General features: G+C 39.7%; 5 protein-coding genes across 6 annotated transcripts in view; 2 read left to right on the forward strand and 3 right to left on the reverse strand.

Annotated features, from left to right (window-relative positions):
- LOC134877357 (gap junction Cx32.2 protein-like) overlaps positions 1-302 on the reverse strand; it is a 3,845-nt gene extending 3,543 nt beyond the window's left edge. Inside the window, exon 1 of the mRNA XM_063902845.1 lies at positions 173-302. The gene's annotated coding sequence lies outside the window, so the exon portion shown is untranslated. The remainder of the gene's footprint in view (positions 1-172) is intronic.
- Positions 303-3,909: 3,607 nt separating this feature from the next.
- Positions 3,910-11,736, forward strand: LOC134877297 (gap junction Cx32.2 protein-like). The gene is made up of 2 exons (XM_063902760.1): positions 3,910-3,955; positions 10,059-11,736. Exon 2 carries the CDS (start codon positions 10,068-10,070, stop codon positions 10,830-10,832), a length of 765 nt encoding a protein of 254 aa, XP_063758830.1. The 5' UTR covers positions 3,910-3,955; positions 10,059-10,067; the 3' UTR covers positions 10,833-11,736.
- Positions 11,737-13,366: 1,630 nt separating this feature from the next.
- mcm9 (minichromosome maintenance 9 homologous recombination repair factor) lies at positions 13,367-30,404 on the reverse strand. Its single transcript, XM_063901476.1, has 15 exons — positions 30,265-30,404; positions 29,032-29,220; positions 28,692-28,842; positions 27,695-27,801; positions 26,411-26,617; positions 26,222-26,303; positions 25,165-25,365; positions 24,956-25,081; positions 24,025-24,144; positions 22,982-23,156; positions 20,481-20,683; positions 18,909-19,112; positions 17,327-17,409; positions 16,186-16,331; positions 13,367-15,033 (listed from the first exon to the last, which is right to left on the reverse strand). Exons 2-15 carry the CDS (start codon positions 29,194-29,196, stop codon positions 13,548-13,550), a joined length of 3,456 nt encoding a protein of 1,151 aa, XP_063757546.1. The 5' UTR covers positions 29,197-29,220; positions 30,265-30,404; the 3' UTR covers positions 13,367-13,547.
- A 268-nt stretch (positions 30,405-30,672) lies between these two features.
- gopc (golgi-associated PDZ and coiled-coil motif containing) lies at positions 30,673-44,310 on the forward strand. 2 transcript variants are annotated; one of them, XM_063902166.1, is made up of 9 exons: positions 30,673-31,166; positions 32,866-33,030; positions 34,556-34,579; positions 36,214-36,389; positions 37,793-37,958; positions 38,037-38,132; positions 39,972-40,136; positions 40,228-40,393; positions 41,018-44,310. In XM_063902166.1, exons 1-9 carry the CDS (start codon positions 30,906-30,908, stop codon positions 41,131-41,133), a joined length of 1,335 nt encoding a protein of 444 aa, XP_063758236.1. In that variant the 5' UTR covers positions 30,673-30,905; the 3' UTR covers positions 41,134-44,310. The 2 variants fall into 2 exon arrangements, with proteins under 2 accessions (XP_063758236.1, XP_063758238.1); XM_063902168.1 differs by lacking the exon at positions 34,556-34,579.
- A 2,043-nt stretch (positions 44,311-46,353) lies between these two features.
- cep85l (centrosomal protein 85, like) lies at positions 46,354-60,700 on the reverse strand. The gene is made up of 13 exons (XM_063902576.1): positions 60,434-60,700; positions 59,203-59,328; positions 58,138-58,985; positions 56,435-56,520; positions 55,562-55,673; positions 55,313-55,477; positions 53,642-53,794; positions 52,512-52,666; positions 50,882-50,999; positions 50,721-50,771; positions 49,805-49,897; positions 48,928-49,093; positions 46,354-48,288 (listed from the first exon to the last, which is right to left on the reverse strand). The coding sequence occupies exons 1-13, from the start codon at positions 60,480-60,482 to the stop codon at positions 48,122-48,124; spliced, it is 2,289 nt and encodes a 762-aa protein (XP_063758646.1). The 5' UTR covers positions 60,483-60,700; the 3' UTR covers positions 46,354-48,121.
- Positions 60,701-60,948: the final 248 nt, after the last annotated feature.

Genomic DNA, 60,948 nt, shown 5'->3' on the forward strand with positions numbered 1-60,948 from the left:
TACTTACACACGCAGTATAATTTACATAGAGTCAAGTTTGCAACTAAACAAAGGCTACGGTGGTTATCTAAAATTGTGATGTTTTTGTTTCAAAGTTATCCCTCGTGTGACACAGTTACATGTTAATAAAAGTGTTTTGATTTGAGGTTGGAGAAACATAAAATGTACTCACCAGTCCGGCTTCAGATATTAGAAATATTTGTCTCCATCACACGGGACAACAAAAGCAGCTGTCTTGAAGTCACTTAAGTACTGCTGAGGTGTGAGGTGTACAGTGTGGGTTTGGAGAAACTGACTCAGATCTGCTCCCTTTCAGTCTCAGTGCTTCTTGCTTCACTCAACCTTGTGATCATTTTGCTGACTCTGAATAAAAAAGAGTCACACTCCTTAGAATGTTCCCATCTTTTCTAACCCCTAACCTATCAATCTGACAAGCTGTAATAAGACTTCTCCTACTATATACTGCTACTCTGCTACAGTTCAGAGGCAAATATTCTACTTTTTACTCCACTACATTTAATTTAACACTCACATTTACTTTATAAAATAGCTGATATGAAGGTATGGTATGATGCAATTTTCTACTACTAATCTACACGGTATTTCTAGTATCTACGTTTAGTCTACATAAACAAACTACAATACAAAAATGCTCTTATAAGTATAAAAACTGGATAATATAATATCCATAATAATACAATTATGTGAAAAGATCCATTCTGCATAACAACACTTTTGATAATTTAGTAAATTTAGCTGATAATAAATAAGTGCATTTTGATGCTATACTTCTGTACTTTTACATTTTGAAATAAGGACGTCAACTTGTAATGGAGTATTTTAAGGCAGTTGTTCTTAAAACTGAAAAAAGGGAACAGCAGTTATGTGACTAAAGTAAATCACAGCAATAATGAAACTTTCTGAGCTGAGTCTCATAGGAAGTTTTTCAATCTAACACCAAGTCAGGATCCCAAAGTTATTTTAAAGGAAGTCAAACATTTTAATTAAGGGTTTATTTTAGTTAAGAACTACTTAATTAACAGGGTTGGGAGGGTTACTTTAAAAATGTATTCTGTTACATTACTGGTCACCTTTAAAACAATGTGATCAGTAACCTAATCTGCTGGACTACTGCCCAGTTGCACTCACCTCCATCATCATGAAGTGCTTTGAGCGGTTAGTCAAACCTTTTATCACCTCCTCCCTCCCTGACTCACTGGACCCCCTTGCAGTTTGCCTACAGAGCAAACAGGTCCACGGATGATGCCATCTCCCTCACCCTCCACACTGCCCTCTCCCACCTGGACCAGAGGAACACTTATGTGAGAATGCTGTTCATTGACTACAGTTCAGCATTCAACACCATTGTGCCCTCCAAGCTCATCATTAAGCTCAGGGACCTCGGGCTCAACAGCGTCCTCTGTGACTGGATCCTGAGCTTCCTAACGGGCAGATCCCAGGCAGTGCGGATGGGGAACATCACATCCTCCACCTTGACCCTCAACACCGGAGCCCCTCAGGGTTGTGTGCTCAGCCCTCTCCTCTGCTCCCTGTTCACGCACGACTGCGTGGCCACACACAGCTGCAACACCATCATCAAGTTTGCTGACGACACGACCGTCATCGGCCTGATCACAGACGGCGACGAGACGGCGTACAGAGAGGAGGTCAGAGCCCTGACATCTTGGTGCCAGGACAACAACCTCCATCTCAGCGTCAGCAAAACAAAGGAGCTGATTGTGGACTACAGGAAGAGGCAGAGAGAGGCACACACACCCATCACCATCGACGGGACTCCTGTGGAGAGAGTCAGCAGCTTCAGGTTCCTCGGGGTAAACATCAGTGAGGACCTGACATGGACACATCACACCAGGGTCATATCCAAGACGGCTCGACAGTGGCTCTTCTTCCTCCGCAGGCTGCGGATGCTCAACATGGACTCCAGGATACTCTGCAACTTCTACAGGTGCACCATCAAGAGTATCATGACTGGCTGCATCACCGCCTGGTATGGCAGTTGCACCGCCCTCAACCGTAAGACTCTACAGAGGGTGGTGAAAACTGCTCAGCACATCACCAGGACGGAGCTGCCATCCATGGAGGACCTCTACACCCAGCGGTGTAGGAAGAAGGCCGGTAGGTTCTGTTCTGTCTGCTGCCGCTCTGTGAATGTCTACTCACATCTGTTTATAGTACATATATATATATATATATATATTATACATATCTGCTATAAATATCTGTTTATAGTACACATATCTATATATTATACATTTTATTCTTGTCAAATCTTTGCACTATTTTATTTATCTTATTCGCACCATGTATGTTGAGTTGTTGGAGGAGCCTGGGACATAAGATTTTCATTGCCAACATATGCTGTATCTGTTGTGCATATGACAAATAAAACCTTTGAACCTTTTGAAAATATAAAAGTAATGTTACTTTATGTTACCTTTGGATTACCTCAATATCAAATGCAATGCAAATACAAAACCAAGATATTTAGGATGAAAAATGATTTTATTTATAGGAAAGCCTGCCTTTCATGAAGCATATTCAGTCAGCAGTCTTAACACCAAAAGTGAAACACAATAAAAACAATAGAAAAGTAAAATAAATGTGTGGCTCTGACTTATTATGTGAGAGGGCTTTTCCAGTAAAAGGAAGTTTCTCAGTCATGCAATGAGCAAACATTAATATTCCTAACACAGCATTTTTCTGTCATCAACTCCCAATGTAAGTCATATTTTACCTTTACTCCCATTAGACTGACAAACTTTATACCAGACTGTAAGCACGTACTAGTTTTAAACACTGCTAATGTTAAATACCATGTTGAGTTAGTAGAATACCAGATTAAGCATGTTTGATCGTTTCAATTGATTAGCCCTTCAGTATAACATGTGAACGTAAAAGGCTGTACTGTTGTTTTACAATTTGTATATTTAATATTACCTGCCTGATATTAAGAACTTCTTTCAAGAGTGACCTTATGTTTAAATAATCACATTGGATGTATTATGAGTCAGATTTATGTATATGTAAATGGTGATGTGAAATCAGGACATTAATTCCCAATGTACGGTGGTCGACAGGTGCAAACGCGCTACAATGGCCCAAAACACTTCCATTTGGAGAAAAGCGCTACACTTTAAGAATCGATGCAAATATAAAAGCACAAATGTGCCAAAACATGCAGCATTTAGAAAACATTTACAATCTTGACGAAACATGCACAGTGTTTAAAAAAAGCGCTGCACAACCAAAACACTGCAAGAAGCTCAAAATAAGATGAAAATGGGGACATTAAAAAGTGACACACACAGCTGGGACTGGAGCGCTTGTGGACGTTCAGGATTATAAAGTTGGCCAACTGTTTCTGTTGGCAGTTAGTCTGTTTCATAATTGGAAGTGTTCTATCTGTATATTTGAAAGGACTATATTAGCTATGTTAGCTAGCTAGTTTACAGCAAATCTGCAATAATATGGGAAGGAATCATGAGATCACATTGTCAAAATATGCCGATAAACGTCAAATGACAGTGACAGTGGAAGTGTTTTGGGCCATTGTAGCGCATTTACACCTGTCGCCCACCGTACAAAAGCAACAAATCCTAGAAATGAAGTTAAGCGGTTGACCATCTTAACCGAGCTGGCCAGCTAACACATCAGAGCAGACTTAGCTCTGGTTTCAGACAGAGGGTGATAAGAGGCTACATTTAACTTCAGGATGTTGCTTATGGTTACCTGACATTTTCATGAATGAAACAGATGGTTTAATGTCAGCAGTGGGCAATTAGGTGTCAGTCAATTTAAATATGTCACCGTCACGTTAGGGAGTGTGGGCGGGTTACTGTGACCAATGAAGAATCTGATGATTTCGCAACGTGAGTCTCAATAATAAGAAGGAAGTGAGAGAATGCGAGTCAGCGACTGACTGAACATTACTGAGGTAGGAACATTTCTAATTGTGTAAAGCTTTAGTGTTGTTTAAATGCAATATCAATTCTAAAACAGCAACAAAAAAAACAAAAAAATGGGGAAACCACAATGGATTATTGAATTCTTTGACTACATTGAACTGCGTTTAGGAATTGAAGGTCAATTAATGAGCAGTGAATGCAAAACTTTGTTATTAGATGTTAGATGTTAACACAAAAGAGAAATATGATATACCTAAAGGAATGTTGTTTTTATCTGGCACAAAAATCAAAATACAATTGAGAACATATGCACTAATGATGGTTAAGATATTGTTTATATTATGAGTTAATCTGCCTCCATAGCAACACACAGATTGGGTATTTTACCGTCTTTTGTAATCTCTAACCTTAATATAGCTCTGGCAAAAATGATCAGTTTCTCTGGTGTTACTATTTATAGGTATGCGTTTGAGTACAATTAAAACATTTTATTTATTTTATTCTATAAACTACTGACAACATTTCTCTGTGTTGGAATTCAACAGACAATGGAATGGCTGCCATCATGTGGAGATAAAGATTTAATACAAATTTGAAGAGGTCTCTTAATTTTTTTCCAGAACTGTAGCTAACAGGCTGGATTTCTCTAAAAATATTTTAATTTTGCTAACCTGAAAGGAAAAAGCTACATTTCATTCACCCTTGTTTGGATAGTTTCTCACTGCCTCGTTATGAAAGTGGCCTATGAAACTGAGAACTGAAGCACACTGAAAAAACTAAAACGTTGACTTTAATTAAATGTATTATATCAACAACTTCCACATAACTATATTAGCTAAGTTGAAAGCAATTATATTAAGTTTAAATAAAAAATATTTGGTTGAACTTAATATTATTGCTAACAACTAACTTACTATGGAATAATGCTGAACTCTAAGATAGGAGCAATGAATGTAAAAAAGTGGTGATTTCTGTTGTACATTTAATAGGGTTATTGATTGTTTATATTAAGCAACGTTTCATTGTTTAAATTATTATTGCTTATTGTGGTCAATTATGGGTTGGGTCACAAGGGATAAACGGTTGTCAATCAAATTCCCTCTGCACGCAATAGGATAGCGCTACAACCAATCAGAGCAACGAAGAAGGTGACGTAGTCAGAGCGACGGAAAAGAGTACATGTGCAACTGTTCCACGTAAGGTGTGTTGTGTATGGTGCTTGTGCCGATTTGAAAGACTCGCCATCTTCTTTATTTACATGTAGCGGAGACCGGCAGGGACTACAAGCGGGAGGTCGCAACTCTGTCGTTATTACGTTAAGCCCGCCCACCGACAATCACACGATGTGATTGGCCAAACCAGAGTTAGGGTTTTGCAGCTCGCGAGCTAACGAGGAGTTTCTAGACTGAACCCTGGCTGCAAATTAAATTTGCTACCGCTAGGGTGCACATAGATTTCTAGGCTAGATTTTGTCCTAAGCATTTTGGGGGATTTAAGCAGTGGCGGCTGGCCAATAGAGGGCGCCGCCCCACCACTCACCTCTCACCACATTTCCTTGAATAAGACATAACAAAAATGAAATAAAAATGAAATAATAAAATAAAAATATTTCAAAATATATGTATATATTTTTTTAGATGTGCAAGATAAATATTTCATAGTTAATGATGAGTAAAGTTGTTTTCGTTCGTTGACATTGTCTGATTGGTGACGTATTTCCGCCCTGGGGCGCAGGAATCTTTGCCCATTCGCCTTATTCACCTGGCGGCCATTTTGAAACTCGAACGAGGCTGAGGGGTACACAAACCCGGAAGTTTGACTCCGACGCATACGATCTATGGAAGATTCAGCAGCACCAGCAATGGAAACTCCAGTGTGGACCACCAACCTTTCTTGTTTGCCAGAATTAACAATTCAAAATGTGGAGCAGTGGGCCAGTACCGACTGCTCCACACACACACACATACACTGAGTGTGCAGTGAACCTTCCTCAACCCTGGATACACTGCTCCAAGAACTGAGCAACTCTTATCTTATGAATGTTAATACTTAGCTTACCTTATCACTTACCTGATAGTTATACTGTCATTATACTATCATTGTCAACAAGCAATAGCAACATGCACCTAGCGCTGTCTGGCTTTGCTAATTTGAAACAAGATAATACTGTATTTGAGTAGATATCAATGAGGCTTATGTGATATTACATCAACTAGAGATAACATGTTAATGAGATAAAATCAACATGTTATTTTCAGTCAGACAGGGAAAGGTACATCGTTGATAAAACTCATAATGAACATTTAGCAAGCTGGTTTAAACTGTGGCACTGCTCTGCGAACTGAGCAGTTTGCCCACTTAGCACTATGATACCTGTAGCCTATGTTGTACGGTGACTCATTTTTCCGCACCGAGGGAAAAGACCTAGCCCTCACAAATATGTGTGTTGGGCTCCTATTAACTGTCGATTAAATACATGTTAAGTTTTAAATAAAATCAAACATAGTACAGTCAACAACTCCATATCACAGCTAAGCTTACTACCCCTAGCTGCTACACGCTAGCAGAAACTGAGGTAAATTAGCGTCCATTCTTACCTTCAATGTCGTGGATAAAACCTTCGATCCAGTTACTGTATCCTTTAATTAACACCGCCCGGGGGATGTTGCAGTCGGTACTGGCCCACTGTTCCACATTTTGAATTGTTAATTCTGGCAAACAAGAAAGGTTGGTGGTCCACACTGGAGTTTCCATTGCTGGTGCTGCTGAATCTTCCATAGATCGTATGCGTCGGAGTCAAACTTCCGGGTTTGTGTACCCCTCAGCCTCGTTCGAGTTTCAAAATGGCCGCCAGGTGAATAAGGCGAATAGACTCTCGTTAAAAGTTGTACATGCGCAGTAGCTCCTCTTCAATACAAGAGATAGGACGATGTTGGGGCGCACCTCTCCTGCGCCCCGAGCTGAATGCAGCTGGATTTGGCGGCGGGGCTGACGTCACAGCCTTCTGTCATAAAGTATGTGTATTGTCCATGTTATATATGATATATATTATTTAAATATATAGAGATATACAGTGCCGGCGCTAAGGGGGGGCATTCGATCGGTCATTGATGCCCCTCCTACCAGCTGTGAAGCATATTCTCGATCTGTCACAATCGACTATAATTGACGCTGAGTTCGAAGTTGCTAAAGAGTTTTTAATGTCACAAAAGCAAGCAAGCTTTTGTTAGTTCCTGAAGTCGCTACATGTACACTCACTATGTAGTCTAGAGCAGCCTTTCTCAAACTTTTTTCAGTCAGGGCACCTTTCAAAAGTGCATAAAATCCCAAGGCACCCCAATGTAAAATATGATTAAAAACGACACTACATAACTGCATAGCCTAAACATAAATGCAAATGTCCTGTTTATTTAGACGGGACAGTAAAGTGCAACACGAACTGTGAATAATAATAATGATAATAACAACTTTATAGGAACTTTATCTAGCAGCACCTTTAAAAACACAGAAGTGCTTCACAAAACAATAAGCCAGTCACAAATGTCATAAAACCACAAGTAGTAAGCAAGCACTCAACAACAAATTGAGACCAGGAGAACTCAAATGAAGTGCAGGATGCAGTTAAAATAAAATAAAGGGGGTAGACATGACAAAAAATAAATAAAATGAGATACAATGAATAAGATAAGAAAAAGATGCAGGTTTTAAAAATTTCATCATAGTCCTTGTTTCCATCCGTGCCATCCGCGCACCTACACACACACACACACACACACACACACACACACACACACACACACACACACACACACACACACACACACACACACACACACACACACACACACACACACACACACACACACACACACAATAATCCACAATGAGAGCAGTAGCGGTGCGTGGCCAATTTTACAGAGGAGGCCAGAGAGATCGTAAGCTACTGAATGACGTCATACCCATGTCAACAATGTGACTAAAAGTAGCATAAATAAATCAGGACAAATGATTGCAGCTGCTGCTATTTATTGACACCATATCGCAACAAGCTTAAACAAACACAACACAACACAACACAAAACCTTACACCCATATTTGTAATCTCAATAATACACTGAACTGTAGCCTACAGGTGGCCTCACATTCTAAAAGTCTCTGACGGGTTCACACCGCTGTCCGCAGGATGCTAAAGTGAAAGCCTCGGCTGTCACACTGCGTAAAGAAATAAAGTAAGCTTACTCACTATTTGTAGAGAAATGCCATTCTCCTATCCTTAATGGTGGCGAAATGATCTGTGACCCGGTCATACAGATCCCCACAAGAGGCATGGCCAGCAGAAAAGACAATTTAGCATTACACTCCCTGTTAGCCAGTCCGTTCTCGTATAGTTCCCTTCACAAAACGTCCGGGTATTTCCTTTAGCTCTTCCCTGAGTAAGGTCGAGATTCGGAGTGGACCTACCCTTCTGTTTTATTTTTAACTGAATTTCAAACGGTAGTTTAGTGAAATCGTTTCTCAGAAAAAACTCTGGGTCTCCGTCGCCATCCATTCTTACTTTCTAACCTTCCTTCACGGTTAGCAACAGCATGGTTGTGTGTGGTTACGTAATTACGTATTAGTGTAGGAGGCACGTACAAGCTAGCCTCTTTTTATCACATTGAGGTAGCTGTGCTCTGCCCAGTGCAGAAAAACTGGCTTATCAAATCATTATCGTAAAAAAAAAGTACATCCATGAGGTTAATTTATAGCCTCTCTAGTCCCTTTTTTAAATTTTTACAGTTTGATTGACCTTGATGAGCGTTCGGTGACAAGCCGAGCTTCAATCTGATTGGCTAAAACTCTTAGTAGTAGTGGAGGCCAAGTTAAACGGGCCTCCTTAGATGGCAGTATTTCACCTATAGGGGCGCTGTTTTGCTCGCTCAAAGAAAAACATGACATCAGGGAATTAAACACGGCATATTTGGAACCTAAAATGTGCGTCATGAATCCCAACTCATGGATATTTTTTTATCGAATATAAATGAGGAGGCCACGCCTCCCTTGGCCTCCGGGAGAAAACGCCACTGAATGAGAGAGGAAGAGAGAGAGAGGTCGATGCACGCTCTCACACTTACACAAACAAGCCATGATGCCGACTCAGGGCTGGTGGACGAAGGCTCGCATGCAGGCTGAGGCTCCATGTTACAGTCAATCATGTCCGGTTCTTGTGGGGCTTTTCTTTTTAAAAAACGATCCATGCTGTTGTTGCTTGTTCCTTGCTCTTTTTGAAATTAAATGTATTTTCGCAGTTAAATCAAACAATGCGCTGCGCTGGCATCTGACCCCGGTGGGCGGGTCCGCGAGTCAGATTTTTAAATTTAATTTTTTTTAAATAAAAATTATATACATTATCAACATTAATTTACAATGTTAGTAATCCATTAGTAGGTAAAATAATGTATTTATGTATTCAAATATAAATATTTTTTTGGGGGGGGGATTTTTTAAAATTTTATTATGTCAGAATACGTAATTTTTTTGGCGGCACCCCTGACACAGTCAGGGGGCACCCCAGTGTGCCGCGGCACCCACTTTGAGAAAGGCTGGTCTAGAGTGTGGCACGGTGGCCGACAGGTGCAAATGCACAACAACAGCCCGAAACACTTCCATTAGGAGAAATTGTTGGCAGCTTCAGAAACACTGCAATTACAATAACACACATGTGCCAAAACCCATGGAAATGAAGAAACATCTTCACAGGCTTGACAACACATGCAGAGAGTTTTAAAAACAATTCAGCAACTTGACGAAACATGCACAGCGTTAACTAAATCCGCTGCATAACCAGAACGCTGCAAATTAAAATGTGCAAAAAGAATCATGGATCTTTGGCACATTTGTGCTTATTAAAAAGAAGGTGAAGTCAAATGTGGAATAAAAGATCAAATACAAACAAAACAATTTAAAATAAAAATGGGCTAATTGTACTACAATAAACACCCGTCAGCACAGTTTAAATGGGCTGAAAATTCTGCCATGACTTATCTAACTTTTCCCTTTAAATTGTGCTATGTATAAAATGTTCTGCACAACCTATGACTTGAAACCTGCTGTGTCTCTCATCACCATTGCTTTCTTTGTCTTCTCTCGTAGGCAGTCATCATGGGGGAGTGGTCCTTACTGTCTGATTTGTTGGACAAAGTGCAGTCCCACTCCACTGTAGGGGGGAAGGTCTGGATGAGTGTTCTCTTCCTCTTCAGGATCTTCATCCTAGCTGCTGGCGTAGATAAAATATGGGGCGACGAACAAGGCAACATGGACTGTAACACCAAAAGCGTTGGCTGCAAGAACGCCTGCTACAATCGACACTTCCCCCTGTCTCACACGCGCTACTGGGTCCTCCAGATCCTCATGGTCTCCACTCCAACCCTCGTGTACTTGGGCCATGTCCTGCTGGTGATTCGCGGAGAAAACAAGGCCAGGAGGCGCCTGGAGCAGAAACCTTATAAAAACGGGGTGAGGATCAAAGCTCCAAAGTATTCAGATGAACACGGCAGGGTGCAGCTGAAGGGCATCCTGCTGGTCAGCTACCTGATGCAAGTGCTGTTCAAGATCTTGCTGGAAGTGGCGTTCATCGTAGGCCAGTACTACCTCTACGGCTTCATACTAATGCCTCCTAAGATCACGTTTTCAGAGCTCCCCTGCCCATCCCAGGTGAACTGCTTCATAAGTCGTCCCACAGAGAAAACCATCTTCATCGTCTTCATGTTGACGATGGCCGTCTTCTCGGTGATCCTCAACATCATCGAGATTTTCTACCTGATGATCTCAAAGGTGAGGGTGAGGAAAAGGAAGAGCAGTGGCTCAGAGGAGTACCATCTCAAAAAAATAACAGCCAACCCAAGTGAAGGAGCCACACCATGTTGAGGGTCAGGGAGCTTTCTGAGACTTTACTTCAATAGTGTTAAGACATAAACACTGAATTACTTCCAGTTTTACATTATGCATATTCTGCACCAACCGTCATCCTTTTCTTAATTCAAGCTTTTTATTTTATTTTCTGTTGCACAGAAATAGTCGATATAAACATGACATTATCTGATTCAAGTATAGGGATGATGTGTGCTGAATGTTTATTTTGCCTTGCCCAAAAATCTCCAATATATGGTAGTTTTATCAAAAACTAAAATGTAGCGATATACTCTGAACATTGCCTATGGTGTTCTCAGTGTAATCTGTAACATGTGTCCCGATTTATAGTCAATGGCGCTAAATGTTTACTTAATGACATCACAGATTCCAAGTTTTTAGTTTTTGGGATTTGACAGACTGTAAATGTTTACTAGCTTTAGTGGCCTGTCTTAGACCATAGCAATAAACCGTATGGATTTTGAAAACAGGCATAGTTCCTCTTGAAGTTGAGAGTTAACGGTTGTTCCCTGCATCTTGTGCTAGACATTAGTGTTTTTTCTTTTGGTCTTATCCGAGTGCTTGGTAACATCCAACAACAACAGATGAAAAAACATGATTGGTATTTGTCTCTGTAAAATAATTTGTGACAGAAACTTAATTTCATTTGGTTTATGAAATGACTAATTTTAGAACAACACACATTACCAAAACTTTGGCTCAGCAGAGTCTTTGCTGCAATACTGTCAATAATAATATACTGTGCAATTGTGGATTGGTTGGTTTATTGTGCTTCAACGTGATCGAATGGTTTTTTTTATTATAATTATGTTGTGTCCCTTTTGTGTATGTTTTTCTTTATTTGTTATTGTTTAATTAAATCCTTTTTACCCAGTGTGATAATAAACTTCTGAATCTCTGACTCTTTACTGATGAGCTTTGACCCGCTGTAGTGCATCGATCACAGCGGCTTCATTCACCCAGAGACGCAATAACCAAAGATGAAGAGATGAAATGTCAGCACATGAAGGGGAGGAGATGAACCAATTTGAATCCTCAAACAAGAATCGTTTGGTTAACTAAAAGAACTGAATGTCACTGTTATTCCTTTGTGCGATTATATTTAATGCATTAGCTATACTTTTGCTTCTTGATATCTTCCTTAATTTCAATCAACATTGGTAAGTGTACGAATACGTTTCACTAACCATGCACTGAAAAAACTGAAATATTGACTTTAATCAAATGTATTATGTCAACAAATTTCACCTAACTGTATCAAGCAGTAATATTAAGTTGAACCTAAACTTAATATTATTGCTTTCTAATAACCTGATACAGTTTTGTGAAAACTGTTTACAAATACCTTCAATTAAAATCAACGGTTCAGTTTTTCTGTGAGGGTGACAGGTCATTAGTGAGTTTTAAATCTTTTGAGCTAGCGCAAAGGAGTTCATTCTGGATTGAAGGTGTGACAGAATGTGTCAATTTTAATCTCAAATCAAAAAGAAAACAACTTTACCTCCAATAATCAAAACGTGGAGTTTGGAAAACCATTTGAATCGTTTTTCTGAAATGAACTGGTGTTGTCCAACTGAGACATGTTGCTGAAAATGACAATGAGATTGCTCTACAACACTGTATATTTAGAATCATTGTTAAGTGGTCTGGTATTGGGTCAATTACTTGCTGCAAGGCTAACAACAGGAAAATTAACACAGCTAATTCTTGAGCAGAAAACCTTGATAAAATCCAAATTAAGTAATAAGTAGGTCATGTTTTTTCGTTTAATATTTACTAAAACAGTTCCGTTTATCTTTACATTGGTGGAAGTTATTCTTTACCTGATTATTGTTCTTTAATGCTACTTTATACGTCTACTCCACTGCATTTTAGAAGTCAATATTGTACCCTTTACTCAACTACATTCTTTAGGCAGCTTTAGTTACTTTACAGATTGGGATGAACTAATACAAGATATAAATCAACTAATAAATAACAGTAATTAAAGGTTTGGATGCCCAGCAGCATCACACAGTAATTACAAATAGCTCTAATAGATACATGCATACATCAATATTCAGGCTCCAGTTATTTAAAATGATTCTGAAGTGGGTCAGTACATATAAAAAGTGCTTTAAGTATATTTTGATGCCGACACTTTTGTACTTTTACAAATGCAGGACTTTCTCTTGTAGCAGATAACTTTTAAAATGTAGTATTGCTACATTTACCTAAATATCAAATATGAGTATCTACCACTGTCTGTATGGAAATTAGACTGACCACTTTTCTGAATTGGTGTTAATAAGTATGGACCCAGAATGTTCTCTTTATGGCAAAACATTGAAACGTTTATGGCTTCAATAAAAAGTTATTTATCATGTTGCCACGAGGAGCTAACGAGGAGATAACGAGGAGCTAACGAGGAGCTAACGAGGAGCTAACGAGGAGCTAACGAGGAGCTAACGAGGAGCTAATTCCTTCCCTGAGCTCTAGCTGCTGTAGCTGGGTTCCAGTCTTTTCCGGAATAAGAGGAAGCAGAACAAAAACAACTTCCAGGCTTTATTTATAGACTCGAGGCAGCAGATCCAAAATCAGGCACAGAAATAAAGTAATGTTGCCCACAGCAAAACGTGATTGCCTCATCATGGTATTTCTCAAAAGGGGCCCTATACTGCTCAGTCTGAGGTTCATAATCAAACGGACCCATTGTGACGGTAGCCTATGATTTCATATTTTGGCTTTCTTTGTAACCTCTTGGTCCCAGTCAGTGTCAAGAACATCATTACTGAGGTCGAACAGAGACAGTCCTGAGAAGGGACTCTTGGAGCCACCCAGCTGGAAACACTTCCTCTTCTTCAGATTAGCGCTGCTGAGACAGTCCACAGGACCCTCGCTCCCCTGGTTTGCAGCATGGGTTGGTTCTGTGTGCTTGCCTTGATCTGTCCCTTGTCCTTGTCCCTGTCGTGATGTGGTTGTCACTACAGTCTTTATCTTCCTTACTAAGGCACTGTGTTTGGGGAGAGTTCCTCTAGAACATTCCCCACCATCTGGACTTTTGTCTGTTCTAGTAGAACTTTTTCCCATATCAGTTTGGGTTGTGGGTTCAGTTGCACAGGAGAAGGAGAATCTTGAGAGTTTAGCCAGGGTTGACGAGGCCACAATGGAATTGTTGTGTCCTAATTTGGAAGATTCCGGATCGTCGATGCAGGAGCTTGGTTTTAAAGGTGTGGAGCAAGCGAAGCTACCTACTGTATTCTCATTACTCGTGCCAACTCTTTGTTCTTCTGACACACTTTCTCCCGCCTTGCTGCTATCCTGTTGTATCTGGTTTCCATCTTCAGGAAGACTTTGGTTATTTGGTCTTTTCTTACTAGTTTCTGGCTTCTGTTTGCTCTTCCTGCTCTCTGTGCTTGAGTGAGGATCTCTGCTGCCTGGGTTACAGGAAGTTAGGACCTCTGAGTCAATGTTGAAGACTGAGTTATGATTTTGAACCATCTTCCTTGGTCTGAATGTGAAGCCTGACAACTTTGTATGCAGATCTTTACCTGCTTCAGCCGCCATCTTTTCCTTCAGTACAGTGCTGATGTTTTTACTCACAGTCCGGTCACTTTTGTCCTTTGACAAGGTGTCCTGAGCTACGTGCTTTGAGGAACAGTTCTTAGGTCTGTCTGAGAGAGAATCTGAAGCTGTATCAATCACATCTCCAGACACCACCCTCCCTACATGTCCTCCTCCTTCTTCGTCACCTTGAGGATGACTCAGCTGCAGCGCCCTTCTTTTGATTCTCAGATTCTTAGACACTTTCTGCAACACACACCCCGACGACTCCTCATGTTTTTGTATTGAAGCAGAGGTATTTGTTGCTGACCGATTTAAATCAGCATCCTGGTTTAACGATGAGTCAGCGTTACTCTGAATGACTTTCTCAGTGTGACAGTTGGGCTCTTTGCTGACTGTGGACATTTCTGACCAGCTGGAGTTTGGTTTTCTTTTCGGGTTTCCTTTAGTGGATGTTATGACGGACGGGGCTGTGACATCTGGTGACGACGATGACGCGATGGAGTGGAACCAGTCCAAGCCAGTTTCCCCTGTGACATCATCCTGGTTACTGGAGCTTTCATGGCAGTGTGTTTTGTTCGTGGAGTGTGTGTCTTGTTGGCAATTATCAGTTGGAGGATCAAACTGGGAGGCTTCAGAGGTGTTGCTATTCAGCCTGGTGAACAAAGAAAAGTGAGATGATTCCTTTGATGAAACAAATCTCAAAGAACTCACCCCAAAAAAATCGCACTGAAACATTGAAGTTGGGTGTATATTAAAATCTCAACAAATTACTGTGGCGGTATTAAAGGGATACTTTACCCTCCAAATAACCATTTCCATATCATGTACCCACCATGGGATGAATTGGATCATTGAAGAAAGTGGTTATTTCACCCAGTTTAAAATACACAACATATTACTTTTGAGTTCTTGATAAAACATATGACTATGTTAGACACTTAATACTTAATGTAAACCAGTGGATTGATTATGGGCTTTTTTCTGTTCAGTGAATGAGTATGTATCGGCTGGCTAACCCCCGGATTAGCCATTTTAAAAAAGTGGAAGATTTACTATGAATAAATGTGTAAGTGTGCAATATTCACAAATGTGTGTGTGTGTGTGTGTGTGTGTGTGTGTGTGTGTGTGTGTGTGTGTGTGTGTGTGTGTGTGTGTGTGTGTGTGTGTGTGTGTGTGTGTGTGTATCACCTTTGCATCCCATGTAGCCTCTTCAATGACAGCTCACACAGAAATAATGGCACATACTGAGGTTACAAGCTGGATATTTAGATTTAGCTGCCTATACACTGAAACCCAAACTTTTACAACTCTCACTTGACTTGTGCTGGTCTCATTTATCCAGTCCTCTGCTTACTACTTCCCAGAGCATATTCTGGTCTGGTGTTTGATAAGGGTTTGCTGCTGTTAAACAGCACCCCAATTACTTGTTTACCTTGGAGATTTGTACGAAAAGCAACATTTTCTTCAATAATTCCACGTAACCCAGGATGAGCAATTGATTGGTCTTTTAAAACGAGAAGATACATTTACAAGATGAGAAAAATATATTGGAGTTATCACTGCAGCAAAACAATACTTTGTTTAAAATGCTATTCAACACATATTTAGCCTTACAAATATTGTGCTTCCTGCAATTTGAATATTAGGATTTGGATTTAAAAAAGTCTATCAATATTGCAGCCCTACATAAGCAATGTTTCTCTAGGGGATTTCTTGGCGATAATCAAAAGATAAACAGGGGAGGACCCCGACATCAGCACTATATCTGACTCAAATGAAAGGAAGTGATGGGTCAGTGACTCACCTGGCCAGTCTGTCGCTCTCCTTCTGGATCAGCAGGTGCAGGTTCAGCCCCTCCAGCAGGACCTGACACTGAGCCTGATACTGCTGCGTGGGGGAGTCAGGGAACGAGGTGAGCAATGCGTTTACGTTTCCCAGCAGAGCGCCGCCCTGAGAGAGGAATGGAAACAGAGAGAGATAGATACATGTTATTGTCACTAAAGTCACAAAACAATACGATCTGTGGAAATTGTCCCACTGATTTGAATATAGAGGCCAGATTAACAAACACTATTTGTTACATTTAGGGTTCTACAAAGATTTAGATAAAGACTCAAATTTCACGAGGTGTAGGTTTAAAAATATCAAACAAGGGCTGACAGAGAAAGCTATTTAAATATTTTAACGATCAGATATTCAAATGGTAAATATGTTTTGTATACATTTTTACAGCCTGGGAGCTGACCGTCACCATGTCATGAGCATAAGGATGAAACAGCACATTCAAAGTCTTACTCTTTCTCTTTCCTGTTGTTGTTGATGAAATGCTGAAGAGAATCAGATTGAATATTTAGCATTTGGTACATTTTTTTCCAAAGAGGATGGTTTAAAGTCTTTGTGATACAATTTCTGCTTGATATTTGAATTTGACTGATTTATATGGTTTGTAAATTGGATTTACAGAAATATCTAAATATTCATCACCTACTGGTGTCATGGAGTTTTCAGCCTCTCAAATGTTCTGTTTTATATTAACGTTAATATCTTTAGGCTTTACTGTCAAACCAGAGAATTCATATCTTGACTTCCTGTTGGACTCGAATTAGACATTTTTCACTATTTTCTGACCAAACGAGAAATGAATCGAAAAGACAATCAGCAGATTAAGCGATTATGAAATCAATCTTATTTTTGCAGGATGAGTTTTATGTTGAAATTTGAAATTAGCCAAAGTATCAGCCTTCTGTTGCATTTCTCTTCTTGAAATGTAAGGCTGTTGTGACTGCTGAGCTGTTGCATTATCAATGTAACGCTTGTCCAACTGCTTGGATATATATATTATTCATATTGGACAAACGTATTGCTGCCATTTTAAAGTGTCAAACCAAGAGCTCGAAATATTAAAAAGCAGGTGATTATTTGTGCAGTAAAGTAGTTGATGTTACCTGCATGGAGCACTCCATGACAGAGACGGCCATGACAGCGTCCTCGATGGTCACCGTCTCTCTGAACATGAGCCTGGCGTGGGCTGAAGGTTACAGAACAGTTCAGTTCAGTGAGAGTAGTAAACTCCGCATTTGTACACATTTTTGTTCAGAATCAGAAGATTATAAATGTGCTAATACATTTAAACCATTACACTTTTTTTCTTGGATACACGTTGTTGTTTTTGTAGTTGTATTAATGAAAATAAATGTAGCACAGGTTTCAGCACTCACTATAGTGGTGAAGGAATGAGTCAGCATTTTACCACTTCTGGTTCCCCCATCTCAGAATCAACAGATTTTTCAACTTGTTTTTGGTTAGAAGCCTGATTCAATGTCTTGGGCTGATATAAAATATGTCAGTAAACGCCCAACTGGTCAATCTCTGAAGCTTTTATGTGATATAAAAACAGCAGTTGCTTCCAAGAGGCTAAAAAGACTACTAAATGTCATCATGCTGAACATTAGCTACCTTTAGCTTAGCGGTGGTGATGCACATTAGACTTCAAATTTTCATTGCCAAAAGTAGTCATGGCTATTTTGCAAATAATAATAATAATAATAATAATAATAATAATAATAATAATAATAATAATAATAAATGTGATTTTTATAGCGCTTTTCCTGTTGCTCAAAGCACTTTACAAGCAAGTAAAGAATAGAACAACAAAAGTACAAAGTGCTAAGCTAGGTGGAATAGGGGGGAGGGGTTAGAGGAGTTTAGGAGTTGAAGGCAAGAGTGAAAACGTGAGTTTTGAGGGAGTTTTTGAATGACGTGAGAGTGTTGGCATTTCGGACGTGACTAGGGAGGGAGTTCCAGAGTGAGGGGGAGGCTGCGGCGAAGGCCCTGTCGCCCCATGTTCGGAGCTTGATATGCTGCAGTAGCTTAGCGTCAGAACCTGAGGTGACGGATGGGGTTGTGTCGTTGGATGAGGTCACAGAGGTAGGTGGGGGGCTAGGTTGTTGGGGCTTTGTAAGTGAAAAGTAAGATTTTAACATCAATGTGGTGTTTGATGGGGAGCCAAATGACAAATAAAGCCTTTGGATCTTGAATCTATAAATTAATTTGACCCCTCCTGTCATGTTCTGGTCAAATCTGAACAATTTCATACATCATAAATATTGTGTACTACATTAGATTGCCTCATGATATCCTCCACAGTAGGCATTTGAACATATAAAATAGCTAATCACAACTTTCATAGAATTTTGAGTGGTTTAGTCACACCTATGAGGTTCACTGTCAAAAAGACAGGGATAGGAAATGAATGGGCAACCCTAGATCACACACCACACACCACACACCACACACCACACACCACACACCACACACCACACACCCACACACCACACACCACACACACACACACACACACTATATAGGGTGATAAATGAAATTTGGTGATGATTCATCTTTTTTTTAGTTAATAAGAGCAGTTAAAACGGGTCAAACTTTACTGGAACCACCAAAGGGGGGAGAAAACAACAACACAGGAGGGATAAAAATATCTGTGTCCCAGTGAAGTCAGAACCCCCTCCTCACCTTCAGCCAGCCTGCTGAGGCTCTCCAGCATGCGGATGGTGGTGCGGGCGGCGTTCCTGCCGTCGCTCTGCCTCTGCAGCTGGTAGTACCGCGTCAGGATGATGTTAGCGTCCTCGGACATCTGCGGCTTTAAGCGCTTAATCACACTGAAATAAGCCTTGATCTTCTCCATGGACCACAGGCTGGCCCCCTCAGCAGGCACACCTGGGGCAGGACAAGACCAACAGTTACACATTTGCAGATCTGAAATGCTCCTGTGTAACTGCTTAAAAGTGTACACTAAAATAGTCAAGGAAAATATGCGAGTATAGAAGTGAGAGTAGTGTATGCAGCTGAAAAGTAATGATCAAAATGTGAAGACAAGAGAGACGTCCACTAAGAGCTGGTGAAAAGCCTTTGCGCTTTAATTACTGCCTGACACTTTAATTGTACTGAATGATGTGGTGATGCTTCAGGAGGGGAAATAAGATTAAGAGAAAGTTTTAAATATCTATCACCAGTTTGTGTCGTATAGAGCTGCAACGATTACATAAACACCCCCCAACTATTCTGAAAATGATCCTTAAAGTGAGTTAAAGTGGCCGAAATGCTGATTTCGGACTCTCAAATATTCTGTTTTATATCATATTGAAGTAAATATCTTTAGGTTTTTGACTAATAAAACATCTAATCCAGAAAATAACCAGCAGATTGATTGATAATGAAATAAATCATTTCTGCCGGACTAGTTTCATGTTGTAATGTAAATAGCAAAAGTACCAGCATCTTGTTGTTGTATACCTAAAACTCATTTTAAATATAATGTAGCTGCAGGAAGAAAACTAGAGGCCTTTAGATGACTTCACTTAACTGTTACAGGGCAGGACCTACAGAGTAAAAAATGGACTGAGACACTCTTGTTGATCTCCAGAGATTAGGACAGGACTGTTTTCAAAGAACAAAAAGTTATTTTGCATTTCAAACTAGTGCCCTTCTCCAGTGAACAGTTTTCTCTTGAACCTGAAGACATCCTGATTAAATTAAAAAGGGAATATTTACATCATACCTAAACAAAAAAACATTATCCTATTGAGTGTTGTGATGATAAGACGTTCTGCATTTTTTTATAAATGTATATTTTACACACTGCCTTTATAAATAGTATACAGTACAAATGTACTTATTTCTATCTGGTATGAGGTTGTATGAAACATTCACTTTATTGTGATTAATAAAGCAATAACAATCATTAACAGATTCACTTTCTATTGTCCTCGGGTCAAATTTTGACCCATTTCCAAATGTTGGTTTTAGGTCAGAATTAGTTTTTTTCTATCCAATGGCCACAAATACCATGCATGGTTCCATGCTACGCTCTTCAGAAGAGATGATGATAATCACTGCTTTGAATCAGGGCTGTTTTATTCAAATTATAGCATCTGTGGTCGATTTTGATTGAATTTCTGTATCAGTCAGTCATTATCCATCAACTCTTTTCTCTGATCTTAATTGTAGTCAAAAATAATTCACTTTTGTTTCATTTGTTGTTTTCTTTCAGCATGTAGTTTTCAGATTGCAAAGCATTTCCTGTACCTCTCTCCTCCAGGATGAAAGAGGAGATGATGCGGTCCCACTCTGGGTTCCTGGTGTCCAACAGAACCAGCACCAGGTCGAAGCGGCTGAGCAGCGGGCTGGCCAGCGCCACGTTCACTGACAGCGGCTCGTTGGGGTCGTACCGTCCTTTAGGGTTGGTCGCTGCCAGGATGCTGGTCCGAGTGTTCAGCTTACACACTATGCTGCAGAGAGAGTAGATATAGAACAAACAGAGGGGTCCTCTTAGTGTTGATGCCCTTCCCAACAAGAACATTGTTTGAAATGTATGTTTCTGTAGAAAAATGGCATGGTAGATTTTTTTTACACTTGTTTAAAGTAATTAAGTTCATTTACTCAAGTACTGCACTTAAGTGTTACATTTGTTGCTACTGTGTTCTTCTACTTCACTACATTTCAGAGGTTAATGGTGTACTTTACTCCACTACATTTATGTAATACCTTTAGTTACTTTACAGATCTGGATTAATGATGGTAAATATAATCAGCCCTTAAATCAGACTTTAGTTCCCCTGGAGTAAATCCAGCAGCTACCCTGCAGTATACAAAGCCATTCAAACTAGCTGCACCTTTACCAGCTCTGAGAACACTTTAATGATCAATAATTATAAAACATATCAGAGATATTATTCTGAAATGGACCAATCAAACAATGACTACTTTTACTGTCGCTACTTTAAGTACATTTAGATGAGAGTACTTTCTACTTTCACTGGAGGAACATTTTGAATGCAGGACTTTTACTGTAGCAGAGTATTCCTACACTCTGGTACTTCTACTTTTACTCAAGTACAAGACCTGAGTACTTCTCCCTCCTCTGTTTTCAAAGTATGGCAAGTGTATGTCTGGGATAATGTTGTTGAGGCATTGGATGAATTATGTCTTCATCTGTGACTAAAATACATCATATGTTGAATTGAGTAATAGCGTTGCAACATCAGCTGTTGTCATAATAATAAGGAGGGTATTTCAGCTGGTTACAAAGTGTCCACAATCAATCAGCTGATTCTCCTCCTCAGTACACACTCGGGTGTGTCGTTTTCCCGTAGGCTAGTAAAACCTGTGACTCTATCCTTCAATGTTTCGACATGATCACATATTGAAGGGGTAGACACAGTTTGGTGAATATGTTATAATTTAAATGATTGAATGTGTGAAAGATAAGTATAATCTAGGTGTAGCTGTGTAGTTAGTTGCAGAGAGGGGTTCCAGGGGGATGTGGGCATCTCCCTATTGGAGTGTCAGTGGTTTGATCCTCAGTCCGTGCAGTCAACATGTGGAAGATTCTTTGGGCAAGATATGGAAGTCCCATGTTGTTCTTGTTATGGTATAGAACGGTAGAGTGTTTAAGTTGAATAAAAGCATCAGCTTAATGTTTCCATTTGATCCTTTAGCAGGAGGTAGCTAGCTAGTTTTCCACACAGCAACTCAGTTTCACTCTCAGTAGCGGCAGCTCTTTCTGATTGGCTTGAAGGGTGGTCGTGTGATTTAAAAAATCTATATATTAAAAGATTGAGATTTAATCAAAAGACACAAAGATTGATAGATATGCAATTATTAATAACATTTAAAAAAACATATATTACAATTTTATTTCACATTTTACCCCCTTTTTCCCTTTCCCCTCAAAGTTTTCGCGCCCCCCCTGGCGCCCCCTGAGCTAAATGACATGTAATGTGCTGACAAGCAGATGAGAAATGTTGCGTTGAATTGTCTGTGTAGAGGAAACACTCTTTATTAAAAACCTTACATGGTGTTGAGTGATATTTCTAGAACCACCGAAGTGGCTGAGAAAGTCCAAACAGGTGATACATTTTGGTTTCAAGAGCTTGGTTCGTGGAGTAATCCTAAAAAGTCCTAGAAAGACAAGGTAAACCTAACTAATGAGAAAGAGGAATAGCTTCAGCAAAACTTAAAAGGTACCATGGGATCAGGTTGGAGCAAAAAGACCAGCAGTAAAACAGAAAAGGAGTTTTATCTGGAGAGGACAGAAGTCAGCTCTGACAACACCTCTGGAATGGAGGAGAGGAAGGAACATGTTGTTATGATAGTAGAGATTCATATCTCACACTGCATGTAACTTCTATTCATGTTTATTATACCTGTTATGTTTATTGTATTATCTTTGCTTTGTAATGACTGTTTTTAAATGCCATTTTATTTCTTATTGCTCCTAATTTCCTTTTATTTTTGTAAAGCTTTGAATTGCCTTGTGTTGAAAGGTGCTATATAAATAAACTTGCCTTGCCTTACATAATATGCGCTAATTCTCTCTTGCTTGTTTTCACAAACACAAAACATGTGACAAACTAAGGGAGTTGCTATAGTTTTGAGTGACCGTGTTATTAGTCACCATGATTTTCTGGCCTTCTGGGTGTGGGCCGTATGACACTGCTAGACCTTTTAAACCTCAGAAGCATGAAACATCATAAAAACTAGAGGCCTACGTGTGTTCTTTCAGTGAGTGTGTGGGTGTGTCCTACCCAGCCTTGGCCACACTGATGGACTGCTGCTCCATAGCCTCATGGATGCTGATGCGGTCATGTTCCTTGATGCTGTTGAACTCATCGATGCAGCACAACCCTCCGTCTGACAGCACCAGGGCTCCGGCCTCCAGGTGCCATTCTCCTCCATCCTTCACCGCGGCCACCGTCAGTCCTGATAGTGTCAACAAAGTCAGTTAATCTGGGTATGAATTAAGCAGGATTTGGAAAAAACTTGTCCATGCTTTTATCTTCAGTAGACTGGACTATTATGAAGGTGTCTTTACAGGTCTCACTAGGAAATCTATTACAGAGGTCTTCAACAGGGGGGCCGTGGAAGTACTGCAGGGGGGGGGGGTCGCAAACATTTTTTTGTTTCAACAAGTGTACATGCTGCTGCTCATGTCCTCACTAACACTAAGAGAGTGGATCACATCACTCCAGTTCTGAGGTCTTTACACTGGCTTCCTGTCTGTCAGAGAATTGATTTCAAAGTTCTGCTGCTGGTTTATAAAGCATTGAATGGATTAGGCCCAAAATACATTTGTGATCTCCTGCTACATTATGAACCACCCAGAACTCTCAGGTCTTCTGGGACAGTTATTAAGCTCCAAATATGTGGAACAAACTACCAAAACCCTGCAGGTCCGCTGCAGCGCTTACTACTTTCAAATCCAGGCTGAAAACACTTCTTTTTGCCGCTGCTTTTAATTGAACTGTTTATATCTTACACTAGACTGTAACTTTTATTCACGTATTCTATATTAGCTTGTTTTATAATTATTTTATTCTCTTTGCTTTTTAATGACTGTTTTTAAATGTTATTTTATAATGTATTTCTGCTGCACTATTCCTTAATGCGTTTCATGTTTGTAAAGCTTTGAACTGCCTTGTGTCTAAAGGTGCTATATAAATAAACTTGCCTTGCCTTAAATGAACTGATGATTGGTTTGTATTTTAATTTGTGAAATCTTTCTGTAAGAGTATCAGATCTTGATGACTCATGCTTGATTAATAGCTAATTTGAGACACTGGAAACCAACCTGCACTCGTTGATCCAATGCCAGCAGTGAGCACAGAGCGAGGCATGATCTTAGCGGCGTACTTCAGGAACTGAGACTTCCCTGTGCCGGGGTCGCCGACCAGCAACAAGTGACACTCCCCTGGAAGTTTCAAAAGCAGTCATGACCAAGCAACAACTCTCATGACTGAAATCATGTGCTTTAGCAGCTGCCTGTGTCTAACTGTAAACTTGAATTCATTGAAACTGAGTCTGCACTTAACCCTGTCAAGCCCCCGGTTGTAATTTTACAACACCACATTAAGCTATCCTAAAAAAGTGTTTTATTTTTATTAAAAGACGACATTTACATAGTCAAAGGTCCTTTTGTTCAGCCTCACAATGCTATTGGGTAGTAAATGTATGTAAAGGTCCCATTGTCTGGCCATAAACTCACACAACTACCAAATCTCAAACCAAGCAACATCTCTTTGTTTTATTGGATTTGGATTTGTCAGATTCAAGTAAGTAAAATGCCTCACTTGTTTTGTGATATTACAAAATTTCCTTTAAAAACGTTCAAAAACGTACATTTTTTAAAACTCTTTCATTTCTGCACCAGAGGCTTCCTACAACATCTGTAAGGTCAACAAAATAATATTTGTGCTTTACAGGGTTAAAGGCACAGTGTGCAGTCATTACCAGAATACAATTATATAATAATTCATTCAGGAACGAAGGAATTACATTTTGAGCCTTTTTCATTTGAAAATACTATTGCATCATCAAAACAAACTGGCTTTTAAAGCGTCAACATTTAATTAAAGTGTGATGGTTATTGTCAGTACTGAAGTTTGTGAAAGATTTAGTTAGTAGAAGTGGAAAGTAGTATTAGTTTTTTTGTCCTCTAACATGAGAAACTTTTTTGAAAGGGAAGCACCAGGGTTCATTTAAACAGGAAAGAAGAGGGATACCTCTGATCTTTGTTCCAGAAGAATCTATCCTCTGCACTCCGCCAGCCAACACCATGGCAACTGCCAGCTTAATCACGTACATGCCAAACACCTGCGGGCACAGACTCAACAAGATCTGATTCCTTCCTACAGAGAGAAGACAGAGAGTAACATTTCATATTAATTAAGAAATTAAACTAAATAGCTGTAGACTTCACTTTCTTACTAACCGGCTATTGGATCATGTTGGTAGCTTTCCCAGAATTCTTCAAACTCCTTCTGAACGTCCTTCATGAGGAGAGCGTTGGCCGCCTGCTGGTTGTTCACCTCTATGTTGTTGGCTTTGAGGACCAGCTCCACGTCACAGCGGGCGGCATCATAGAAGGGCTTCCAGCGCTGACACATCACCCCGTAAACCGTCACATCGTCTCCTGAGAGCCGCACACAGAACAGTAACACTATCACTGATTTTGTACTCGAGTAAAAGTAGAAGTACCAGAGCGTAGGAATACTCTGTTACAGTAAAAGTCCTGCATTCAAAATGTTCCTCCAGTAAAATAAGAGAAGTATTAGCATCTAAATAAAGTGTATAACTGTACATTCTACATTTATATTTAATTTAATATGCCACTCCTTGCACACTTCATCAAAGCATTCCTCTGGTTGCATCTCTCAATCTATTTAATGTATATCTTAATCGTTATTAGTAGAACAGTATTTCATTTGATTTCACTGTACAATATTTAACTTACATTCTGTTCTTTTATACTTTATTCTGTTTACATGAGCATAGAATCCTGCATATACTTGGTCCCTTTCAACATTCTCTGCATCATTTAGCTTATTATGTTTATTTATTTTTCTGACATGTATAGACGACTTCATCTGCACTACTTATAGACTGGTCTAGCAACATAACTGGCACCATTTTATTGTCATTTATCTGACTCTGTTTTATTTTGAGCTATTTTTGGATATATTATATGATAATAAAAACCCCTTAAAACTTGATGTAAATAATATCCTACTTGTTATTGCATTAGCTGTAATTTGGTCCCTCATAGTGTTTATGTGTCAGACTTTCTTACGATCAACTTGTATATATCTTACTTTTAGTTCAGTTTTTTTACTTTTCTACTCTTTTTATTTTTGACACGCTGCTGTAAGGAAAACGTTCCCCAATTTGGGATCAATAAAGTATATCTCATCTAATCTTAATTTCCACATAGTCCCAAGGCTGTTTAGAGCAGCTGGTATTATGTGTCAAGATTTATTTACAGTCCTTACCAGATTTACAACTGTCTACAAGGTCATCCTCCAGAACCACCACCATGGACCGAGGAATACTGCCCACTGACAGCCTCTGCACCTGTAGCAGTGGTGGGGGTTGGGGGTGGGGGGGGCATATTACAATCGAAAGACACTCTGCAATGATTGAGATGAAAGAAAACACAGTAACGTGTGAATCTGTCCTACCTGCTCCTGTATCTTGATCTCCTGGAAATCCCTGCATGCGGCCGGCTCTGATCCTCCAGACAGACACATGAATTTGTACGATTCGCATCCATCCGGACTGGGACAGGCTGCTGGCGGCACGAAGGTGTAGAACTGGTCAAAATCCGCCTGCGCCGTGAAGACGTGACGACACTTGGAGCACATGTAATCACGCTCATACTCCAGAACCTTTGAAGAGTGGGGAAGGATTTTTGTGAGCTCAAACAAATGTGTGTATGGGTCCATTTGTGCAAGTAACAGCAAGAGTTTAGAAAGAAATATTTTTGCCCCAAGACCATTTGTGCTGTTACATTTAAAGAAATAAATGCATTCATTGAAAAAGTGTTGTACATGAAAACGTTTAGGATAATGTACATTACACTGGTCTGGGAGTGAGTGTTAAAACCCAGAGCATTTACCATATGTTATCAGATGTTGACTTGCATATGTTGGGCAATTTGCACAATTAGCATAAATTGTATTAATTTGCATCAATTAGCTTAAGCAGACAATAGCTTAAGAACGTCTTGTCCAATACGGATCATTTTGGTGTGGTTTTGCAGGTTATTGATGATGTTGACTCAGTTTTGAGTCCCGTAGAACTTAAAAATGTATCGGAGATTCATCAAAATCAGCAAACCAGGAGTACCAATATGGCAACTTTCTGGTTAAAATTGCCATATTTTATCCAGAAAATGGCAGAAATTCGATTCAGAATTTCCCAATAATCCCCAAATACTCCATAATTGACCAAGCCATTTGTTAGCTATTGTCTTCATATACAGTACTAATTAATGCATTTTAAGCTTATTGTACAAATTGCCCAACATAAGCTAGTTAGCATCCTGCAGTTTCTATGTGATTGGGACCCCTCTTATGCATTTCTAACATTCAACTTTGTGGTACTCAACATTTCCGAATTCACAATACTGGCAAGTAGACGAACATCCACTTCTCTTGTTGCAAAGCTAACAATATTTATAACAAAAAATACATCATTAAATACTCCACTGGTGAATGTCCAAAGCTTCTATGTGTCATAAAAACAATGTTTGCTAACAAGCGACTAAATAAGACCACTAAACGTCATCACACATTAGCCACCATTAGCTTAGCGGTGGTGATGCGCAGCCATGCTAATGTGATATAGTCTGTTTAAAGCCGTTAGCTTTTTACTTCTGTCCATTGCATTAACGCCTCATAAATAATAAAGGGGTATTAATATGTAAAAAATATGATGACAAAACATGTCGTCTATGCTGTTACCTTGGCAACACTGGTGCGTATGACAGTACCAGTGACAGACAGAAAGTGTCCTACGTCTCTGGACCTGGGAATAGTGTCTCTGGTCAGCTCTGGACACACTGGCAGACCTGGAACATGTAGCAGAGTCAATGAATAACAGAAAGGTTTCATTAACTCATTCAACAGGAACATCTGAATTAAACACTTAACTATGCAAGTTCTAAAAACACTAAAAAGGCATCAATTAAATTACTCATATGTAATCAGCTCCAAATCATTCCATTGTTGATATTTAATTTATAGTCATTTAAATTCTTTATTTCTTTTTGTTTATCCTTTTGTGCATTTTGCAACCGTGTTTCAATCATATTACTATGCTTAAAAACCTGAATTTATCAAAAAAGGTTTATCTTATCTTATCCATATTAAAGTCCAACGTGCCCAAAGAAAAGGTTTGGACACCTTTCAAATTATTTCCATATTCTCATTTAAAATGTGCTTTTTTTCTTTTAGGCTCTTGAAAGACTTATTTGGGCAAGCTCATGCTTATGTTTTTTTCCCTGTTTTTATTCAACTAATTCTATGTTAATACAGACAATTTAACAAAAAAGTTACAAGAATACAAAGTTTGAGGTGGGAGGACAATGAAAAAACACTCCTCTGAGTTATCCAACTTCATTGTTTTGGTCCAAGGCCTCAATCATTATAGCGAAATATTGTCCAAAGTAGTGATAAACAGCTTTTAAGACGTTAAAATATGTAATTAATGAAATATGTTTTTGTCCCCACCACTCTAATCTTGAATAATCTGTGAGATTGGGTTTACAGTAGACGCACTTTTCCATTTTAAAGCATAATGCTCTATCTGCTAACACCACCAGCTAACAGGTAGTCACTTCTAGTATGCAACAAAGTATACTGCATAGGAACACATCAGTCAGCCACTGTTTACTGGGCAGAAGAGAGGTTAAAGTCATAGTATGTGATGCTTTGCTAGCTCTGAGCAACAATTGAACACCTGTGATGCGGGCATGAAGAGTGTGTGTCATTCCCTCTTTGGCTCGCTGCTTTGGAGAGGCTCCCTCGGATAACTGAAGGGCAGTTCTTTGGAGCACTTTATCAAATATAGCCAGTACATCGTTGGGATAGGCATTGAAATAATCCCCAACCTGAGGTATAGTAGAGGGTGATAAATAATATTACCAAACTACAAAACATAGCTTTTACATACATATGATAGTTTTATGCAAACACTTCTCGATTGTTATAAGTTATACAGATATCTGAGTCTTAAGAACACTGATGTTTTGTATTTATTACGAACACAGAAGATTGTATTTGAATTATGTTGGCATTACCTCCATATTGGCTTCAAACAAAGTCATGGCGTTAACAACCACAGCGCGATGGGTTTCTTCATCAGTGTCGGCGAGAAGGTTGAGAATGTCGCCATGGTGATGCTCTGTCAGGTAGCTTTCAAACACTCTGCCAATCAGGGCCTCCTGATCCGGGCTTATCGACATTGTGACGAAACGTGATGTGAACCCCTGGAAAACAGCAATGAGCAATGCAATGGTCAAGGTGTGAAATGTATATTCGTAGAAGATGGATGGAAGGATTGATGGATGGTCCAAATCAGCCTTAAAATGTCATAACAAATTCATAGTTGTTATAAATAAGTACATGTCCTCTCCGCAGTAAGATACCTCTCTGCATGGACTCTCATCATAAATCAACATTGAAATTATCTGGCAGGAATTTCGTTTTATATATGTACATCTTCTGTTTAATTTCTAGATATATATTAAGAAGGTGTTTTAACCCAAACATATTTTAAAATATGAAAACACTTTTCAAGAAACCACATTTATTTATGTTTTTTCTTATCAAACCAACATTAAAGTTTCCAAAGACATTAAGTTATCTAAGTGAGAGAGAAAAAGGCAACAATACCTCGCTGAAAGTGGTGATAGTGAATCTGCTGCATTTGAGCTAGAAATACAAAGTGCTGTTTTTTTGCCAATGCAAAGGCATCAATTTACTGACATGTCAGTTTTAATGAAAATATTATCAAAAACTAACCAAGTATACCCTAATGTTAAAATGCTAAATCAATGTCATTCAAGCATCAGTGACTTGATATTCACTCTGCGGCTTACTACATAACAATACAATGTTATTTATCACAGTCAATATCATTTTCAAACAGCAAAGTTTGTTTCATCAAATACAAAAGTATTAGCATCAAAATATAGTACTCAAAGTACCAAAGGTCAAATAATCATCATTGCAGATTGGTCCATTTCAGAATCATACATATGATATGTTTTGATTATAATTATTGATCCATTAATGTGTTTATCATAGCTGTTAAAGGTAGAGCTAATTTTCATTATTTATTTTAGTGCAGGGTAGCATGTGATTTTTTTCTCCAGGTGTTGTAATTAGGACAACCTGTGATAAAACACGTAACGTAAGCTAAGGAATGGAACAGTTTAACGTATTTCGGTTAGCCACGCAGACTCTTTGTGTTAAAAACGTTAGCTCAGTAAGTACAACATTACTGAACACAAACAAAAGAGTTCACAAACCGTATTTTACAGGGACAGTGACATGTCTGCGTAGAGCTCCTCAATTCTTCACCGATGTAAACAAACCACTTGTATCGCGCGCGCAAGTGTGGTAGGCTGCATTCTTCTTCCTTTGTTTTAAAGGCGCACTACCAACCAACGTAGAACGTGTATGCCGCCACATAGTGGACCGGAGTATGTATCACGTGCAAGACCACCTCATATATGAATAAAGTTTTTTTTTAAATGTGTTTTATTGTTTTAGGTCTGATATACTGTATATATTATGTTGCATTGTTGGAGGAGCTTGGGATTTTCGTTGACATTTCTACAATGTAGCTTCTGTGCACATAGAGATAGTAGATTTTGCACTCTGTTATCCACTACTTGTCCTTGCAAAGAGGCAGACAGTAGTACTTGCATCACAGATACAATCGTCAGCCTGATGTGGAACTTCCTGGTCAGGAAGAGCTTTTCCCGATAACCAGACAACGCTATTTGTCAGACTTCTCTTCGCTAACCCAATACACAACCTAGCCATTGGGTTTCGGCGTTATTTCGACTGTTATCTTGCAGTGGTCAACAGGGAGGTGGGTGTTTTAAGGTTAATAACACTCAAGAGTTAGCGTGTAAGCTAACGTTAGCTCTGTTGTGCTCTAGCTATGTCCGCCTCGGCTGGATGCTCCCCGGTGGGTCAGAGCTCGGGCCTCGGCACCGGGATGACCATGTTTCGCTGGCTAGAAGTGCTGGAGAAAGAGTTTGACAAGGCCTTTGTGGACGTGGATCTGCTGCTCGGAGAAATAGACCCAGATCAAGTGGATATTACGTACGAGGGTCGGCAGAAGATGACCAGCCTGAGCTCCTGTTTTGCTCAGCTCTGTCACAAAACCCAGACGGTTTTTCAACTGAACCATAAACTAGAGGTTAGTAACTGCATTGAAACCTAAACATGAGTTGTAACGTTAATAATCAATCAACTGCCGAGACCGAAAACGGATAGGTGCCTACGTCATACCTCTCATTCTTGTCTTGTGGCAACGTTATGCCATCTTGTCATGTGAACATCCTCAGTGCTAAACACTTAAATAAAAATATAACTTTTATTAAGGGTGTTTAACTGCCACTGTCCACAGGCACATTTCGAGCTGTAACGATTGGTCGAATAATCGATAAGTCGGCAGACAGATAATATTGACTTAATAAGCTGTTTAAAGTGCTACACATGTATGAAAATGCTGATTTATCCTCTAAAAGGTCATGTTTGTGCTTTTCTCTAATACATGGAATGTTTAAGTAAATATCTTTGTGTTTTGTACGGACAAAACAAGACATTTAAAGACATCCTCTTGGGATGGACATTTTCCAGTATTTTCAGACATTTTATTAAACATATAGAAAGATTTATTGATTAATCTAATAAACTATCAAGGTAATGTTTGATAATGAAAACAATCATACATTCAGTTTCTCTGGCAGATACTGTGTTAAACTGGAAATAGAACAACACGTTTTAGGCAGCTGTTATTGTTGTGATAAACATATAGTTCTGATATATCAGCACACTGAACTAGCCAGATGTAGATTTATGACACACAAACTACAGATCTACATTACAGAGATAAGAATCCGATTTACAAAAACACACACATCCTAGATCATTGTATACGGAAGGTTTTCAACAACATGTATTACTGTTCTTGGGGTATCACAAGACATTCTAAACATCCGGATGAAAACTCCACTCCTCACACATTTGAACCTGCCTCTGTTTTCCAAAGCCAAACCTGTGACGCACAACATCTCCTCGCTGAATTTGTTCAAGAAGAGAAGCATAAATCAACAATGGAATGATGGACACACTGGTAGAAAGAACTTTATAATGAACCGTAAAGAGTGCGTTATACCCTGCTTCAAGGATGTGAGTTCCTGAGAAGCAATGTTTAATCAAGCAATAAAATCAACTGCACTGCAGCACGTTTCTGAGAATTGATCAACAAAAATGTATTTAGTACAAGAGAATAAAAAACTGTGTTAATAAACTAAAGGTGAATGTGTATAGTTATTGAGGTTAATTACTTCTTTTGCTATTTTATGAATAGTTAACAAACAACTTCTTGGCATACAATGAACTATTATTTTCTGCTAAGTAACTAAAGGTATTAAATAAATGTAGTGAAGTAAAAATACACAATTTACCTCTGAATTTTAGGAAAGTAGAAGTACAATGTAACACAAAATTGAATTACTCAAGTAAAGTACAAGTACCTCAAAATTGTACTTACATACAGTACTTGAGTAAATGTACTTATTTACTTTACACCACTGCACATAGAAGCTTTAGGCATTCACCAGTGCGGTATTGACTGACGTATTTTATGCTGTAGAACAAAATGTGAAAATCTCTTTCGCTTATTTTAACTTCAGGATAAAAAACAAACACCTCAAAAAAACAGTTGACTTCGACACCAGTGGACAGGAAGTGCTAAATGCTAAGTCATATCCTGGTTTTAGTACTCATTCCTGCACCAGTGTTTACTCTGACCTGACATATCTGACTCTGATATCCTAACCCCCTTTTCCTTCTCTCTTGCTTCTATCCAACCCCCTACCCCCCTGCTCCAGGCTCAGCTGGTGGACCTGCGCTCTGAGCTGACGGATTCGAAGGCGGAGAGGAAAGTGATAGAGAGGGAGGTCCATGACCAGCTGCTGCAGCTCCACGCTCTGCAGCTGCAGCTCCATGCCAAGCAGGGCCAGGCGGAGGACTCGGACTCCATCAAAGACAGACTGGTAAGATGCCTTTGATAGAGACACTATTGATTCCGACATGCACGGAGGGAGAGGATATTATTAGATCAAACAAAGGTTCATGTGGCTGCCGTATTTTGTGTGGAACCACTACTGGAATCTACAGGGCAGACCTTATTAAATCAACATATAAACACAGTATAAGTCTGTCTCACATTCAACCAAGTGGATTTATCCAAGTTGGTTGTTGGTTTTTGAGGTTACACTTGGAGGAGGTGTGAAAAATCATGTAATCTCATCTAGAGAAAAAACCACACCTGCGCTCTGACAATAACCTCTTTAATATCAATACAGGAGAATAATAAAAGGTTTGATTAAAATTCACATTTAAACTCTCTTCTTTTTATTTAGTTTCTAACTGTATATCCCATGTTGTATGTCAGGTGTAAATATAAACACCAGATATACTTAAAGACATCTGGTTTAATAGATATTTTTGAACCATTACCCCATGTCTAAAGAAATACCAAACAAATTAAATCAATAATAAAAATACTTAATTTATTCTGAGGAATATTGTTTTTTTTACTGTAACTTTATTTTAAAATGAAATAAATAGTAGTAAAACTGTGCACATTGTACTACAACATACAGTATAACATCAATATTGCAATGATATACAGTGGTGTACGATGTAAAAGAAATGCTTTATTTAGAAATATATTTAATAATAAATGACTAAATTATAAATGATAGATCATAACACCCTGTCTGTATAAAAGTTTAGATCTATAACGAACAACAAGAACTGTATTAGGGGAAAAATACCATCACAACAACACAATTAGAGTACACATATTAAATCATCTTTCTGTAAATATTGAACGCACAAATGCTTATGTTCTCTTTGTGTAAACATGATCACCATAAATCTGCACAACAGTGTTCTTTTCTCCAGATATCTTCCCCACCACAGAGCTTTAAATGCTCTTACATCTTGATATTTATTAAAAGGAATATGCAAATCAAACTGTGGGTTCGGTACATCCATATCTTGTGCAGTTTAGAATGTCTATCATACTGGAAATGTTGGAGTTTAAAAAATAACTAATACTAATATAATTCCTTCACTAATTGAGATGATCATTAATAGCTTACAAAGACCCTCAACATTCGTGCTAACATGGTTCCTCGCGACAGCCGACAAAATTTAGACCAGCCTGTTGCTAAGCTAATAGCTAATTCACGGTGTCGGTAAAACAGTGATGATGTCAGCATCAGCATTTAGGAGGTTTTTTTTTAAATCATTGATGCAGTAACCTTAATGACCAGTGTAGCTGCTGCTGCTGCTTTGGTGCTTTTATACTCACTTCCTGTTGCTTCATACTCACTTCCTGTTGCTTCGTCTGCAATAGCCAATGCTTCAATTACTGGGACTGCTTTAATTCCTTTTCTTCCTACTTAGGCATATTGCCACCTGTTTTAATGGTTAACTTGCAATCTATGCTTCCTGAAATTAATATTTTTCTAATCTATATTCTTCCTGTTCTTCCTCTGCCTCTGAAAGCCTGCAGCTACATTGGATGAGATGGTAAGTCTGTGTATGGGTTTTATTTGCGGGAAGTGGATTTTTTTATAAATAAGTGATAAGGATTGCATATAGATTTTGCAGAGCTACACTTGATGCAAGTAGTGATTCAATGATTCTTAAAGGCAGGGGTAAAAGGATTTCTTGAATTATAGCTGACTTCACATCGCCAGGCATTCAGTTATCAATGAAAATACAGGAAGAAGCCATCATACTGAATTCAGCCGTACACATCTATTGAAACACCAATTAACCTGACTGCCTTGGCGCTGGAATAGAGTTGGTAACAAGACTTTATTCCCCCCCAATTTGACTTGTTATGGTCATACAGGGAGCCTGGTATTAAGGTTATAAGAGGTTGGCGAATATGTCTCAACATATGGCCTCTAACATGGCCATAAACCATTCGAATCAACCATCAATAATTCACATACAATCACAAGAGATCTGAAAGTCAATATCATTTCATTACAAATTGGGTTGATGACTCTTTTATTTTAATCGTTTTCTAAAAGATTAAAAAAGACCAGTTTGTTCTCAGGATGAAACATAAGGGTCCTTTTCTTCTCAGCAAACCCCTTTTCCTTCCTTTCAAAAGTAAAAAGAAAATCCTCACAAGAGCACAGCGTATCTGACCAGGCGTTTCACATTCAGCGCTTTATTTGTACCACTGCAATAAAATGTAATAAAAAAAGCTGCTACCATTTCCATCCTGCATCTGAGTTCTTGGTTTCCTGCCTCGTGCTTGTATCAATATTTTCTCACACTCTGGTATCAGGACGCTTCTATTAGCTTTACCATGCATCGTCTGCTTTGTGTATTCTAAATATTCTTCCTTTCGCTCAAGCTTACTACTTAAATGTCTGGAACACAACGCTACAGAAATATGATTTTTTTCAAGTACATGCAGTGGAAATGGTTTCAGTTGTCTGTGTTGCCTTCTTTTTCCTGATCTGCTAATGGAGACTTTCTTTGGATGGAAATGATAAAAAAACCAACAAAAAGATCCAGTTTCTTTCAATTACTTCAGACTAACGGTTTTTTAAGGAAGGAAATCATCTCTAAAGAGAACTATTCACCGTCCTGTTCAGCGTTGTATTGGCCTGAACTCATTTTAGACACTACTCGTACTACTCTCGGGTTCATAAAGCAGCCAAAAATATTAAAAGAATATTAAACTCATTTTTTTACTACATTTTTAACTACTTTTTCAGATGTGTTTTTTGCTTTTTACTCTCAATTTTGGATAAAATATCAGCTTGTTATAACACATTTTGAATACATTACCTGTAAGCTTTTATTAAAAGTGTAAATGCAGATAAATGGAATCTGAACAAGGGTGTAGTAAAAAAAAACAAACAGAGATCCCAGTGTTTACCAGGACATTTAGCCAAACTCTAACTGTCATAACTAAATCCTGACGTTAAAATGTACAGTGATATTACTGGATCCAATTACTTTTCTTTTGTGATTCATATTTTACTCACAGAAAGCATTCAGCCTAATCTGAATGTGAGTGGGGTCTTGAAATTCCTCAACAAATATATTGGTTCGATTTATCTCCCATGTTCTGTGTATAAATAAACTGGTATGACGAAAAACTCTCATCGTGTTAATTTATGATCTGCTTGTTTTAGGAACACGAGCTGGAGGTCAGCAAGAAGGATAAGCTAGCGGAGGCGCGGCTGGAGGCAGAGATGAGGCTGTTCAAGAAGGAAAACGAGGCTCTGCGCAGACACATGGCCGTGCTGCAGGCCGAGGTGTACGGAGCCAGACTGGCAGCTAAATACCTGGACAAGGAGCTTGCTGGCAGGTGAGCAGCAGAGGGGGTCAATGGTTTGCTAATAAGATACTACGTCATAATGGAACAACTGAGGACTTAAACCAGCTCAAACTACTGAAGGGGACTTCATTTGCACAATCTGCTTTTCTATTCACGGCCATTGGAATATGCTCCCAGCTGAGCCTTAAATCTGCACTTTTGTGTAAATATCTTTATTGATTTTCTCCGTTTCTTTCTACAAAACCAAGTTATACAGAGCATGTTTATTCGGTTCAAATTCAAGTAATGACACACATGCTGACAAATCTAAATCTCCCTTTCCATCCCACCCACCCACCCACACCCCCCCCATTAACTCATTGAGTTCCAGGTTACAGAGTACATTAACAATAAAGAAATATGGAAAATAATCTGATATTATTGTATGTTCTAAATAAGTGCAATGGGAAAATGAAAACAAGAAAAAACTGTAATAAAGACTAAAGTAATGATAATAATAATTATTATTATAAAATAGATTCTGCAAGACCTACACTCTTTTTATGGTGCAAACAAATAGTCTTGAACAACCAGTTTTCCCAACATTACTTTAACTGTAATTCATTATATGTTTTTAATGATCTGTAGTTAAAAACAGGAGTAACTTAAACAATAATGGTTGACGGAGCACCCTTCACACCTCCATCTCTGAAGTTGTGGGGTTGTTGGGGTTTTGTATCTCGCTCAAGGATTCACCAACATGTTGACAGCAGAGGCTGGAGGACCTTTCTATTGGATGACCACATACCTCCTGACCCACAGCCGCACACATGACCCAGTCTTTAAAACTTTGGACCAAAGTGGCCAATAAGATTGAACTGATCCAAGTTCACATTAAATTAGTGAAAATATATTGTGTTGATATTGTAATTAACACGATTCATTGTATAATTGATTGACAGCACTCGTTTAAAATTCTAGGATTTACTTGTATTTTGAGAAGAGATAAAACTCGTGTGGTGTTGTGATAAAGAAATGCATGACAAACTGGTAAGAGAAATCTAAAGGTTTTTTTGATTTCATTATCGGCATTATATCTGACTATTATCTTTTATTAACTTGAAGAAACTGGAAAGTGGTTAAGCAAAATGCCTTTCCTCAGTTTTCACCACACGTAGTAAAATAGACCCGAATGAATAAGATAAGATAAGAAGTACTTTATTGATCCCAATTTGATCCCAAATAAACAACTCAATATGCAAACATCAAAGCAAAGAAAATAGCATTAAAAAAGTAGAAAATATACATGTTAGAATAAAAAAGTACAGTAAACAAAATATAAAGCAGGATGTTATATATACATTAAGTATGTAAGGAATGGAATACTACATTGAATATGAATGTAATATGAATGGACTGCATCACACAGCATCATCTCTTGATCTGTGTTCCAGGGTGCAGCAGATCCAGTTACTGGGCCGGGACATGAAGGGGCCGGCACACGACAAGCTGTGGAACCAGCTGGAGGCGGAGATCCACCTGCACCGCCACAAGACCGTCATCCGTGCCTGTAGGGGGCGCAACGATCCCAAGAAACCTCTGCACTCTCCTGTGGGGCATGTGAGTGTAAAACTACAAAGCACTCTGTGGATACCTTTAGCTCTGCTTCCAAAGCTTAATGTGTTGATGTGATTACAGGATCCAGACATGTTGAAGAAGACTCAGGGGGTAGGCCCCATCAGGAAGGTGGTGCTGGCCAAAGACGACCATGAGGGGCTCGGGATCTCCATCACAGTAAGAACTCACAGCTGTTCTCCTTCCTGAAGACGGCTATGACAGTGGGCCACTTATGGAGTGGTGCTGTGATGATGTATTATTGTAGGCAAACCCAGAAGTTGCTAGGGCTCCTCGATGAAAAGCAATGGGAATTTTCTAGGGATGCACCGATACATCGGTGAGACATCGGCCGATGTTAGCCCTATTTACCACCATCAGCACATCGGTAAAATAATGTGACATCACCGATGGCAGTCGCCGATGTTTATGTTTTGCTACGATACCGGGAGAAGTCGCATTAGCATCGTTATTTTTAAGTCTGACGGACCAAATCTTAAATCAGGGCATCATTTTGAAGGATTAGAACAGTGACTGTGGGTCTGCCGTAACTTTAAAGTCATTCGGAGGGGGGGGGGGGGGTGTCGTGTCTCCTCTCCTCTCTTCTCCTCTCCTCTCCTCTCCTCTCCTCTCCTCTCCTCTCCTCTCCTCTCCTCTGTGAGGAGATGCTGCCGCATGCTGCAGGACTTCCGCCCCGTGTAGCGGGTGTCTGGAGGATCGGTAAATTAAATCCATCATTCAGTGTTCTTGGGAGGCCGTCGTTTATATTTGTGACTTTGTTATACTTGCTGCTACCCCCGTTAACTTCCACAAACTTACTATGGCTCGCTCAACCTCTCTCTCGCTCTTACACATGCACACAGGTATCCCCCACTCTCTCTCTTAAAGGGACAGGCTGCCTTATGCTACTATTACAGTTTGAATAGTAAAACATCGGCCATCGGCAAAAAAATGCTATTCTTAACATCGGCCGACATTTTTGCAATCGGTGCATCCCTAGAATTTTCCATTGGATTTTGGAATATAGCAAAAGCTAACCTCTATGGCAAACAGCACTTACTGTTCAACAGGATAATCTCAGTAAATGAACACCATTTTTAGTGTTTTGAAAGAAGCTTAAACTATATCGCGGTCACACCGCAAAGCTAAAGGCGGCCAAAATTCAGCGTGATGATTTTTAGCAGTCCTATTTAGCCACTAGTTAGCGACCGCTTTTTATGAGAGGTATAAGACATTCACCAGTGGGGTATTTACTGACATATTTTACGATAATCTCTTCAGCTTGTGTTAACCACGGATATTATTTCAGGCATTGTATCACAAATGTGTTCAAAAACACTGAAGGGAACCAGAAGCTGTAAAATGCTAAGTCATCTCCGGGTTTTAGGACTCATTCCTGAAACACTCTCTATTTATACTCTATGTTTGTTGCCAATAAATGCAAACACAGAAAAAACTGAAACATTGACTTTAATTAAATGTATTATGCCAACAAATGTCACATAGCAGTATTAGGTTAGTTGAAAGCAATAATATTAAGTTCAAACTAAAATGATTAGGTTCAACTTAATATTATTCCTTTCAACTAACCTAATACAGTTATGTGACATTTGTTTGCATAATACATTTAATTAAGGTCAATGTTTTTTGAGGTAGCAGGGAATAATAACAAAAGCCTCTGGAAGATTGGAGGGAAGCTGTCCTTTCGTAATGACATGTGCTTTAAAATCAGGAAGTATGACGTCCTCTAAGCAGCTAGCTAAGGATCTTAAAATGTAGAGAATATAACTCCTGCTGTATAAAGGTGCTTTTAAACAGTTTCATGATGGCTTGATTACTGTTACAATTTTAGTGGTATAGCAGGTCCTGGATGATATACTTCTTAGTCAGCAGGATAAAAAAGAGAAAGGGAAAATTGACTTGGCATGACAAGTGCATCCCCTACAGAGATCGCCATAAAATCATCTAATAAGAGAACTTTTTAGTTGAGTTTAACCCTGGTTTCTCTCCTCTCCTCAGGGGGGGAAGGAGCACGGTGTTCCTATTCTCATTTCTGAGATCCATCCCACTCAGCCTGCAGACAGATGCGGAGGTCTGCACGTGGGAGACGCCATCCTCGCCGTCAACAGCATCAACCTGCGAGACGCCAAACACAAGGAGGCCGTCACCATCCTGTCCCAGCAGGTAACACAGCACACACACATGTAGACACACTGCAACACACACACATACCCTCTCCGTGCTCACTGGATGTGTGTGTCTGTGTGTGTGTCAGCGGGGGCAGATAGAGTTCGAGGTGGTGTACGTGGCCCCGGAGGTGGACAGCGACGATGAGAACGTTGAGTATGAAGACGACAGTGGACATCGCTACCGCCTTTACCTGGACGAGCTGGAGGACAGCAGCACGGCGCCGCCTAGCAACAACGCCGCCTCACTACAGGGTCAGTCTTCATTTCCAATTCACACAAAACATTTTTTAAAGCATGCATTTGTGGTGTCACACATGTCGTCATCCTAAAATTAGCTTTGGGCAAATCTGTGTGAATTTCAAAGCGAATTACTCGTTAGCTTTATTCTACTTTGCACAATAAAAACAAGTAACAGTCACAGTGAGTTTCCCTGTATGTAGCAGCAGTTATTCTTCTCCAAAAGGAGACACTAAACAGCATTTTATGCTACAACATACTTCCACTTTACAACATTTCGGAAGTACTTTAATATCTACAACAGTTACTTTTTACCTATTATTTACTTTTTATTTATGATGCATAATAACCGTCTTCAGTGCTCCCACATCGGCCCAATTCCAATCAGGCCCCACTTCCTGTCCATTTTGGAAGTGGGTCCACCACATTAAGAGCCATCCCATGCCAATTGTCGGTCAGCATTGGTCCTGGGTTAAAGAGGACATATTCTGCAAATATACAAATTCACAAGAGAAAAGATCTCAATAATACACAATATAAGGAAATATTGAATAAATTGCTACAATACACACTCTCAGGAGCTTTAAAACGGTGCACTTGATTTGACTCAATATACATCTGAATGTAACCCCCCTGCAGCTCTGGAGAAGATGACCCTGAGCAACGGAGCAGAGAACGGAGACACCGGGCTCTCCAGCGAGACGACTTCAGAGGAAACCCCTTCAAAGCCTCCGGAGAGCGACGGCTCCTCGTAGAGGCTCGCCGTGGCCGACGGTATTTGGAGATAAAAAGAAGAGTGGGGGCGGATAATGCCTCTCACAGAACTGAATCAAAGAATTCTGCGACACACCTTGGGACGAGGGAAAATGGTTTTGTTTTCCCTTTTTCCTCTGGGTGTTCAGGAAAGGGGGGGCATGTGGCAATGATAGGGGTAAACGTACACATTTTTAGAGGCTAAATATGTAGAGGAGGGAGGGATGCTGAGTCATGTTCGACTTTTTTCTGAATATTTTATTAAGATCCTGATTGATATTGACAGGAAGTACATGGTGGAGGCTCAGTGACACGAGGGAAGAAGTTACTGAAATTGAGAATCCGTTGTTGAGAAACACCTGTAGAGTGTTTTCTTCTGTTTGTTTATTTCCTTATCTGTTCTGGACAAAAGTAGGAGAAGACCGGGAACATATCTTGGACAAGAAATGAATAAATATTTTTAAAGTATGTTGACAACAGATGTAATTCTAGCTAAAGCTTTCCAGGCTCTTTCACATGAGATGTTCAATCAGATTGAAAACAACCCTGTGAAATAAATATCAGAAGGAGAAATGCTGTAGAATGTTGCTGATACGGTTTGTTTTTAAACACTTTAAAACGAGGCAGAAAGGCAGAGACTGTTGAATAATGTACCCAGGGTTTAAGTCACATGCATAAACATCAGAACACTAACTGTTTTCCATATAAAAGCGCCTCCAAACCCTGTCCACAGCTGCTGCCTTCGTCTGTCTTATTGTTTAGACATTCTATAGGTTTCCTTTTAAGGGATCGTTTGGTTGTTTTGAAGTGGGGGTGTATAAGCGTCTTATCCATGGTTTGTTCTACAGTAGATACAATCAGTTTAGAGGGCTACTTTAAAAACCTATCCAACTGATCAGAGTTTCACAGTATAACCGTTACTTTTGGATTACCATAATATCAAATGCAATGTCAATAAATAAATAAAAGAAGAAATATCAGTAAGACGTTTTTTTACTTAATTGTATTTTAAGACAACAGAACACTCTGTGATATGAAGATATTCATGAATGAAAATGTGTCCTCTTTTTATACACATTTGATATAGCATATAGGATAGACTTGCAGAATAGAATAGTTGTTTTAGTTTAATATTAATAAGAATACTGAAAGTAGCCTAATGAAGCCCCAAAATAACATGCAGGCTATATTACCTTTCATTGTATGCATTGTATTAATTCTATGTCTTGTAATATATTATGTAATGTATTGTAACGTTGTAATCCTGCGAGTAAGCCCCATTATTGTTTTTAAGTAACAGTAATCTAATACAGTTGTTTTTACTCTACTTGAATACAGCTGCCTTTTTTGTATCCTGGTTCATCCTGAATACACCTAAATAAACGTAAACGTTGACTTACATTAAATGTATTATGTCAACACATTTCACGCAGCTGAATTAGGTTAGTTGAAAGCAAAAATATTAAGTTGAAGTTTATTTTAATATTATTGCTTTCAACTAACCTCGCACAGTTATGTGAACTCTATTGACATAATACATTTAATGTAAGTCAACGTTTCACAATAACAGAAACAGGTTAGAACAGCAACTCCAGTGTAATGAAGGCAAATTACAGTTTCTTATTACTGCGTCTATAGATAAGGACTTCATATCCCCTTTGGAAAGAGCTGTCTGACAGCTAAATAAAATATGCGTACACCTAACCAGGCTTGGGGAGTGACAGCTTACAGGGAACAGGATAACCCATTTAGGATAAAATGGTCACTATTCCCTTACAATTCCATTTTCTAAGGTCACATTGTTCTGTTGTCGAACATAAACCACTTAAAAACATCTTATTAGCATTTATTTTGTCTGTTGTTTATTTGCATTGCATTTGGTATTGAGATAATCCAAAAGGTAAGATTGTTTTTAACATGTATTTAGTAATTGTAATGGAATACAGTTCTAAAGTAACACTGATATTATTCTTTTAGGTGATGAAAATATGTTTGCTTCTGCCCGTCCTCAACCGTACATCATTAGCTTCCTTGAAGTATCTCCTGTCTGCTTCTCCTAACATCTACTGTACAGATAAGTTCCTCATGCAGCCGCTTTAAACCAACACAACTGTCCCTTTAACCGCCCTGTTGTTTCCCAAATCCCAGTTCTTCATGTTCCTGCTTCAGGGAGTCCTTGCCAGCATTTAGCCAAACAATCAAAACTATGCTACACGCATTTGAGGCTAAACTATCTTCATCTTTATCTACACTCAAAAAAACTGAGACGTTGACTTGAATTGAATGTTATGTCAACAAATTTCACATAACTGTATCAGGTTAGTTGAACCTAATATTTGTTATTTAAACTTAATATTGTTGCTTTCAACAACCTATACAGTTATGTGAAATCTGTTGACATAACATTTAATTCAAGTCAACGTCTCAGTTTCTTCAGTGTAGATATTTTAAGTTTAGGCAGCAAAGACCCTCAGAAAGACACTAATTCACCTTCTTCCTGGTATCATGTTTTATTTATTATCTGGTGACTGTAGGGTAGATGTTCCAGTGAGCTGTTATTATGCTTTAACTTTGTTCCATCACTAACATATATCATTTGATGTTGAATATACAGGGGTGGGCACAGTAACACATGTATAGAGTGGAATTACATTTACATTTACAGTACTCTACTCAAGCCACTTGAGTATTTTCACTTAATCCTACGTCATACTTTTACTTCACTACATTTTGCAGGCAAATGTTCTACTTTTCTCTCCACTACATTTTTTTTACAGACTCAGTTACTAGCTATATTCCAAATTTAGATTATAAATACACAATTTAAATCAACTGATAAATTACTATATAATATTTAAGGTAAAGCTAGCCAGTATTTTACAAGGAAATTCAAATAACGCCCACTTTTACCAAGTGGAACATCGAAGGGATGAACACATTAATGCATCAATAATTATAAAACAACAATTTAAAATAATGTACTTTTGGTTTTAGATGTATGTTTTGATTCTAATACTTGTACTACATTATTGTGCCCATCTCTATCTTTATGTAGTCGTTCTGTTCCCTTATTGCTTTGTGGATTCAAAGTCTTCACTCATATCATTTGCATCTTTTTAAGTAATGTATTCATGTCCCACAATCTGTTGAGCATTTAAATAAAGTTTGATTCCAATTTGGTTATTTTGTAGGACATTTTGAGTGTTATTTTGATAGTATAAACTTTGTTTTAAACTCTCTGGAGGTGGGGATTGTATGCAGAACGAAACTCATATTATTCACCAGAAATACAGTGGGGCAAAAAAGTATTTAGTCAGCCACCAATTGTGCAAGTTCTCCCGTTTAAAAAGATGAGAGAGGCCTGTAATTTTTATCATAGGTATACCTCAACTATGAGAGACAAAATGAGAAAAAAAAATCCAGGAAATCACATTGTAGGATTTTTAATGAATTTATTTCAAATGATTGTGGAAAATAAGTATTTGGTCAATAACAAAAGTTCATCTCAATACTTTGTTATATACGCTTTGTTGGCAATGACAGAGGTCAAACGTTTTCTGTAAGTCTTCACAAGGTTTTCACACACTGTTGCTGGTATTTTGGCCCATTCCTCCATGCAGATCTCCTCTAAAGCAGTGATGTTTTAGGGCTGTCGCTGGGCAACACGGACTTTCAACTCCCTCCAAAGACTTTCTATGGGGTTGAGATCTGGAGACTGGCTAGGCCACTCCAGGACCTTGAAATGCTTCTTACGAAGCCACTCCTTCGTTGCCCTGGCGGTGTGTTTGGGATCATTGTCATGCTGAAAGACCCAGCCACGCTTCATCTTCAGTGCCCTTGCTGATGGAAGGAGGTTTTCACTCAAAATCTCACGATACATGGCCCCATTCATTCTTTCCTTTACACGGATCAGTCGTCCTGGTCCCTTTGCAGAAAAACAGCCCCAAAGCATGATGTTTCCACCCCCATGCTTCACAGTAGGTATGGTGTTCTTTGGATGCAACTCTGCATTCTTTCTCCTCCAAACACGACGAGTTGAGTTTTTACCAAAAAGTTCTATTTTGGTTTCATCTGACCATATGACATTCTCCCAATCCTCTTCTGGATCATCCAAATGCCCTCTAGCAAACTTCAGAAGGGCCTGGACATGTACTGGCTTAAGCAGGGGGACACGTCTGGAACTGCAGGATTTAAGTCCCTGGCGGCGTAGTGTGTTACTGATGGTAGCCTTTGTTACTTTGGTCCCAGCTCTCTGCAGGTCATTCACTAGGTCCCCCCGTGTGGTTCTGGGATTTTTGCTCACCGTTCGTGTGATCATTTTGACCCCACGGGGTGAGATCTTGCGTGGAGCCCCAGATGGAGGGAGATTAGCAGTGGTCTTGTATGTCTTCCATTTTCTAATAATTGCTCCCACAGTTGATTTCTTCACACCAAGCTGCTTACCTATTGCAGATTCAGTTTTCCCAGCCTGGTGCAGGTCTACAATTTAGTCTCTGGTCTCCTTAGACAGCTCTTTGGTCTTGGCCATAGTGGAGTTTGGAGTATGACTGTTTGAGGTTGTGGACAGGTGTCTTTTATACTGATAACGAGTTCAAAAAGGTGCCATTAATACAGGTAACGAGTGGAGGACAGAGGAGCCTCTTAAAGAAGAAGTTACAGGCCTGTGAGAGCCAGAAATCTTGCTTGTTTGTAGGTGACCAAATACTTATTTTACCGAGGAATTTACCAATTAATTCTTTAAAAATCCTACAATGTGATTTCCTGGATTTTTTTTTCTCATTCTGTCTCTCATAGTTGAGGTATACCTATGATAAAAATTACAGGCCTCTCTCATCTTTTTAAATGGGAGAACTTGCACAATTGGTGGCTGACTAAATACTTTTTTGCCCCACTGTATATGGTCACAGATATTGGATGTTTACAGTACAGCAGTGCCTCTCCACACTGAGGACGGTCCCACACTGCAGGTGTTACACTGACTATGCTATAAAACATATAGACAGTATAAAAATAAATTGAACTCTTTCTTTTCTTTTTGATATTAAGCAGATTCTGTTCCCTGGTTCTGTTTGCTCCTGTCGTACATTCAGGGGAAATCTTCCAGTTAATTGGAATCACGCCCCAGATTTTCCTCAGACAACTTCAAATAATGCTGACTTTGCGTGTTCCAGCTCTCTGTTATGTCCACCATTCCTGAAATAGTCTGACTCCAGTGTTCCACGTTCTTTAGAAAAATAATTTTATTTGCCATCAACAAATATGATCAAACCTCCTTATAGCAAAACAACAACATAGTATTTAGGAACATCACTGCATATAAACAAACATTTTTGGCATTCATACATTTAGTCAGTAAACGTAAAATAATATCGAGCAGAGACTCAGGTCCTGTAGAGGAGCAGGCCATCCAGTGGCTGGGGTATATTACTGACACATTTAGAAAGCTATTACATCATACAGTCTGTTTGATATATAAAGCTTAGTAGAGAAATTATTACATTTTTCAAACTCGCCTGAAGCACAGAAACAAAAAGTTCCAGAAAGTGCATGTGCTGCTTCACTTTGCTCCTTCAGCTTCTTTGGCTGCAAGATTAGCATGATGGCTAACTGACACATTATCCATGACATTGCTTATTAAGACATTTAAATTCACATAGATCAGATTTATCTAACATCTAGAAATGCATTTCAGTATCCGGCACCAGGACAGGTGCAGGAGATCCATGTGAATATCATTTTTAGCATGTGCATAGACAATTTCCTATTTACTGATGAGTCACAATAACTGAATATGCCTGAAGGTGCTCTGCTATGCTTACAGAGGCTTCATTAAGATTGTAGTATTTATCAAAATCAGGGGTGTCCAATCTACGGCCAAGGGGCAAATTGCGGCCCTTTTTAATTGGCCCTGAGCAAATTTTAAAAGTGTAATGGAACATGGCCCACACATGAAACTTGTGTTTGTCTTATATTGTACTTAAGTATACATGTAGAAAAATATATTAAACAGCAGTATTCATGTGTTAAGAAGCCTAATTGTCAAATAAATTCAGTCAATTAAAGTTGAAAACATTTTCAAACAAATCTTAGTTGATAAAAAAAGCCCAATAAATTATTTATGTATCAAAATGTGAATATTCATCCTTCATATTTCCCCTCATTTTCAGCAATCTGAGGACTAAGAACACTTTTTGTAACAAAATAAATGAACCCTATGGAGAGCTGTGATGGAGTGTTTGTTTTCCTAAAGCATATTCAATTATCGAGCATAATGTACCTCAGTTGATTGATTTAGCTAACTTATAACTTAAATTATGAGGCTTCACCTCTAGTGGGGGGCCCAGCCCTTCGTATATTTTTCTGTGTGTGGCCCTCGGTCCAAAAGTTGATCGGCGCTGATCTAAATCTATAAGTTAACATATCTGTGGCCACTAGAGGGCCGCGCAACAAGCAGCAGCTCTAATACTGATGGTAATCCATTCAGCTGCCCTTCTTAATCAAAAGAGCCTCATTTTACTATAATCCTCTGACATATACCAGTATTAACAATAAAGTTAATGTAACAAATGTAATATTGATATGGTAATACACATATAATGATATACTGTAAAAATAATCCATCCCTTTAATCCCATTTCTGTTTCTTTGTCCCGCATGCTTTTGTACAGCAATAGTAACAGACTGCGCCTCCTATATTTGCAAATAAAACACTGATACAAAGTTAAACATGAATCACTTTTACATTCTCTATAGACATCGCAATAATTTCATTTTCTTGAATTCTTTCAAAGGCATGGCATCGTAACAGCCCAGAGGAGTTGTCTCCACATGGGCAGATTTGTTGTTATTGTATCCATCTCCGTTACCCTGGAGAGTTTGGTCATGTTTGATATTTTGTGGGTAAAGCGTGGTGTGTGGTCGATCAACAAATGACTGGCATACATGGCACATCTGCACCCTGGAAGTAAAAGAGCTGGAACACAGTGGGTGTCACTGGGAGACACAGCTGTCCCCCTTACCCTGGGCGTAGCGCTCGGAGATGCTCCACCTCAGGTCGTCTATGTCCCCCCGGAGCCGCCCGACTTCCAGCAGCTTCACCCTCAGCTCCTCCTCCACCACCTCCCTGCTGTCGCTCTCCTCCGCGGACACACTCAGCGCTACACAGAGACACAGAGGGACAGAGATCATCACGAGGGGTAACTAAGTACACTTTAGTCTAGTTGCCAGCACTGTAAACCCGGATATGTTCAGTACCCCAACATTTCATATAAGAAATGTACAGTACAGGTCCCCAGCACATACAAACTACCAGATGCTAGCTTGCATATGTTGGACAATTAGCACGATTAGCATAAGTTGCGTCAATTACGCATTATAGCCTATGTGGACAATAGTTGTAAACTGGCTTGGCTGATTTGGAGTATTTTGGAGAGATTTTGGGGGATATTGAGGATCCTGAATCAATTTCTGACATTTTCAGGATAAAACCAGTCAGTTTGAACAGAAAGTGGCCATATTTGTACTCTTGGTGGGCTTATTTAGACTACTAGTAGTGTTGCAACCATTGGATATAGAGAGCACAAGATGAAGATGTTTTACTCTACTGTGGACAATTTATTTTCAAATAGATCCTGTGTGTGTGTGTGTGTGTGTGTGTGTGTGTGTGTGTGTGTGTGTGTGTGTGTGTGTGTGTGTGTGTGTGTGTGTGTGTGTGTGTGTGTGTGTGTGTGTGTGTGTGTGTGTGTGTGTGTGTGTGTGTGTGTGTGTGTGTGTGTGTGTGTGTGTGTGAGACATACACTTCATGCCCAGCAGCAGGGACAGGTTGGGCTCCTTCCCCTGCGCCCTCTGAGCCAGGATGCTGCAGAGGGCCTGCAGGTCCAGCAGACACAGGGACATCTCCTTCAGCAGCCGGCCCACCTCGGGCTGCTCCACCAGGAGCCCGTTGTCCCCCGCCTGCTGCTCCTCAGAGGGAAACACACACGTTAGTTTCATGGAAGCATTTATTTCAGGTTTTATAGAGATAATGTGTTGATCTCATATCTGATGCCATTTATTTTTCTTTGACTTGGCAAGGCTCGTGACCCATGGATGACATCACTGGTCATCAGTGTTGGGATAGTTACTCAAAAGTAATGCATTACTTATGACTCACAAAGAGTGTTAACTCGTTAGCCTGGTATTGCTGCCGGCTAGTCGTTCTCCCTGCAGCTGTTGGATTACAGTCTACCGGGGCTGGTTATTATTCCACTCCAGTCCTTTTTGTTTAGTGTTTATGGTGTACCTAATTTCAGCTCTGAGTTTAATGCCCCTTTTCCACCAAACGTTTCCAGGGCCGGTTCCGCGCTAGGGCCAGCTTAAGCTCTGGTTCTTCCGTCCAGCTCTAAGCACCAAAAACCGGTTCTTTGCTGCCCCCACTCAGCTGCCTGGCAACGTCATGCTTAAGTCAGAGGGGCGAGATTAACCTGAGCTATAAGGGCTGTTGTTGCTGTGAGCGGTGCTGGGGAGAAAATCTGAGATGTAAACGGTGATGTCATGACGCAGCACCAGTCGGGCTCTGGGCGGTGGAAACACAACTGGGGCTAAAAAGAGCTAGAACTGGAACTGGTTTGGTGGAAAAGAGGCAACTACAGACCTCTTTTGACACAGACAGACATACAGTGATAACGCTGATACCTGTGGGGGGTCTCTGGGTGGGGGGGCCCGGCTTTCCTCTGTTTCCTGTTCCTGGGGGAGGCTTCTTTGCTTCTGCAGTCTCGTATTAGTGGCCTGACAAATCAGCACAGAGGGAAGACTGAGTTTATCGGTCAGACCAGTGGTTCCCCAACCTGGGGTATGAGGACCTCTAGGGGTACTTGAAGGGATTGCAGGGGGTACGTAGAAAGATTAGAGATTGCAAATTATTTCCACACAAAAACACATTTTTAAATCATGAGCCTGGTGTCCCGCCCGCAGAACTATCACGGCTCTTGAAAGACAAACAAGCTCCAGTGTCTCAGTAGAAGCTCTAGTCTTAACAAAAGATGTTGAAACTTCTGAAGGTGTCTCAATATTATTATTTATCACTGACAATAAGTGGAAATGTCAAGTTTAAATGCATTTGTATTAAAGCTGAGTTATACAAGTAATCTTCATCTATGGAGCAGCCGGGATGAATGTGATTGAAAAGGGTTTAACACAAGAAATAATGCAGGGGAATCATCACAGACGAGTGGGGGGGTTCTTATAGAGTGGGGTACACTAGACAGAAAAGGTTGGGAGCCACTGCTGACCAGTAATGTTGTTTAAACTTTAAACAGTGATACAATGTTGGCTTTGTTACTATACCTGAGCCTCCTTTTAAAGCTTACTTTAAGTTTAGGTTTGTAACTGTATACTTTTGCGAAGTACATTAAGCAAAGTTAAAAAATGCTTTTAACCCCTAACTTTAAAAATAATTTAAAACAATTATAAATAGACTGCATCTATGTAGTGCTTTTCCAGTTTCTGCGACCAATCAAGGCACTTCACACAGTATCAGTCAGCAATCACACACACACACACACACACTGGGTATGATGTACCCCGGCTATGTGTGGATTTGTCAGCCTACCGTTAGCTGCGAGGTCAGCCTCTCAATCCGTTCCTTCTGATGCTCGATTAGCTGGTGGGGGGGGACAACAAGTTCATCATGTTGACTTTAGTTGTGTACATGTGAATGCATATGTGTGTGTGTGTGTGTGTGTGTGTGTGTGTGTGCGCGGGGGACGCTACCCTGCTGCTGTGGTCCTGCTGCTCCAGGAGTTCCGTGTTCTCCACCTCCAGACGATTCAGGTCCTGCATGGGCAGCCTCACACCATCAGCCAGACAGAACTGCACTTTCTGCTGCAGGCTGCACACACACACACACACACACACACACACACACACACACACACACACACACACACACACACACACACACACACACACACACACACACACACACACACACACACACACACACACACACACACACACACACACACACACACACACACACAATTATCATCCAACCTCACAGCCACATCTCTCTGTTTCCTTGATACGACAAACCTGAGCTAAAATGGTTTATTAATTGCTAAATCTGATTGGTAAGTTCAATTTAATAAAGTTATTTATTACAGGTGTAAATCAGAGTGATGCAAACTGAAGCCATGTGGTTATTTGCCAAAAATCGGAATCAGAATTCCTTTATTAGTCCCACAGCAGGGACAGTTACAGCGTTACAGCCAGAAGTGGCAACGCAGGTAAAAAAAATAGCTAGCAATGATAAAGAATAAGCTAACTTATTAAATATAGAGAATAAAAGCACACTTCAGTAATACTAGAATAAAATAAAGACAATTAAGAACAATTAAGAACACATCCAGGGTTAAAAATGAGGAGCAGCAACTTGAAGAACTAATTGGTATAGTCTGGTGTTGAGACATTATTAAAATGTATGTTTTTACATAAAGGTGATTATTGCACATTAAGGCAAGAAAACATGTTTTTCAAAGTTCTGAATATTTATTTTGTTATTAATGTATTACTTTAAAATTTTCACAGTTATTTCTGGAAGATTTACGACTCTAATCCTTAAAACTCAGACATTTTTCCCTTCCGAAATTATTTGTTTGCTACAATGGCCCTAACACAGCGTTATAGTCCAAAGCAGTTGTACCCCCACTGATTATTTCCACCTAAACAGCCCCCGTTAGACAAGTGGTGTTAAGTAATTAAGTACATTTACTCAAATACTTCACTTTAGTACAACTTTATTCTACTTCCACTCCACTACAGTTCAGAGGTAAATGGTATATTTTACTGCACTACATGTATCTAATACCTTTAGTTACTTTACAGATCTGGATTAATGATGGTAAATATAATCAGCCCTTAAATCAGACTGTAGTTCACCTGCAGTAAATTCAGCAGCTACCCTGCAGTATACAAAGCCATTCAAACTAGCTGCACCTTTACCAGCTCTGAGAACACTTTAATGATCAATAATTATAAAACATATCAGAGATATTATTCTGAAATGGACCAATCAAACAATGACTACTTTTACTGTCGCTACTTTAAGTACATTTAGATGAGAGTACTTTCTACTTTCACTGGAGGAACATTTTGAATGCAGGACTTTTACTGTGACAGAGTATTCCTACACTCTGGTACTTCTACTTTACTCAAGTACAAGACCTGAGTACTTCTGCCTCTGACATTTACTCTTAAATAGATATATAAAGGACATAAAGAAGAAGGGTGTTGAAAATGACCAAGTCAAAGCAGGAGTCTACATACATGTGAATAAAATAAAATAGACAATAACAGAATGTAAAACTACCCCCCCCCCCCCCTCTGCTGTCAGAGTGTGTACCTTTGCACGGAGGCGATCAGCTCCTTCTCCCTCATGGCCTGCATCTCCATCCTGATGTCCTTCTCCTTCATCAGGGCGTACCCTTCCTCCAGGCTCTGCTGTAGTCGGGATGCAGTTCTCTCCAGATGCTTGGCTTTCTGCTGGACCTGCTCCTGCTGTGAACACACACACATACACACACACACACACACACACCCACACCCACACACACACACACACACACACACACACACACACACACACACACACACACACACACACACACACACACACACACACACACACACTTCAACGCTTTGATCACACTCCTAATTGACAATGTTGGATTTTAATTTGCCGTGCATTTTAAGCCAGCATAGTGAACCTGGAAATGTTGAGTACCCCAGAGTTTGATGTTAGAAATGTATAGTACAGGTCCCCAGTAATTACAAACTGCTGGATGCTAACTCACATACAGTATGTTGGGCAATTTGCACAATTAGCATAAGTTGTGTTATTAGCATAGATTAGCATAATAGCATACTGTATGTGGACAATAGTTCAAAAATGGCTTGGCTGATTTGAACAATTTTGGAGTGATTCAAGGGGTTATTCAGAATGCTGAATCCATTTGACATTTTAGGATAAAACTGTTACAGTTTTAATCAGAAAGTGGCCACATTTGAACTATTGGTGGGCTGATTTTGACCACCACGAGTACTGGAAGACTATTGGATATAAAGAGCACAATAAAAATAATTATCACTACTACTGTGGACCGATTATTTTTCAAATACATAAGTCATTTGTTCACTCCAGATGATTTAGAGTGCCCTAAATCGTAAAAATCTACCAAGAATTCAATTCATCAAAATCAGCCCGCAGAGGCCTGTCTTTCAGTACTGTCCTGATTAGATTAAGGATTTTTGGCATAAATGAGGTTAAACTTTATATTTGTATTCCTCATTTATGGTGCATCTCAGGGGATGTTACAGAGTCATCCGAAAGTAATAACTAGTATTGTAACTAATTACTTTCAGCAGTGAGTTATTCAGTAACGGCATTACCTCTTTATAAAGTCACTGGTTATGTGTAAAGCATTACCCCAACACTGCTGGTGTGTGTGTATGTGTGTTTGTGTGTTTGTGTACCTGCTGGGTCTGGGTCTGCACCTCATCCAGCGTGGGCAGGTCTGAGAGGTACTTCTCCAAGGTTTCGATGCGTTGCTGTTTCTCCCGGTTCTGTTCGCTCTCCCGCTGACATTTCTTTTTCAGACTGCTGATGTAGCGGTCCCTCGTCTTTATCTGAGAACAATAACACACCCCGGAACACTGATTTCACATTATGTTGACTGTAATGTTTTTATTTCATTTATTTATTAGATATTTTTTGGGGGCTTTTTGCCTTTAATCGGAGAGGACAGTGGAGAGTGACAGGAAAGTGGGAGAGAGAGTTGGGGTGGGATCCGGAAAGGACCACAGGTCGGGAATCGGGCCATGTTGACTGTAATTTCATTTATTCTTTTCTGTTTTATGCATTTACAGAATAAACTGGCATTTCACCCTGAAAGACATTATGGGTTTAAGATTGCTCGTATGAAAATTTGAAATAAATTCTATTAAAAATAAAGGTGAAACGGATGAATCCAAGATAAAATATGTAAATAAATCAAGTTTCTGTTGAAACATGACAAAAGATCCAGTGAGATAATAACTCTTTAATCAAACTACAGTTAGTGACATCAGAGCCCAGCAGCCAATCAGGGAAGAGATGCTCTATAATAATATTTACTATGGGTAATAATATGCTGTCGGTTCATTTGATGAATTTTGAACACACACGGCAGTGAAATAGTGGCGGTACACTGCATCAACACATCCCCCTCCCTCAGGGTCCTGGTATTGACATTAAAAGACAATTAATAAATAAAATTAAATAAAACAATAATAATAATAATTCAAAAAATAAAAGTAATAAAATAGAAATCAAGCACACCAGCATGGAAAATGTGTGTGTGATCGTTGATTAAATTAAAAATTAAATAAAGTATCTAAAATTGTCTTTTATGTGTCCAGAAACATTCCCAAGGAGCATCCTCAGCATCTTCATTGCCTTTCATCCCAGTGAGCATAGCCTCGAAGGAAGCAGCCTCAACCATTGCATCGACCCATTCCTTCACATCCAGAGGTTTGTTTATTGCCCAAAGTCTTAGGATTATTCTTGAAGCTCTAATCAAACCAACCATATGAACAGAAAATTATCTTTTTAAAATACAGTATGTGGTATCTGAGATCCATCCGCTAATAGACACAAGACAGGAGTCAAGGGGATTACTGAGCCGGACCAGCTCCTCAGGACTTCTACGACTTTCACCTAGAAAGGGGTCACCAACACACCTTCCCATATACGGTGTAGGAAAGTCCCAACTAGTGTTTTTACACTTCCAGCACAAATTATCTTTCATCACTTCATTCTTTGGAGCCGTGTTTGGGTGTGTTAATGTCTGTGTATTATCAAATAATGTGTTTACTTCTCTTTTGCATCCTTGGCATATTTTCTACAGTCTGCCAAAACATTCAGCCATTTCCCATAATCAAAGTCCATTTTCAAATCTCTGCCATACCACTGGACAATTCCCCACTTACAAAGCCATTTGTCAATTCATGAATTGTGAAGCAGATAGGCATTTGTTAGGCCTTTATATAAAGTCAGATATGTGACTCCAATTGAGCTGTGACAGAGTTCCTAATTTGTATTTATTTCCAAAAATGTGTATCTTTGTTGTGGAATTGTGAAATATTATCCTTTACATATTGCTGTACCTTCTCCCCCAGTTTCCTGATGTCCTCGGTATACTTGTGGTTGACCTGCTTGAAGAACTCGTTCAGTTGGAGCACCTCCAGCTCAGCCACCGCCAGCTTCCTCCCGAGCTCCTCATCGCAGCACAGCCTATCAGAGGGCTGTTTGCATGTTCTCAACGCTGATTCCTATTGGACGACACAAACTGTGACTGAATACTTTGATGTTAAATATCAGAATATGAATCCGCATTGATCGCAGAAAGGTGTTACCTTTTGGAAGGGCGGGTCATCCAACCAACCCCGCTGGCTGTGTAGCACCTGCTCTGCTCTCAGCTCGTTCTCTCTGATCCGGGCATGGAGCTGCAGGATCTGCTGCTTCTGTCTGAAACACCAGGGAGGGACAACACATTTTCATGAAGTGTCTATTCAAGCTGAGATGGATGAAGCAAGAGCAGCGGGGGGAAATACATAAACATACAAGAGATACAGTGAAGGAAATAAGTATTTCATCCCCTGCCAATTTTGTAAGTTTGCCCACTTACAAAGAAATGAAAAGTCTCTAATTTTAATGGGAGGTTTATTTTATCAGTGAGAGAATATCAAAAAGAAAATCCGGAACTCTACATTAAAAAAAAATATTGATTTGTGTTTAACGGTGAGAAATAAGTTCAGCAGTATGATCTCCAAATACTGACTCTGCTTTGTGATTTTTTTTAAGCGTGAAAGCGATCGGCAAAGGTAAAAAGCTAATGCTAGGCTATAAAGGAACTACATCACATGGTTGCATCACCTCCGCTAAGCTAAATGCGCTAATGTTTGGTATGAAGATGTTCAAATCTTATTTTGGGCATCTAACCAAAAAAACAATGACTTCAAGACAAGGGAACCAGAAGAGGTAAAATGCCGACTTATTTCCAGGTTTTAAGACTCATTCCTGCACCTCTATAGAGCAGCTCAACACACAGAGATCCGCATAGTACACTACATACACACTGAAGGTATACAATGAGTCACGGTGGTCTGAAAATAGAACTAAGCTCTTTGTGTGTGTGTGTGTGTGTGTGTGTGTGTGTGTGTGTGTGTGTGTGTGTGTGTGTGTGTGTGTGTGTGTGTGTGTGTGTGTGTGTGTGTGTCCTGCAGTACCTCTCTATCTCCAGCTCTCTCTGTCTCAGCAGACCCTCCTTCACCTTCACAAGAGTGTGTACAGGAAGAGAGGTCCCCATCAGCACCTGGAAACACACACACAAACACACCATCAGTGGATAGCACATAGCATCGTAGCATAAAGCATTCATAGCCTGAAGTAATGACGTCAGTGTGCTGATGACATCCTGTAAGGGACAGAGACAGTGTCATCTTTGATTGTAGTCATGCTAATGATCAGGTATGTATTGTATTAGTCAGTGTTTGCTTAATAATAATTATCATAATAATAATAAAGATGTATTTATCTAGTACTTTTCATACAGCACGTGCAGCTCCAAATGCTTTATAAAAATGGCACACATCACAAGTTAAAAACAAACAACAATAAATTCCCCTCAGATCAGATGTTGACACATTTTCAGACACATGCAGCATAGCAACAAAATATAACATAGGAATGGTTCCTCTCGGAAAATAAGACACAAGACTAAGAAATCAATGCAAAGATATAAAACCTAATACATAAAAGCAAACATGTGTCTAATAAAATGTTAAAGGATGAAAGCAATAAAACCTTTATAACTATAATAAAGGGTAAAAATATTAAAAGACCAATTTAGAAGGAAATGTTGCTATTCAAACTGTTAAATAAACAATAGAAGTTCAAACCCTTTAAGACCAACAAAATAAATAAAACAATATAGAAATAGGTCAATTATAAAGACTAAAAGACCATTAAAAGGCAAGTGTCGGTAATAAAAAGGTAATCCAAAACAATGTGTCTTTAGCAGTCGTTTAAAAATGTCCACCGAGTTGGCCGCTCTGATATTTCCTAGCAGGGTGTTCCACAGTTTAGGAGCGTAGTGGATAAAAGTGGCCTGACCCACTTTTATCCACTACGCTCCTAAATCATATATCATAACCTAAATAAAACACAATAACAAATGTTGGGAATAATACAGATGACACATCGGATTTGTTTAAGGTCAGATGGCATTGTCTGTACTTCAAAGTTGCACATGGTGGGAAGTAAGGGTGAGAAGACTTTTTGAATATTCATTTTTTTTATTTGTGGAAAGCACCAAACTTTGGATTCATGATGGCTAAACTGTCCCCAGTAAAGAAAAGAAAAAGAGAACAAGTTAAAACAGAATCAGTGCTGCTTTCATTTTAAGTCTCGTTGCTGTCGCTTCAGTCCCTGTCGCCTCAGTCCCTGTCGCCTCAGTCCCTGTCGTCGGTACGCCGTGGAACAGAATCTTTTTAAATCTCAGCAGCAGTACAATCACGTAAAAATCTATATATCGTGTCCAATGACGGACTTATTAAGTAAGTACCCGTGTAATAAGTGGGATAATGTGCAAAAGCCAGTCATTAATGAGAAAAAAAAAGTCTAGAGGGATTCTAGACCTTCTTTATGCGATATTGACCGGTCCGTTGCACATTATCCCTACACCTTTCCCCTCACAAAAGCACAGAACGCAGGTGATAGTTGGCTGGAGGCTTTGAGGTGTGACTTTTGGACAGGAGGCAGCCATCGCAAGTTTGATATTTGTTTGGTGTGTCAGGAACTTAAAATTGGATATTTGATTGGTCTGTCGCAGAACATCTTCCTTTTTTCGTAATTCTTTTGCTTTTTCTCTTTCTATGCGCTTTTTGCTACTTCTTTTCTTTTTAGGCTACCTCAGATAAAACCCTCTTACCTGGTGAAGCCCCGGTTCCTGTGGACATGATGAAGGCGCCTCTCCACAGCCCTCTGATCCAGCAGCACCGATCGGAGTGAGTGGACCACCGCCCTCTACTTTGGGCCTGTACTCCATCTGCTCAGTGAGCCACATCTGGGTGCGCACCGCCGGCTGAATGGGGGACCCTCTGTCGGTCTGATGATCTGTCAGTGAGTCAGCTGGTTTGGGTAAGCTGAGTCCATAGAGCTGTGCACCTCCTCCCCGAGCCACTTTAGACTCCGGTAGAGCGCTGTAGTTCATGTCCAAACTGTTGAGTTTCACCGATGAGGACGGACTCGAGGGCATGGACCGGTTCTTTTCCAAACCACTGGATCTACTGCTGGGGTTGTAGCGGTAGCAGGGGCCGGCCCCCGGAGAGCGCTGCAGAAGGCTGTGGCAGAGCAAAGAGGAAGACAAGGGGAGGTAAAGATCCACTTTAGAAGCGAGGGGCTCCTTCCTGTACCCATGGAGCAGTCCTCGATCCAGGGAGCCTTGTGGGTTGAACTGAAGACCAGATGACCTACTCGAGCTTCTATCCGCCCCCGAGGGCAGCTTGGTGAGAGAGGAGCACCTCCGCAGGGGCTGATTGTCCTTCATGTCCAGACAGACCCCCGGCGGAGTCACGGCGGGCGTTAGCAGCTGGCAGGATCTGCTCCAACGCCCTGTAGTGCTGCCGGTGGAGGCTGGCGTACTGCAGCCGGTGTACGGGGAGGAGGACGGGGACAGCATGACGTGGACCAGGGGGACGGAACCTTCATCCTGACCCACATGATGCTGCGACGTTAGCGGCTGAAAAGACAACGGCGTGGTACTGGAACTGGAGTCATCTGGAGGACATACAGAGCATTAGAAGAATTATTTTCGGACATCTTCATCAACACAAGATCAGAATCATAAAGATATTTCCACTCTTTGTTCTGCGACATAAAATACGTCATTAAATACCCAACTGCTGAATGTCTGAAGCTGCTATGTGTCTTAAAACCTTCACCTTTGATTTCAGTGATTAATAACATGCTCGTTTTGCAAGAGACAGACACATACCTTCCACGCTGTCAGAGCAGTAGGTCCCGATCCCGGTGTCCCCACTGTCAGACACGGCGCTGTGTCGGCGCCCGCCATAGATACCGCTCCCAGGGACCCATCCTGGAGAACCCGCACCACTGGACCCTGAATCAACACATTTTTAAAAGGCTTGTCAGTCACACAAGGTATTCACGTTTGCAAGAAACCTGTAAATCTATATCCTGACAGTCACAAAGTTACTTTTTATTTCTTTCAATTTTTTTTGGAGGGCTCGCAGCATCAGGACTAAAACCACCACTCAGGGACAGTTTTATCCCCCACGCCAGAAGACTATTAAACGCCTGAGCTCGGTTACATGCCTTTATAACCTAAGGCTTTCATCTGTTTGCATCTTACATTTTATTTATCTTCATAGTTATTACTACACTGAACAGTATTTTATTTTATTTCACAGTACAATATATAGTTTTACATTCTGTTTTTGTCTATTTTATTCTATTCACATGTATGTATTTGAGTAAAAGTAGAAGTACTCAGGTCTTGTACTTGAGTAAAGTAGAAGTACCAGAGTGTAGGAATACTCTGCTACAGTAAAAGTCCTGCATTCAAAATGTTCCTCCAGTAAAAGTAGAAAGTACTCTCATCTAAATGTACTTAAAGTAGCGACAGTAAAAGTAGTCATTGTTTGATTGGTCCATTTCAGAATAATATCTCTGATATGTTTTATAATGATTGATCATTAAAGTGTTCTCAGAGCTGGTAAAGGTGCAGCTAGTTTGAATGGCTTTGTATACTGCAGGGTAGCTGCTGATTTACTGCAGGTGAACTACAGTCTGATTTAAGGGCTGATTATATTTACCATCATTAATCCAGATCTGTAAAGTAACTAAAGGTATTGAATACATGTAGTGCAGTAAAAGCAGACAGTTGACCTCTGAATTGTAGTGGGCTAGAAGTGGCACAAAATTGAATTATTCAAGTAAAGTAAAGTCAAAGGTGTACTTAGGTGGTGTACTTCAGTAATTATTCTTAGTTACTTTACACCACTGGTAAATGCCTTGTAGCACAGCATTACAGAGGCAGAGATAGCATCGTGCTAGCTGCTGTACTGCAGCTCTGGGCCTTTAAATCACAGTCAGAAGATGTAGGTAGCTCGCATGTCAGAAACATGGAGTCATAAACATAGACAGTATATATAAAGTCAGAAATCATCCTGTACTGTCACACTTTTATCGAATGTGCGTCTCACCTGTTTTATTAGATTCGTATCCATCCTCTAATTCACTTCTGTACCACATCCCGTCTGACTGTGAGCCAAGAACACGACGGAGTGATCACAAGACAAAAGAAAAAGGGCCAAAGTCTGAAAATACGGGGAATATATCATTCACTACATTATGGAATAAAATATCGAAAGATCTATGAGGAATGTGTTCTGTCTGAAAAACATTCTTCCTGATAACGGTATCCTTCCTAGAAATGAAGCCCTCACGTCCGGAGCTGAGCGTCCTGTGAGAGGAAGTGACCCCAGCAGACTCCTCCTCTCTCCCCGCAGAGCAGCGCAGCTCCGCCACGACCCGCGGCGCAGCCAGGAGAACAGACGAGGAGACTGCATTGATGGAACCTAGTGAGTGTATTTTCACTGTACAATAACGGAGACTCTTGATGTTCTGATAGGGCATCTATTCTTTCAACAACGGTAGCCTTAAAAGGCTTTTTTCAAAAATTATTATTATATATATATTTTTTGTATTATTCAACAAC

Source organism: Eleginops maclovinus, chromosome 15, assembly GCF_036324505.1.
Source record: "Eleginops maclovinus isolate JMC-PN-2008 ecotype Puerto Natales chromosome 15, JC_Emac_rtc_rv5, whole genome shotgun sequence".
Classification (NCBI taxonomy): domain Eukaryota; kingdom Metazoa; phylum Chordata; class Actinopteri; order Perciformes; family Eleginopidae; genus Eleginops; species Eleginops maclovinus.

What these genes read in the sequence shown, in the direction of transcription:
- LOC134877297 (XM_063902760.1), top strand. Translation starts at nt 10,068, where the DNA reads ATGGGGGAGTGGTCCTTACTGTCTGATTTGTTGGACAAAGTGCAGTCC.
- mcm9 (XM_063901476.1), bottom strand. Translation starts at nt 29,196, where the DNA reads ATGTCGATAAGCCCGGATCAGGAGGCCCTGATTGGCAGAGTGTTTGAA. An exon ending in TACGCACCAGTGTTGCCAAG is followed by an intron (nt 26,618 to 27,694) that starts GTAACAGCATAG and finishes CACTCTTCAAAG; the next exon opens with GTTCTGGAGTATGAGCGTGA. An exon ending in TTCTGGAACAAAGATCAGAG is followed by an intron (nt 24,145 to 24,955) that starts GTATCCCTCTTC and finishes TGAAACTTCCAG; the next exon opens with GGGAGTGTCACTTGTTGCTG.
- gopc (XM_063902166.1), top strand. Translation starts at nt 30,906, where the DNA reads ATGTCCGCCTCGGCTGGATGCTCCCCGGTGGGTCAGAGCTCGGGCCTC. An exon ending in ACTCCATCAAAGACAGACTG is followed by an intron (nt 33,031 to 34,555) that starts GTAAGATGCCTT and finishes TGCCTCTGAAAG; the next exon opens with CCTGCAGCTACATTGGATGA. An exon ending in GACAAGGAGCTTGCTGGCAG is followed by an intron (nt 36,390 to 37,792) that starts GTGAGCAGCAGA and finishes TCTGTGTTCCAG; the next exon opens with GGTGCAGCAGATCCAGTTAC.
- cep85l (XM_063902576.1), bottom strand. Translation starts at nt 60,482, where the DNA reads ATGTGGTACAGAAGTGAATTAGAGGATGGATACGAATCTAATAAAACA. An exon ending in CTGCTCTGACAGCGTGGAAG is followed by an intron (nt 58,986 to 59,202) that starts GTATGTGTCTGT and finishes TATGTCCTCCAG; the next exon opens with ATGACTCCAGTTCCAGTACC. An exon ending in CTGATCGCCTCCGTGCAAAG is followed by an intron (nt 51,000 to 52,511) that starts GTACACACTCTG and finishes GTGTGTGTGCAG; the next exon opens with CCTGCAGCAGAAAGTGCAGT.